This window comes from Stegodyphus dumicola, chromosome 1, assembly GCF_044657685.1.
Source record: "Stegodyphus dumicola isolate Sdum_Otavi_A_Nest chromosome 1, ASM4465768v1".
NCBI lineage: Eukaryota > Metazoa > Arthropoda > Arachnida > Araneae > Eresidae > Stegodyphus > Stegodyphus dumicola.
The window spans coordinates 152,405,830-152,470,488 of record NC_140768.1 but is presented as its reverse complement, the minus strand read 5'-3'; the positions used below and the strand labels follow the sequence as shown (position 1 = coordinate 152,470,488).

The following is a 64,659-nucleotide window of genomic DNA, read 5'->3' as shown; positions in this document are numbered from 1 at the left end:
GCATTTTCATGCAGTCAAGTTTTTTTAATTGCTAATTATACATAATACTTAATTTTTAAAACATTTTTATTAGAAAGCATAACTAAGAAACTTCTTTTTAAAGCACCACAGTGATTGCAAAGAATGTCGTTAAATTTACAAAAGTATTGAAGATATATTGAACAGCATTGTAACAAGAAAGTACTGTACAAAATATGTAAAGTTAGCATAACTTCTTTTTTAGTATTTGTATAGTATCCTCCAAACGAAAGTTAATGGGAAGTTATTTTGCGAAAATTTAAAAGTATTAAAATGGCCTCTAATTAAGATGTAACTACATTTATAATTATTTTGTAATTGTGAATAGATTATATTATTGCAATTAGATTATGCACTTACAACATAATTGCATAAAGTAATGAAATTAAGAGTTTACAGATACAATGTAATATAATTACTATGCAATTACCTAAATTGTAATTATAATCACTTATTTAATACCACACTGTTATTACAATCACAATGTAATTTAAATTGGGTACTATATTTGCATACCCTCCACTCAAAGCCCACCAGCGGCCGAGCGGTAAAATCGCTGAACACTGGTAGTTCGGTCCGAGGTTCGAATCCCGCGAACGGGCTGGCTGCATGGGCGTTTTCGTGGTTTTCCCCATGTGTAACGTGTATACGAGCCAGTTTCCCTTAGAAAATCCTCCGCGAAGGCATCCCTCCTCTTAGGCAGATAGCCCTCGTGGCTTTGCCATAATCACACACACCTCCACTCAAAAGGAGGTACTGATAAGCCTGGAAGTTATCAACAAAAAGCCTGTTCAGGACAGTTTGATGACAATTTCCACCGGGAGGAAAGTACATTCTTAAGCCCAAGCAAATCATGACAATAAAAATAATTTAGTCTCATGATTCACTATATTTTACATATATTTATCCATGTAAATTCCTAAACCCTAAATTTGAATTCTGCACAAAATTATTTACCTATATTTTAACATACTTTATGAATTATTAGAAGCGATATGGCAAATATCTTCTAAAAATAACTGTAAAATATTTGTATCCATTAATTCCATTAATTGATTCAGATACACACGTTTATTATTTAAGTATATCAAAATAACAGTTTCATGTTCCTGAAATACAAAAATTATGGAAAAAGTTAAAGTAATATTCTTAGAAGCATATGATATTAGTCAGAAGATGCAAAATTATAGTTAATTTTTTGCCCTAAATAGAAGTTTATTATACAGTAGTCATACGTGTAACTTAATAACATGGTATATAAAAAATTAATGATAATAAGTTTATCAGAAATGAATTAATTCTGCAAATAAACTTTCTGCATTTGAAAATTTTCTACACCTGAGGGGAGGGAGAGATCTAGTAAAATTAGATTTATTATAACTTCAGGTGGACCAAACACCGTCTATATATACAGTCAAAGTCGTTAATCCGGACTCGTCGGGACTTCGGCGATTCCGGATTATCGATTTTTCCGGATTATAGATCATCAGTTTAAATCTGGTAAGATGGCATGCAGAAATAATAAAATTAAAAATATGAAACCTTAATTTATGAAATAACAATTAATATCTAAAGGATATCAAAATTTACAAAAAGAAAAAGATTAATATTTATTTGTTTACTTTATTAAACATTTCTTTCAATGTAAGTTGTTTAAGTTGCTTCGTTTCATGTGATAATACTTTCTCTTTAATTCTATTAAACAGACATAATTTTTCGTTTAGTTACAGAGTTCCGCTGTTGAAGTCCTATAGTTGCTGTGTTGAGAATACCGACTAATTTGTCAATCGAAATTTTTTCGTTTTCAATAACCTCTGGGTCACTTTCTTCACTATCGGAAGAGAATTATAATGACGAGGAACTTGATTTAAATCATATCAAAGACGGAGTACATCGAGATGAAATACTACATTTAGTAAGGAATTACAAGCCAAATAAAATAAAAACATCTGCATTGAAGATAAGGATAGTGCTGACAGATCAACATCCAATTCATCGCCGCGGCGTGAAATTTATAAACAGATTTCGGATTTCGAAACATACTTTCGCTTTGTAGATCCTTGACATATTAGTAAATATATATCGGAAATTCTATTTGACATAATCGAAAGTTCAAGCTTACTTTTATAAAATTGCTCTAACGGTCTGGAAAAAATAATAAACCGGATCCAATTTGAAGATTAAGGAACAACGCAATCTGCAACATTAACTGAGTTAGATAATTTTAGCTTAGCTTATAACGTCCGTTACACATTAAATGCGCATGCGCACACACATGTTCGCAGCGTGAAACGCGCAAAAAGGTCTTACGCGCACTCGTAAACGCTTATGCGCATGCGTGAAAGCGACGCATGCGCAGAAAGTTTGTAGCTTTGAGGTCTGGATTATAGATCATTCCGGATTATGGGTGTCTGAATTAATGACTTTTGACTGTATATGCATCACTAAAGAAATAATGCTTAAAAAACAGATGTACCATACCAGTTTTCTCCCCTTCTTACCCTTAACATTGAGAAATAACAAACAGTACAATGCTGAAAAGAACTATCCTTGAAATTTTGTTTAAATGAAGAAACACACACCATCTTTTTATTTAAGCATTACACTTCAAAAACAGATACGCATACCAATTTAATTTCACTAGCTTTTATACTGATAACATGCCATATAAAAATGAAAAGGATTATCCTTGAAATTTAGATAAAATGAAGTAACACATACCATCTTTTATTCATGCATTACTAAAATAAATAAAACGATTATGCTTCAAAAACAGGATACACATAATATACAGGATACACATTCTGAGACATATTCAAGAAGGTTCACTGAAACAGCACAATCATCCAGTACTTCAAATAAAGCAATATGGAATAATGGGAAAATTTATGCACGCTGGACATCTTTTTTTCTATTGCATGTTGTCTGACATGATCCACAAGTGCCTAAAAATGTACCCAAAGAAACACATTTCAATATTAACAAAAAAAAATTTGTTTACAGATTAAAATTCATTAATTTCATACCAGTATTATAAAGATCATGCATGAAACAAATCTGCTTTCCCATAGTTTTAAGTAAAACTTAAATTTTATACTGGAAAATATGCTATATTTCTATATATTAGAAACAAGAAAATAATACCATAATAATGTACTCATAACCTAGGAGAAAGTAACATATATAACATCAAACATACATATCATTCTCCAAAAATTAAATTAAGCAGTCTTCTGCTATAACATTAAAAACAACTAAAATAAAACTTTATATTTCTTGCTATAGTGCTCTTACAATAGATAAAAAAATATGAGTTGACTTCACCCAACTTTTAAGATACTAGGCCAATAAATACATTTATAATTAGAGCAGATTATGATTCTTGTTATAATTGTAGTAATGTTTATTGCTCTAATTGAAACATTTAATTTTTAATTCTCTAATCATTCAAAACATAGCCCTAATTTGGGAGCACAGTGCCAACATGCATTTTAAAAAGCATCAAGGCCAGTTTAGACGACAATTTTTTAAATTACATCGGCACAGACATATCCAATTAAAGTTATTAAAAACTCTAGAACGTAGTTCAGTAGCTTTCTGAATTTGTAGGCAATTTCTTATTTAGGGATGACAACACAAAATAACGATTCAAAAATATTATTTATCATGCATGAAAATGTGTTTTGCAACACAGATCAGTAATAACTGTTTATCAATATCATGAGGATTTAATTTGAGATCACATTCTTTTGAAGTATTGAATTCATGAAAGGATTTTGGCTTGGCCTTTGAAATTCATCATTACAGGCAGATTTATTTGATTGTTATGCATGCATTAAACACTACACATGCATTAAAAACACTACAATTATTTTTGAAAAATACACATGCAAAGTTTAACAAATTTTCTGTGCTTATCTGAATGTTCTGCATTCATTTTTAAATCTTTACTCCATTGCCAAATTGTATAATACTGTGATTATAAATATATGGTACTTGCACAATCCTTGCAATTATTGAAATCAAATTATATATATTTCGTCTCACACTATTCAATTTATTCTATTGACTTCAGATGTCAATGTCAAAATTCTGGAAGCTTTTTTAATCAAGAAATGGTAGTGGGCACACCGTGCATAAACAACTCATCTAACTTTTCAACAATAGTGATTATAAAATAAGGAAAAAAATGATATATCATTCCAACGATATTGCAACTATAGTATAATGTTACATATATCAAATATTCAGATTTTAACTTGCATTTCCAAATTATTATTCTCAAATTATTATTTATTTTTTAATAATTTCAATATGCTAATGATTTTTATGTTACATTAGTATAAATTCCACATTCAGCACAGGAAAACAAAATCTGCGCCTTCACATTCAAAACATCCACATTGGCGACGGGTACGCGTATTTCCAAACCCTACCCCACTTTTCGAATTTTTGATGTCACGGAAATATCGACTAGTTTTACCTGGCAAGACGCCTACCCCACTTTTGACTACTACTGCGCGCATTCGAAAGAATTGTGCTGTTGAATAGTGTGTTTAGGTGCTAATTGTGAGATTTTCGCAATTTAAATTATTATGAGTGGGAATTTTCGCAAAATCTTTAGTGAATTGTTATTGTTTATCGCCGTAGTGTATTTGAGGAAAGAGGAGAATAATTCGAAAAATCTGGAAGGTGATACTCAGCAATAAATGTGCTGCATTTCATCGCAAAATTTAGCGACGCCAGTAAAGCAAACGAAAGTGTTCGAAAAACTTATCCACATCTGAAGCTACTATACAAAAATTATATGTGTGCCAATACAGCAATTTAAATTAAAAAAAAAAACAATTGCAGAAAACTTCAGATCAAGGAATAAGAAAGAATCGCAGTGCCTCTATGTGCTTAAAAACTACGAAGCATTCTGCAGACTTTCGTGCCAAAATCAAGGTTGACAAATAGATTAATACATTTTATTCTTTCTTTTAGTGTATATATTTCAAAATTATTAAAATAACTTGAACAGTTGTTTAATAGCTTAAAACAGCAATAAAGTTCATTTATAAAGACATACAAGGAACTTCATAATTCTTTGGTGAACAACTGAAATTTACTAAATTACCTAACTTTATAACATTAAATATCTTCGTAACTGTGTTATTATGCTCTGTTTTATAAAAGCTTAACTATTTCTAAAAGCTAACTACTAACTAAAAGCTTAGCTACTTACTATTCATTTGTTATACATTAAAATATTTTCTGATTTACTTACTAAATGCGTAATCAATTATAAGGATTACTAAATGTATTAAGAATTTCCATACATGCTTGTGCAGTGTGAATGCATGTTTGTGTAATGAACTTTAATTTTTATGAACGAAAAAGAAATACAATCTCCGAATAAGTACTTTTTTGTTTTCCAGTTCCTGTGTTTAGCTGTAAAAGTAAATTCACTTCAAGTATGTGTCTGTGCAATTTTGACGATGTAAATGCTGAAATGTATGTATAGTAAAAACTCAACAAAAAAAATATCCAGAAAGCTCTTGAAATTTTGGATAGCTGAGCATATAAAAAATGAAATATTGTAATAAGTGAATGGAAGAATAAACTACTAGTCTAAAATCATAAAAACAGTTCATCTTATTTGTATCAACTTGATTATCAAAAGCCAATATTTAATATTATGCACGATTTTGAAAAAAAATGTATGCTGCTGATCTTTGGAATATGATAACGGGTGATTTTTACAATGGTTGTTATGTGGATTAAGACTGCAAGTTGAGACTTTAAATATGAACAATAGTAATCTGAAAATTTGAAGTAGTAATTTCATATCCAAAAATCTCTGCCAGATAACTTCTATGTTTTAAGTAATTAAAAAATATATTTTTAACCACTTATTATTAATTTTATAAAGTACATTCTATAATTTAAATTTTATTTACTTTCATCTATTTTTAATTTTTGCCTTTATAAATTTCATACTATGTACTTTTTTAAGATTTCATAGTTGCTAATTAAACTTCCTTTACAATTTATTTAGTTATTCTATACATATATTTATATTTTATGTAAGAGGGATTTATGTGCAACAGATATACAGTGAAAATCATTTAACACAAAACTGCAAGGACTGAAATATTTTTTGTGTTAAAGAATATTGAAAGGAAAAAAAAAGCATATATTCAACAAAATTAAGCTTTTTAAAGTACATTTTATTTACATAGATATGTATATATGTCATAATAAAAGCACAGGAAAAGACGGAGCACTATAGATGCGTGATTTGATCCATATTGAAGAAGAATTTTGATTGCGTAGTATTTAAAGAACTTGGTAGTCGAGGCAGTTTTAATTCCATTTTTATTTCCAATTGATATTTGTGGTTACAATCACTTGGCACTCTAGTCGTGCCTTTCCACAGAAGATTTACATTTTTGATATTGTTGGGATAGAAAGCAAGCCAGCGAAATCACATCTTAGCACAGTAGCGAGCAAAAGCTGAAGTGCGTAGTTATGCAAGATGGAGGCACGCGAAGAGAAAAGCCTTGGTTTACAAGGACAGTTTCAGTTCCCAATGATTACGCCATCAGAGCTGCGCCGATCATTGAGTGATCTAGAAATGACGCAATGCAAAGAAATTATTACGATTTTAGAATAGAGAGGAAGAATTAATGTTTATAGTTTAATCTATAATTTTGATTCATATATTTTTATCTTACATATATATATATATATATAAGTGTATAAATATATTAACAGATGCAGTGAAAGAAATTGCAGTACATATATATTTATACCCTTTTTAAATCGATCTCACCAGCGGCCGGTAAAATCGCTGAACACTAGAAGTTCGGTCCAAGGTTGGAATCCCGCGAACGGGCTGGTTGCATGGACGTTTTCGTGGTTTTCCTCATGTGTTACGTGTATACGAGCTAGTTTTTCTTAGAATGTCCTCCACGAAGGCAACCCTCATTTTAGGCAGATAGCCTTCGAGGCTTTGCCGTAATTACATAAAACCAAAACTAAGCACTTTTTTCATCTGAATAAATATACACAAAACTGATGTAATATCTAAAGGTAGACCACATTAAAAAATCTCATAACTAATTATAAATCTTGCATTATAATATTGACAAGAATTTAACCGAAAATTATACAAGAATTTAATTTGTTTTATACAGGAGATTCTAGAAACTATTGAAAATTGACATTGATATCGGTACAGTTAAAACTACTTAAATAAATTTTTTAATTCAAAGCAATTTAATGTAAATGTTGAATTTAGGATGTGCATAGTTTGAATTATATACTGCATATTCTTTAATGCATGTCTAATGTATTACATTTTTATACACTACAAATTCAAATAAAAGTAGAGGGAAATACATTACAATTTAAAACATAAAATTTCAAAATTTATAAATTACTTATCAAAACATGAAATTAAGTACATTGATATATACATTAGTAGTATTACCCTGACGTACTTTGGATAGATTTTTACTCTCTTTAGTGGCTATGCTGTCGATGGTGGCTATGGTGGCGATGGTGTGTAAAGAAACTTGATGTCGGATGATATGTGCTGTGGAGTTGTTGTCGGAGCTGAGTTAAAATACGTAATAATTTCAGATTATTATGATTTTGAAATGTTTAGTCATGTCATATATTTTTTGTCTGTGATTTTATGATTCTACTTTTATAAAACGAAAGATATGCTTTTTATGATGGAGAAGTAAAAAAAAAATTTTTAAGTATGTAAAAACGGTTGTATTTTTAGAAGTACATATGAGTTTTGAACGGAAACAAACATCAGGGGGTGGGGTGTCGGAGGTGTGTAAGGAATCGGAGGATATGTGGATGTGTGTCGGGGAGTTGTTGTCGGAGATGAGTTAAAATACGTAATAATTTTCAGATTATTATGATTTTGAAATGTTTAGTCATGTCATATATTTTTTTTCTGTGATTTTATGATCCTACTTTTCTGAAACGAAAGATATGCTTTTATGATGTTTTGGTGTATATACTTTGTTTTAATTCGGTATCGAGTTCACACGTTTATATATATAATGGTGAGACGCTATGTGATAATAATTATTCGCTTCCCTTGGAAAAAGGAAGGAGGAAAAATCGTTTTAGAACTAGAGGAAAAAATGAGGACACACGTCCGAACGAATTTAGATTACAGGATGTTTTTTTGTTAAAAGGATGACAACTAGATTGGTGTGGTTCTTTATTAAGTCTATATGAGTCTAATGACAAAATGATATATGGTATTTTTTTACTTTCGGAAAAGAACAGAAAACGTTTTTAAAAGGAGGAAGGAAAAAGGTTTAAAAAAGAATGAGGACAAAAAAAAAAAAAAAAAAAAAAAAAAAAAAAACTCGAAAGAGTTTAGATTACAGGAAGGAACGGTTCTTAATTTGTGATTGACATATGACATGATTTATTTTACTTATGGAAAAAGAGTAAAAAAACTTTAAAAATAATAAAAAAAGAGGACGCACGTTTTTTCCTAGAGAAATTAAAGATTGCAGGGGAGCGCATACGTTATCAAAACAGATGAGTATTCCGAGGGTGGGAACATAAAAAGATGTGGAAACGAGGGTTGTTTTTTTCCTTCTTCCTTCTTTGAATGTGCCATCGAAGTTGCATAGAGGGAACGCGAATGGAGGTCGCAAAGAGGGAGAGGGGAACCTCAAGTATGGAAAACGAAAGCAGTTAGTTTTAGTGCGGGGGTCAATCTATTGGGTCGAATGCGAAAAAAATGTGGGTCACTGAATAAAGTTTAGCAACTCCTTTTTCTTGGTAATAGAAATAATACGTGAGGGGGAAAAAGTAAGCATATAAATGTACTAGAGAGGCGACGAGGGAAATTAGGACACGAATAGCGTATTTAAAGAGAAAAATTCGCAACGAAAAACATATTCCTTCATTCCTTTGATTTGCAGTTCCTGACACAATGGAAACTTCAGCTTCGATGAGCAATGGTAAGACATTTTTATTTTATGCTTTGCGCTATGTTTTTCAAAAAACTATTTTTTTTTGGCTGCCCCCTAGAATTTCGTTCATAGTATGTGTAGTTTTAAATTATTTTTTTAGACTGTAAAGTGAAAAGACACATTAACTTGCTTGACGACGAAGATGTGGTATTGAATAATCCCCACCGTAAAAAAGCAAAGAGCTTCGATTAGAAAAAAACCCTCTTTCCATCGTACTCGATACATCTTGGTCGTAATCTTGTCATGGAACTCAAGGAGTTCCGAGGTTCTCATTACATCGGCTTATCCAGACAGACCTCCAATAAGACATCAAAAAATCGGTTTAATATACCTTTGGAAATGCTGGATACCTTGAAACAGGCCTGCAAGCACATGATCAACCACATTAAACGCAATCGAGTGGTTTAAAAAAAACGCTTGTTTTTTAATTTAATTGTATTATTTTTTATTTATTTATTTATTTTTTTCATTTTCTTTTTTTGAAATCAATGTGTTATTATGTATAAATGAATGTGTTATATATTTAACATTGACTACTTTTTTTAATTGTGTAGCATTTGTAAAGTACGTGTTGCTTAAAATTATTCAAAAAAAATGAATATGTCAATTTGAAGTAATTTAAAAAAATCATATGAGGTTGTTATGTTCAGCACAACCTTTTTGTAACAATCCAAAATAATAGTTTCTAAAATCAGTATGCTAAATTTTAATGTGCACAGAAATGCCCATCGCGGCTTTGTGCGTTCGTATAGAGCTATTTGCAACAATTACAGAGATCCTCATTTACTATATCAGGACAGTCGACAAATAATTTTTTCATTATTAAGTAGTAGTAATATTCTTAGGTTAAGAATACTTATATGCTTAAGCATATTATTTAAGAAAGGCGATGGAGACAAAGAAACAGAAAAAAAGTTTCTATTTTTGCTCCAAATGTGAACGAATCCTAACACGAGGACAGATATTGATAGCGATTGACAATGCATTTCGAAAAATATTTCTAGGCATTGATAACTTTATTAGAAACGGTAGTGGATGGACAATAAAGCGTCTGAACTACATCGACATTCAAGTAGGCAATTTAAGGGAAATAAGAGGCGGATGTAAACACATAGACATGCCAGCAAAATTAGAAACAAGAAAGCGGTTTTAAACATTAATTGTTATGATAATAAATGCTTTTTGTATTCTGTTATCGCAAAACTATATCCAAGGAAACAGAATAAAAACACGTTAAATTATTATAAAAAATATTTGAGATGTCTTAAAATTAACGGGATAAAATTTCCGATTTCCTTAAGTGGAATTCAAAAATTTGAAAAGTTAAATGATTTAAAAATTAATGTATTTGCGTTTGAAGAAAATGAAATCTTTCCTTTAAGTATATGCAAAAAAAAAATATCGACTTAATGAAAGAAATTGATTTACTTTTTTTTTGAAAATCATTTTTTTAATCACAAACTTAAATAGATTATTAAATGTTCGTAAAGGTATTCATCACTATTGTAAAAACTGTTTGTTAGGGTTTCAGCGAAAATGCAGTTTAGAAACCCACATAAAATTGTGCGAAGGCAAAGAACCTCAGAAAGTAAGCATCCCTCAAAATTTAGTAGTTAAATTCACTGACTTGTCTAAACAATTATATCATCCATTTTGCATTTTTGCGGATTTCGAGTCTCTCACTAGAAAAGTTTCTTCAGCTTTTCCGTCTGAGTTTCAGAGTTTTTCAGTAGCAGTAGAACACCACGAACCTATCAGCTATGCAATTCTTGTCACAAACATTAACGATGAAATAATATTTACGGAATACTACTCCGGAAATAATGTCATTAATAACTTTCTAAAAACTTTGAAATACCTATCACATAAATTATTACAGAAAATGAAAAGGATTCTACCGATGGTGGAAAGCTCTGAAACTTATGACAGACACTGTTGTCACATATGTCAAAAGCAATTTTTACCAAACGAGATACGTGTTCGAGATCACTGCCACTGGAGCGATGGACATATACGCGGATTAGCACACCAGACTTGCAATCTAAATTATAGATGTACATATTTTATTCCAGTGGTAATACATAATGCGCGTAATTACGATTCCCATTTAATTTTACGAAATATGCCGAAAAATGTTTTCAAATGCATTAATATCACACCAGTAAATTTGGAAAAATTTACTATGTTTACTCTAGACGAAATCAAATTTTTGGATTCTTATCAATTTTTAGACGCTTCGCTAGATACATTAGTTGAGAACTTAAAAAAGTCCGAACACAAGTTCGAGATTTTTAATAGTTTTTTCAAAGATGAAACAAACAGTTTTTTACTGCTGAGGAAAGGAGTATTCTCATACAGTTATCTGGATTGAGAAGCAGTTTTAAAGGAAACCTGCTTACCAGATAAAAGTGCTTTTTTTAATATTTTAACAAATAACCATATAACAGATGATGAATATGAACATGCACAACTCGTGTACAAAACATTTCACTGTGAAACAATAGGAGATTATTTAGAGCTTTATCAAAATGTTGATACTGTTCTACTAGCCGAAATATTTTCGGCCTTTCGCCGAATGTCCATGACGTACTATAATTTGGATCCCCTCCATTTCGTGACAGGAGCGGATCTCACATGGAATGCGGGATTGAAATATACAAAAGTAGAATTACAGCTATTCAGCAATGCCAACGATTACATGTGGATAGAATCACAAATGCGTGGGGGGATTTGTTTATTAGGCAAGCGACTTGTAATGGCTAATAATCCGTATACTTCAGATTATGACCCATACAAACCCCATAATTATATTTTAGCACTTGATGCTAACAATTTGTATGGATATGTCATGAGTCAGTCGCTACCATATGGACATTTCACATGGTTGACGACTGACGAAGTACGACATTTCGATATTTTGAACATCGATCCTAATTCAAGCGTTGTATATATTTTAGAGGTAGATCTCCTATATCCACCTGAATTGCATGATATCCACAATGATTTTCCGTTGGCCCCAGAACATTTAACAATAACATATAACATGTTGTCTCCATATGCGAAAAAGATGTGCGACAAATTAAACATGAAAAGTGTTTTACCCTGCAAAAAATTGACACCGAATTTTTTCGAAAAGAAAAATTATATATGTCATTATTTAAACTTAAAATTTTATCTTGAACAAGGACTTGTTCTACAAAAGATACATAAGATTTTGGCTTTTTCCCAATGCAAATGGTTAGAAAGCTATATAGCTTTTAATAACGATAAAAGAACGGCATCGGAAAATGATTTTGAAAAATCTTTCTTTAGAAAAATGAATAATAGTTTTTACGGCAAAACATATCAAAACGCAAGAAAGCGTGTTAATGTTAAAGCGGCCTTAAATGAAATTCAAAGCAAAAAATACTTGCAAAGTCCCTTACTGGATTATTTTGAAGTGATAAAGGAAAATTTATCATTATATAAAATGAAAAAACAAAATTTGTGTTTAGATAAACCAATTTATGTGGGTTTCACTGTGTTAGAATTGTCGAAATTGCATATGTATAATTTATATTATAAGTATTTTAAGAGAGTGTACAATGATAAATGCGAATTGTTTTATACTGATAGTGACTCATTATATATGAATATTGAAACTCACGATATTTTTAATGACATGAAAAAGTATTTCAATGAAATTTTAGATTGTAGTAATTTCGAAAAACATCATTTTATGTACAGTATAAATAATAAAGGCAAATTAGGGTTTTTGAAAATGAAAACAATTTACCCATCAAAGAATTTGTGGGGTTAAAGTGCAAAATGTATGCATTCTCTTTCGGAAATACATGTAAAAAAAAGTTAAAAGGAATTAAAAAAGCTAGTGTCGCAGATCTGACCATTGAGTCATATAAAAAGATTTTGTATGATGAAACATTAATGAGACAGTATCAATATACAGTTACTTCCAAAAAGCATGATTTATGCACTGTTCTTCAAAACAAAGTAGGATTGTCGCCATTTTACGACAAGAAGTTCTTAAAAGCAGACGGCATAAATGCCAATTGCTATGGTCATCATAAAAATCTGCTTTTAGAAGATGAATGTATAGAAAACACATTTTAATATGTAATTATTTTTATATAAACAGCAGTCATTTCAAAAAAATTGAAAAAACTGTTTCATGTATTTTTTTCCTCTACTTAGAATACAAAAAACAACGAAATGTTGTTCCACGTCGATTATTCGACCCCGAATTTCTTACATCATGTAAAAGAAAGAATCTCACTACGAAAGAACTAATCAACATACTTGTCAAGGGATTTTATCCACTCCAGTGAAAAACATGCTACACACAATATGTTTTTTTAATAATTTTTTTGTATGTATATTTTTGAATGCTATGTTTTTTCATGTTATTTTATGTTATTCATATTTTGTTATTATGTATTTTGATTTGTATAGTTACTTTTTTCATGTAGACTAGTTTTTACGATAAAAGTGTAAAAAAAGAAAAAAAAAGAAGAAAAAAAAAAGAAAAAGAAAAAGCCAAGCGTGTCAAGGGCTTGCATATTCACGATGAAGAGCAATCTGTTGAAATATATCAGATGCTTTTTAACGTGAGTATGCCAGACAGAGGGAAAAGATGTGGTATGAAACTTATAGTATAATTTGTATATTTTTAAAAATATCTAGTCTGAAACTTATAGTATAATTTGTATATTTTTAAAAATATCTAGTCTGTGTGATTATAAAATAAGAGTTAGTAAAAATATGTTTTGTTAAATATACTTTTTTTATTTATTGCAGAAAAAAAGAGATTACATAGTTTTTTTAACATAATAATTGTTTACAAATGAAGTTCCCGAATAACTTCGTCGTCGGGAAGGATGATGAAGTATCCAATCTTCTTTTTAGTGCAAGGAATTGTATCTGGAACATCTTCACCGCCGCGTATATTTTGTTTCCCCATCATCACACAGTCAAATAAATTGTTAAACAAATTTAGTGATGAGTCATGCAATAACATTTTATCGCAGGAGAGTTGTAGTAGTAAATATCCATATTCATTTGCTTTCGAATGAGCATGAATGTGATTCATCACTTCCGAATTGTTCAAAATTTTAAAATAGCATCGTTTTCCAATCATTTCATTTTCAATTGAATTCCTGATACAGCTAGTAATATCTTTAAATAAAACATTATGCACATAATAATATTCTGTGCCATTGGAATCAAACAACAGATATCCGTAACGTTCCATGTTTCGTCGATGAACTAATGTTTGGTGGCTTTGCTCATATATATAAGCGCAGTACAACGTTGATTTCCCAGATGAAATGTGTGGTGGCAACATCTATTCAGTTAAAAATTTTTCTTCACGAATAGTTTGATAAATTTTTCATTTTTTCTTGTATTTCTTTTGTTAAGATCCTTTAATGTCAAATTTCTTGAATACTGATATAAAAAATAAAACGTAAAGTAACCGCACGAGGAAGAAAAATTATTCTGAAAGCAAAACTTGTTATAAAATACTTTTTGAGAATTTTGATTCAAAAATCGCAGGATGTTTTTGTTTGATGGAGGTAATCCATAGCTGTCGAAATAATACGCTTCGCCGTTTCTAAAATAAATAGCAACCCAGTGACTGCCCGGTAGATTTTGAGGATCTAAATTCACTATAAAGCTTCTAAATTCATTTTTTACTTTAGGTAAAATATCCGATGCATATACTCCACCAAAATGTTCCTTGATTTTTAAATCACTACAAGCTAATCTACACAAACTTATCGTATTCATTTCTCCTTTCGCCACAAGATATTTTTTTTTAGTAATCCGTAAATACACTTCGAGATTTATCAATCTCTATGACATTACGATATTCTGCAAATGCCAATAAAGTGACTGTCTCTGGTAAACTATGAGAAAACTTTATATCGATTCCGATATTTCCATTTTTATTCACGCTTGTATGTGATTCACTTGCCGCATAATCAGGAGTCAAATCAAAAACATAAAGCGTATATCCATTTTTATATTCCTCATAATTAATGTTAATATTCTGAAAATTATGGTAGCGGTTTAAATCAGTAAAAAGATTCATATAACATCTTGCATAACAATCCTGTTGAAAATCAGGTTGGAGAGGCTTAGAAGGAATCATTTGACTCCCATTTAATATACAGAGATAATTTAAATTATAATGAGAAAATTGAAAAGGATTTTTTGAAACATTCCCGTTATATGCTTCATTTGATAAAAAACCTAAAATGATGCGCGTTGGTAGCTGCCCAATAAATGCATTGGCTATTGTTGTCGACTGTAGTCCATAATGATAGAGCAAAGGTCTTAACTTCTATTCGACGTATTGGCATTTTAATCACGCCACTTTCTAACGCTTTTTCATGCGCCAGAAAAACGGAAGGTGAGACGTTTACCTTACGAACGTATAATTTTGCAGAATGAATCACAGTTTTAAATTCGTCGTCTTTGGACATCAAAGAAAAAATGTCTTTGTTTTGTTCTAATTTGATGCGCACATTAACACCGTTAATCAGTAGCTTCGGCTGAGTAGCTAAATCAAAATGAAGAGGTCCTATTAAATCCATTAAATTGCTTTTAGCACAAATTTCGTGTCGCTTCTTGTATCCTGAGTTGGTTGAATTTTTGCCAAATACATTATGTTGTGATGCCGTATCTTTATAAAACAATGAGGATGTTAACATATTCTCTTGGCTAGATTTAGAAGAAAATAAAAGGCTTTCGAGTATTGAACGATATGCGTAATTTCCCTGTGAAGAAATTTGTCTCTCATTGAGGTAAACACTGCACTCGGAAAACATAGTGTTTAGGAAATAATTGATCGGAGCAACATCATCTGTTTCTGTTAAATGTCCTGTTATCAATTCTGTTAATGTAAATCAATTCTGTTAATTGTCCGTTTTTTTCACAATCTTTGCCTGTATATGTATAAGAGTATGTGCCAAATCTAGATAATGCTCTCCATTTCCACTTATATAAAACTCTATAGGAGTTTTATCATTCAGCGAAGCCACAGGATGAATTTCTAAAAATGAGGATTCTTCAATGGTAAGTTGTGTTGGTGAAGATGTAAAAAGATCCAGTTCACTTTTTAAGCGCATGGATTCCATCGTGAAAAATATCTTTATGCTGTGTTTTTCGACGTTTTGTTTTAGTAGACTGAGTAGATTTTTTGTTTCGCTTTCTTTTTATACCCTTTCCATGTTGTAATTTGTTAAAAATATCATCTTTTATTTTTTTGTTGTCTCACGTAATCTAGAGCGCGCCGAGTCTTTTAGAGAAGCACCAGATGCGACGTCTGAAAGGACATTTTTTCCAGTTTGTAGCAAATGCCTGTCTAAATAGCGTGAAGCTTTTAATGCCAATGGAGTAATATATCGCCTCAAATCTCCAAAAATTCCATAACCTCGTTGATGTGCTATACCTTGAAAGTAGGGACCTCCTCCACCAACTTGGGAACAGTAATAAAATTCGCACTCTTTTGCGCTCAAATGCATGTTGTTTCGTTTCGGAAAAAAAGAATGACAAAATTGTGCTCAAACTATTTAATTTATAGAGTGTTTCATTTTTTAAAGGACAACACTACAAACGTTTTTCCACCAGTAAATATTATATTATTACCACTACTTGTTTTTAATTCAATTTCAATTGTGTCAACAAAATTCTTTCTGATCGGGAAATAAAGCGGTTTATGATAGTATTTCACTACTTGTTCTTCCTTTTCATTCATACATGGTGTAACTCGAAGAAGAGGCGAGTAAGAATCTCCAACATGATGTGGATGTATTAAATCTGTGTAAATAAATATTTCAGTTATTCCAGCATCCAACTCTAGTGGATAATTACTGATATAATTTCCGGCCTTAAAATGCAAGACATTAAATCCTAACATGTCTGCCAGACCTTTTCCGAAATTTACTTCATGTTCGGAAGGAACGTTTAAAGTTGGTTCGGTAGCTGTTGCAATCGAATGTATTTAAATTCTTCGAATAATTTTAATGCATTTTTATACATTCCCACATTCACTGTTAGATGTTCAGTTTGAATTTCTGTCCTTTTTGTTTGATGATATTCTTTTATAATTAACTCCATTTGTTCTCTCTCTGCTATTAAAATCAGCGGGTTGCAAGCGAATCGTTGAGTTCCTTTTATGACTGTATTATGATTCAAATTTAGGTTTTGCATTAGTGAATTAGCGTTGCTTTTTTCAATACCAATTCGACATAATCTGAAAGTTTAATTTCCACTTCTTTTTTTATTGGTTCATATAAAAACTTAACATAATTCTGAAGTCCCAATAATTCGATATTTTCATTTATGATGCTGTAAGCGTCTTTTTCATTATTTACACCACGCTTGATAGGTGTTGCTGGTATTATATGCGAAATTATATTTTTAGGATTTTTATTTATGATTGTAAATCTTTGTTGCATTTGTCTCTGAACTGTCGGTCTAAACCTGAAAGTCTGATTCGTTTTTATAATTATATCTTTAAACGGACTTCAAATCCTTCTTTGATTTCGACTGTAATCCGATTTTTTCTGTCTCCATCGGAAGCAAATCTTACATTCGAGTTCACACTATGTGTCTTTTCAGTTTCTCCATTCACTTTTAACAAAAAATTCTCAAGACTATCTTTTGATTCACACATTAAAGATATGTCATATTGTATATTTTCCATTACTATGCTTTCCTCTTTTCTAAAAGAAATAGAATATTTGTTGTTATGATCACCAATGTTAAACCAATTTCGCGGAATTAATATCTCAGAAAGTCCTACAACATAATTATTATCATTAAAAATAAGAGGTTTGCAGAGTTTAGTACGATATGAAGATTGAGTGTTTTGTGGGAAATATTTTATGCTGGAATTGCTTGGTGAGGTGACATCAAAATCAGTTACTGCTTCATAGATGATGCTTTTACCCAAGAATTAAAACGATGATCAAATCCTTTCCACTTCACATAGAATTCTTTGTTTTCTCTTGTTCCTTTCGTTTTTAGAATCTTTTCTATTCGCCAAAAATCGCTTGATCGCTTGTTGACTTTCTGAAGCTCTTCCTCATAGAACCTTCCTTTTAAAATTTCTTCTTTCAAATCTTTCAACACATATGTAGGAGGATTCGAAGGATATCGTTTAACTATGGTAAATATTTCATCAGTCCAATTAGGTAAATATCCACGACGAAATGTCTTCTTTGCTTTCGAAATTCTCACTTGATCACCAATATTGAACTTATATTCTGACTCTATTTGAAAATTGTATAATTTTTTAAAAATTTCAGGTTCCAGTTCAGACGTGACTGCAGCCGGAGCAAAGCCGGTACTGCGGTGTACACTTTCATTATAACTTTTTAAAACAGATTTTAAGATGTCTAAATATTTATAGGAATTTCGATGTGTAAATATGCGATATAATTTAGAATTTAGAGTACGATTAAATCTTTCTACAACACTAGCTTTATGCTCACTATATGAGGAATAATGGTGTATCTTATTCTTTTTGAGTAATGCTTGTACTTTTTTATTATAGAATTCTTTCCCTTCGTCAGTTTGTAAGTTTACTATTGTCTTTAATTGCTTAAATAATTTTTTAAAAGCTTCAACGAGTGTATCTGCATTTTTAGATTTTATTAGTATCTCATAGCCATATTTTGAGAAAACATCTATCGCAGTTAAAAGATATTTTACACCTTTATTGCATCTAGATACTTTTGACATGTCGACTAAATCACATTGGATCAGTTCACCAATTCCAAAAGATAAAACTTTTCTTCTCTTAAACTTGTATCTTATCGATTTATGGAGTGTATAAGTGTCTTGTGTCATTAACCATTCTTTAGTCTTTTTTATGGAAATGCCACTCGTTTTTGAAAGACGTAATACACCCCCAAATGCTGCTGGATTATTTACATCATAATATATTTTTTCTAGAATTCTAGCCACTTTTCGTTTTTTGATCGTGAGCTTTCCATGTTCTTGAATAGGGTCCAACAAGCGAAGGATGACTTCGAGTCTTCTTTCTTTTTAATATTCTACTTTCCGGTTCTTGTAAAATTTCTTCACTTCTGCTTTTCTCTCGTGTTAATTCGCTTTTTGTTTCGCGCAACTTCGATACTAATTTCTTATTTCCTATCCCAAACAGAGAAATATTTATTTCTTTAATAGCTTTTAAAAATTCACTAAAATTATCGGGTTCAATTTGAGATTTTCTATTTCGAAATATGTAGGAGAAGAAATCGGCTACTCTGTTGCCTCTGACAGGAATACCATCATGGGTGAATTCTCCCTTTTCATTCCAGTAATATTGTCTTGTTTTAAGTTTTTCAACAATCAGCGGTACATATTTGGAATACTGATGAGGTGATGAAACCACAATATCTCTCATCTTGGGATCATTGTCGTAATCCTCTTTCAAATGTCTCTTTTTGTCTTCCTTCTCATCATCTAGTAGTTATTCATTAGTAATGCTTACCCGCACTGGATCTGCAGGCGTAAGAATAGTTTTTTGATAGCGAGTGATAAGTTGACTTAATAATTTTACTTTCATATCATCTGGTAATTTGTTTCTCTCTAACAAAGTTTCAATATCGTCCTCAATGTGAATTTCTGGTTTGTGCAAATGATACGATGAAACCAACTCTTCAGGAATAAGTGCTACCTTTCTCGCCATGATATCCTTTTTCTTTTTTTAAACTGTAATAATGTATATCATGAATTTTTTTTGCTTATAGTGTTTGTTCAATATGTTAATAATTTTTCTTTATATTCTTTTACCAATAGCACTCCCAGCAATACCAGCTAAAGCAGAAATTATAGCAGGAGCTATCAGCGGCAAAAAACCACCAGTCTGATTTATTAAAAGTCTTTTTTTACTTTGAATCGAAGACGATCGTTTGGCCAATCTTCTCACGATATTTTTATATTTTTGATGTTTTTTTTACGTTTACAGGAAGATGTCCAGGTAAAATGTTTAAACAAATTTCGCACAAAGAAGCGATTTGTGCGTTATTTGCAATTCTCAGTAAGGCTCGTTTTTGATTAGGAGATGATTTGGCTAACACTTGTAGAAAATTATAGTTCTTTTTCAAATTCTTTTTCATTTTGGACGGTAAATCCAAAAAACTCCTTCATTAGTAGGAAATAAATTTCCTCGCAGACGATACTCTTCCTCCGTCTCGGGATTTAAATCAATAACTAAATATTTATATGGTTCAGCAGTAGCTTTTATATAAGTATCCAATAAAAATTGTGAATTATGTGGATATATTTGTCTTCCTAGACAATTAATTTGACTCATATCTCTTGCATTTTTAAATAAAATAATATAATGAGAATTAAGACTGATGTCTCTCATAACTTTTAAACGAGGAAATAAATTTTGTAGTATTAGTATTACACTGATATTGCAATGATGAGATGTGGCTGTGAATAAATCTGCAATTTTTTCATTTAATCGATGCATTAAATCATCTATGATTATCAAATCTCCATTTTCATATACTTCTGGCAACCCGTGTATAAATTCAATATTTGGTTCTTCTAGAAACCACGGTGCACTATATGAATAACACCACTTAATGTTTTGTTTCGGAATATCGAAGATATTATTTTTTATCATTTGTCGAACTAGTGATGTTTTTCCAGATTGACTCGGACCAACAATCAAACACGAACTTGGATGTTTTAACTTTAACATCTTCTCAACAGTGTTTTTTTTTATAAATTATAAGTTTTATTTTTAATAAATTGTTTTAATACAGTTTAACAACAACGGAAGGTAATGTATCTCATCTCCGCATAATGTTCCTCGAATAAATAAATTTTTTGTTGTTATATCTGTGTTTTTATCGTTGTGGATTTCTCTCTTTTTTAAAAATAATGTTTCAGATCATCATTCCTTATTGACTATTTGATTGTATATGGTTTCTCGAATTTTTTAGGAAAAAAAAATAAACGTACAATTAAAAAAAATGTTACTGTAGAATGAAAAGTGTGCTTTTTCAAAATAAATAAATAAAGATAGAAGAAAGTAAAAAGAAACAACACAAGAGTTTTGCAATTTATCCATATCTTTTTTTATTATTTTTTCTTTAGATTACATGTTTACATTAATAACAAACTTTCTTAAATTCATTTTGGTTTAACTGTACTCCAATAATTTCGGGTTTCAAATAATCAGTTTCATTTCTCCAAAAGTAACGTAAATCATATATCCTTTTTCCATCCTTAATACAAATATGTAGAAATATTCTTCTCCCAACATGTTCAGAATATATGCAAGATGTTTTGTTCAAATCTACTTTTGGTTCCTCTTCTTTCTGTCTTTCCACACAGTTTAAACATATGTATATTAGAATTTCTATGATACAAACACTGAGACAAATTAAAATTATTTTTTTTTCGATCTTGTAACGTCCACTTCATTTTTATAGTCTATCTATTACGACAGCAACAACTCAAATGAACCTTCTCCAAACATTACATGAAATTTATATTAAAAAAACACAAGAAAAATCATTTTTTCCTCCTTACAATTTCTTGCAAATATGTGCTAAATATTTTAAAACCAATCGCTTGTATAACGTATTTATTACATTTTCAGAAAAATGCTTGTTTAGTATTACATCGCATTCAGATATTTTATGCATATTTCTTGAGATAAACTCTTCTGATATTTCTTGATGAATTAGTACTTGATTCCAGTCAATGACGTCTTCTAGCTCCTCAATTGTATCTTCATCCAGCTTTTGATATTTTGCAATACGCGACATATCCAAAACTGCTGCATTATCTCTGATGAATTTTCCACTCAAATCCTGATACTGAGAAATTTCTTTCCAATCAACTTTGTGAGCAAACTGAACCATAAAATCTTCTGATAAAGACTGACATCTAGATATAAATTTCCAATTCACGACATCTTGGTGGGCTTCAATAAATGATTGAGATAAAGTTTGATATGCTGAAATGTTATCCCAATCCACAAGGTGTTGAAATTCAAGAATAAAACTTTCACTTAATTTCTGGTATTTTGAAATAGTCGACCAATTCACCATGTTCTGTAAATCTCTAATAATATCTTCGCTTAGTTCATTTTCCTTCCCAAAAGTTTCCCAATTCATTTCTGTTTTCGACATCTTCATCAATTAAAAAGCACTCGTCAAATCAGGTTATCTAATCGTTACGCCTTATTAATATAGTCTTTTTTTTTCGAACATTTCTTCACTTCTTTTCTTTCTGCATGTCAAAACATGTCTATTAAAAAGTATTTCAAATTCCGCAATTCTTTGACGAAAACGCTCAGCGTCTATTTCCCAAAAACCTCTTCGTTCTTCATTTTCGGGGATATAGCGAAAATCTCACGCATTTGCTCATTTTTTAATATATTTCTATGATGTGTACAAAATTAAAAAAAATGTATTCAATATGCATCAGTCAAATTTTGTTTCCCTTCCCATTTTTTAAACATCAAAATAAATGTTTCTTTTGCAGAGCGAATACGGAAAGATTTCATGAAGATGGAAAAGGAAAATACAGAAGGAAAAAAGCGATATTTTTCCCCAACGAATGTCTACAATTAATATGCGTTTCTTTTCGTGTCAGTACACACATAAATTTGATATTTGAAATAGTTTATGTGGGTACTGGCACGCCAAGCAATGCACACATCAACACTCCATCCAAGACGAAGATATCTCCATATCGAAAAAATCTCAAAATATTCAGAGAAGAAGAATATTCACAGTTAATATGCGTTTCTTTTCGTGTCAGTATGCGCATAAATTTGATATTTGAAATAGTTTATGCGCGTACTGGCACGCCAAGCAATGCACATATCAACAATTTGTCCAAAACATTCCCAAGAATCGAAAATATAAGTATGTCTTATTATGCCAATATGCTCACAAAAAAGCTGTAAACAATGTATATACACCAAAACATCATAAAAAGCATATCTTTCGTTTCATAAAAATAGGATCATAAAATCACAGAAAAAAATATATGACATGACTAAACATTTGAAAATCATAATAATCTGAAATTATTACGTATTTTAACTCAGCTCCGACAACTCCACAGCACATATCATCCGACATCAAGTTTATTTACACACCATCGCCACCATCGCCAGCATAGCCACTAAAGAGAGTAAAAATCTATCCAAAGTACGTCTGGGTAATACTACTTACATTAGTTTAAAAGTTACAATTTTAAATTAAAAGTATGCACCCCTTCTTTATATGTGAAATAGGAAAACACCAAATATATTATTTTCACTAAAATTTAATTAAGGCATTGGTAATGTAGAATATATAAATAATGTGGAATCGTCAGCATCAAATGCGTTATTTCTATAGCGAAATACTCGAGTTTTTCACAAATCTTTAAAAATTAAAATATCTATTACGTACACTTTCAAAAACAACCCGTGAGCTCCGCCGTCCTCAGTTTAGCTCTAAAACGACAGTCAGAAACTTAAACGGCAGCTGTCCAGCTAACGGAAAAATTTCCGACGCGTCGATCTCTGTAATGATCGAGACGATGACACCAGACTCGCTCTCTGTCGAGTAGATCACAAAAAGCGACCCGTTCTTCTATATCGTCGGTGTCCAGACTAGGGGCGTATCCTCCTTGCGTGCGACGAGATCTCGATACGAGAGTGACGTCACATATAACGGGTTTTTCGTGCGGAGCGACAATTTGCAATCCTCCAGCACCGATCTAAACCATTTCGTGCGGCGTAGCGATCGTCTGGTTTTCGGCTGGTTATGTGCAACCGTTTAAAAATCTTGCTATCGGAAAGTAATGGCGTTGGATGAATGTTTAGCGATGTATCTTTTAAATTGAATACATCATCGTAATTCAATTCAAAGAAGAATGTTCCGAAGCATACTGGATACGTTTGCCTTATCTGTTAAGCAGTTTATAAAGTTATTTAGAGGAGAATGAACTAACAGCTTTTGTTCGAAGACTCTTACATTTTACAGGAATGCCGCCTGAGCTAAGAGTAAGTTACTTATTTGAATTGTTGAAATTTCAGTCTAAAATTATAAATAACTTAATCAATTATTCTATAATTTATGTTTATATATTCTACATGTGTCGTAATTTCTGGTTTTCTGATCAATTTCAGTTGTAGAAACATTTTTTATGAATTCATCTATACTTAACGAATAATTTTCTGCTTAATATTTTTTATGTATCACCTGAAACATTCGAAAAATTTAATTGGAATTAAGTTCCGAATTGTATAATAGTAAACAGAGAAGAATATATTAGTTAAATTTCTCTCTGGTTTTCATAATAAATTGCATCTTCAAATTTTTCTAATTTATGAGAAAAAAGCAGTGTACATGGATATAGTGAAGAGTGTGCGCAATGCCATTTTTGTGCAATTCTGGGATGTTTTTTTAAGCAAAAATAAGTCGACGTGTATATGGTTTAGTTATATTTTAATTAAATGATAGTTATTTTGTGAATTTTATGTTTGTAGCAATTTGGTATACGTTTCAGTTGAGTAAACGTGCATGGAAATAATTTAAATATTTGACACTAAATATTTGTAACCATTTTTAATGTTTGCAGTAGAAATTCGTTGCTGACGTTTATAATATAATAGATAATTTAGAGGTAAAAGTTTTTGGATATTTTATTTATTTTATACGTGGAAATGTTCATCCTTGGAAAGGGTATATACTTTTTCGCGATCAGGTAATTTCATATATGTTTTTTTTACCGGATTTAAAGATTCACAAAATTTTCATGCATTTTCGTGAAATTTTTCTAATTTATGACAAAAAAGCAGTGTACATGGATATAGTGAAGAGTGTGCGCAATACCCTTTTTGTGCAATTCTGGGATGTTTTTTTAAGTAAAACTAAGTCGACGTGTACATTGTTTAGTGATATTTTAATTAAATGATAGTTATATTGTGAATTTTATATTTGTAGCAATTTGGTATACGTTTCAGTTGATGTAAACGTGCATGGAAATAATTTAAATATTTGACACTAAGTATTTGTAACCATTTTTAATGTTTGCGGTAGAAATTCGTTGCTGACGTTTATAATATAATAGATAATTTAGAGGTAAAAGTTTTTAGATATTTTATTTATTTTATACGTGGAAATGTTCATACTTGGAAAGGGTATATACTTTTTCGCGATCAGGTAATTTCATATATGTGCTTTTTATCGAGTTTAAAGATTCAGAAAATTTTCTTGCATTTTCGTGCAAATTTTTGTAATTTATGAGAAAATAGCAGTGTAGATGGATAAAGTTAAGAGTGTGTGCAATGCCATTTTTGTGCAATTCTGGGATTTTTTTAAGTAAAAATAAGTCGACGTGTTTATGTGTCTATTCTGAAAAACGCGCAAGGAGTTTGCGATTGTGCACTTTTCCCCAATTTTGCAGTTAATTTTTGTCATGATTAAGCAGTTTTGTTACATAAAATTTCTAGCATAAGTGTAATTCGGCTAGTAGATTGTTGGAAAAAGTGTTGAGTAAATAAAAAGAAAAGAAACATGTCTTTACTTCGTGAAGACAAAATGGCGGCGAAAAAAATAGAGGGTTGCTGTAGCAGAGTTGGTCGCCAAATTTTCGCTAAAAAATCGCCAAGTTACCATAATTCAAAGATCAACTAGTTTACTACTTGCACAGTGATGTTTTGGTAAAAGTATATTTACGAATACCCATTGGTGATTTTTGGCGGCACATGGATACCGAGTTTGTGCACATTGACCTACATAAATGCGACATGAAAAATTACAAATCATGATCAGAACAAAAGAGTTAGAATAAAACATTGGTATAACAAATACACTTGTTAATGGAAAAAAACATCACAGAATTGCATAAACTAGGCATTGTGCTCTCCCTTGACTTTATCCATGTACACGTTGACCTATTTTCACTTTAAAAAATCACCAGATAATTGCAGAAACTTGGCATTGTTCACTCCCTTGACTTTATTTACTGTCTGAGTATATTTACGGATGTACAGAACATTCAACTACTCAACAATCAACATAAATGAAACAACAACTTGGCAATAAATGAAACATCTTCGCAATAATACAAAGGGTACCCTTCAGTCTACTCTAACCGATGCTTTATATAATTGCCTGTACTTCTGATGAAATGATATTGTAGCTTCTGCTTATAATATTTTATCAAAAATTATTTTCTTTTCTATTAAGAGCATGTATAGTCCTCACTGTACCTTTATTTACCTCATCTTTATGATATGCATTGCTATGCTTAATTTGACATCTGCTTTCTATTTTAAATATTTTTCCTCTTTTTTTTTTTCAACTGCTTAAAGGATGGGTCTTTGGGAGGAAAAATTAATGTCTCCTAAAGTGTCATGTGCTGTTCTCAAAGTGGGCCAATCTTTTTTTTCCTGCTTTTTTATTTTCAGCTTTCTTGCAGATAATCTTTTTAGCCCAAAGGGGCAATTTGCCCAGAAGGGCTGTTAATTTTGTTTGGGCATTTTGCGTTGATTCATTATAAATGGTGAACCACTTTTTCAATTGTTGCCACCAAATATTAGAGTATTATATTTAAAGAAGTTAAATAAGGAAGAATCTGCATAAATGTATGTATGTTTCTCACATTGTGATAAAACAACTGTTCCTAGGGCCTTCAGATTTTGAATAATGTATGTCTCCACCAGAATATGGGCATCTGGAAGTCCGAATTTGGAATTTGTTTTATTGTCTATTTCGTATCTTGTAACGCATTTATAAGTCTTTGATTAAGAAACTCAATGATTTCAAAGTGAGCTATAGCAACTCTGTATGGGTGGAGGGAACATTTTTATCTCCAATGTTCGAAACTGTGTACCGGGAATTCGAAAGACATGCTCTTTTAAATATTTGTGATATTGCTGTTGAATTGAATTTTATGATTTAAGTGTGAAGAACATGATATTTAATAAATAAAGATAACACAAAATGTTAAAAAAAACCTCAGGGCATAATATAAAATCTGAAAGCTTTCAGTTTATTTATTTATTTATTTTCAAAAAGTAGTCAATGGTTGATCATGTTCAGATAAATGACTTGGTGGTTTCACAAAATGAAATTTGCTGTCTGGTTCCGAAACGAAACGTAAAACAGATCTGATGAATTGGAAACGGATGAGTAATTACACGAGATGTCACTCAAAAAGTTGCACTAAATGTATTTAATATGATATATAATTTGCTATTTTTATTTTCTTTTATATGAACTGTTGATAAATTATGATTAGTCATGTATACTTCAGATTGAAACTGCTTTGTAAAATCAAGTAAGGTATGAGGATTGAATATTAAAATTATCATACACAAACTTAAGAGCGTATTTCATTTCTTAAATGAGTTGAATGAAAATTTTAAATGGGTGGGTGAATTATCTGTTTTCTTGGTACATTCACTGTGCTAAGACAGATTACAATATTTGGATTTTATTTTTGCCTTGTGATTTGGTGCAGTTTTTTTAATCAAAATCAATTAAATTACTACAAAAATTCAAGAGAGAGTCATACAGTGAGCTATAGTACAATGAAATTAATAAATACACAGATATTACATGATTTTTTAATTTAGTTTAAAGTTTTAAAATGTTTTATTCTGTAACATATTACAGATAAAAAATAATTACTACATGAAATGAAATAAAAGTTCATCAAATTTGACATAATACCATAAAGGTCATTGTGTGTTCCTGTTGGTACAGGACACATATCCACCGGGTATCACAATTCTATCCATAAACATAGTAAAATTTCCCTGCTGATGGTCACCAAAGGAGCTATAATGCAGTCTTGGAGTTTTAATATTATTAGCAATAGGAGCATATAAATATAGTCTAAAGCACATTCCAAAAGTAAAAGATTACGGAGTGTATGGTCAATGATCTCATGGTCATCTGAACAACATTGAGTCATCTTCTGATATTGATCAATCCAAAAAAAGATAGAAATTTATTATTAGGTAATGATGTACAACAGTCTTTCAGAGAGGAAATGTGTATTTTTCGGAGGAATAACAACAACTATAACGTATTAAAATCTGACATACCTTTTACAGTGTTTCTGTAGAAAAAAAGGACCCATGTACCTTTATCAGTGAAATGGCATATAAAATGTTCAAGTAAATATAATTTCTATTCAGTAACAGCATGACAATTTTCCATGTCCCGTACGCATATAAGCAAAATGTACACTGCTAGGACAACGGCTTGACAGATGAGGGTCCCATTAACTCCGCCCACATGAGTGATGTCATATTTCTGACGTTTGTTTACATTCTACTGTTCGGAGTTACGAAGTGCTTTTTTTGAATGTACATTTAGTTTTTCGGAATAAAAGTGTATATATATGCGTATATATCTGTATATAACGATTTAATGTTTGTTTCGGAATATTAAGGATGATTCTACTGTTTCAAAACAAAATTAGGTCTAGTCAGATAGAAGTTACTGATGGCTGGAAGATACATGTAAAGTGTAGTTTACAAATTATACTGCATATTGATAATCAGAAACTTTTAAGTGATAATGACTTAAATCATCTACTATATAAAATGTACCTGCGGGAATTATACCAAGTGAAGTTGATGTTAAGTTAGTGAATCCAAGTGCTATTTTGTGTCAGTAATTAATGCAGTAAATATTTTGAATCAAAATGCCACCAGTAACTATTGCAATGAATTGACATAGTGTGTGTCAAGAAATCCTTAAAATACATTTCATATATATCTATCTGAATATTTACAACATTAATTGTGCTTTGATTAAGAAATCAATATGCTTTACAGGATTCAATATGCTTTCTTAGAAATAAACTTCATTTCATTATTAGAACGTAAAGAGTATAAAAGATGAAAGAGTGTGTCCACTCTAATGAACATATTGGAATGTAATTTAGCTGTAAAACTACTGAAGTTAAATGATGAACATGTTATTTAATAAGAACTGAATATATTTAAGATATGCTACCAACTCTGATATTTCAAGACTGTTGATATGCTTATCTATGAAGATTAACCTTCCTAGTGGCCGAGACCCTCAACTAAAATCTCTTCATCTCAAGTCTTGAAACTAAATCTACTAAAATACAGATATATACTTTGAAACTAAAATCTCTTCATCTCAAGTCTTGAAAAGAAACCAGATTCTACTATTTCTTCTGCCCATTCTGTATCCAGATTAAAGCTAAAAGCGGCAGACGTTTCGCTGTCTTTAGTTGCTTTCCCCCCACTCAAATGACCGTCGTTCAGCGGGGCGTATTGACGTGTCCATGTCCTTTTGTCCAGCAGGCTCCCGTTATAGCAAGAAAGATTCAATTGAATGTATACCAGATTTTAGTGGTTATCGCGTAACTAAGCAGATTTTAAACAGTGTACGTACTTTATGAATATGTGTTTGAAATTGATATTGCTTTACGTTTTTAGTTTTTTATTTGGAAAATTATTTACTTTTATTTCTCCGTGTTTTACTAAAATATTTCACAAAATCTGCATAAAAATTGTAGTCATTCCTCACGCAAAAATTTATAGAAAATTACGTTTTGATTCCACCATAACTTTGTACCATTACTCATTTGCATTACGTAGCAAGAAGAAGAATAGAACTAATAGTTAGGCCTAGAGAAAAGATACGGTCATCAATATTTTCTACTCATCGCATTATACAAATAAAAGCGTACACAATTTATGTACTAAATAAAAGGCATTACGTTAGCCTATAGTTTAATAAACAACTAATTTTACTTATTTTATCTTTTAATTACTTCAATTTATATTTTAATCAATAATCTTTTCTGAATGACGTTAACATGAATATTTTCCAACGACATTGACTTGAATTATTACTAAATCTATTTGAGATGAATTTGAATTTCAAAAATGTTTCTTTACATGGTAACTTTGAACGTTGATCACAACGAATTTATATGATAGAATATTAAATTAAATTTTTCCTATACCATTCAGTTTTTACAAGATCTGCATTTTTCTTTTTTTCCTACCAAAATCTTAACTTTAATTCTCAGCTTCTTATTCATCGTTATTATAAATACTTTTTTTAGATAAAAATAAAATATTCTTTGCTACATTAAGACCCTCAATGCCTTCCCTCCCGTCGCTGGAGAGATTTGCGGTAAGAAAACTGTGTTATGAAGTAGAGTGCAATGATAAAAGATCGTCTAAAGTGAAAAGCCGCCACATAAATGAACTCTTTTCAGATAAACTATATTACTATCTAGATTTTTGAATGATTTTATTTATTAAAAATTCCTTTTCCATATTAAAAGTTTATAATGATGATTTTAAATCATGTACTGAAAAACGATAAATTACTTGAAATTTTTCTAAATTCGTACATACGCACAGAAAACTTCCAAAATATAATTTTTTTCACTTTCTTTTATTAATGCTTTAAGTATTTCTAACTTAAAATGAAAATTAAGACTAAAACCATCGTGCGAATAAACGTAGAACTGAGAAAAATTTTGCCTAATTTAGTGCACTGAAAAAATTTAAATTCAGTTTTAAGATGCTGTATTTTCAAAGTTAAAACTGTTTTTAAACATTTCCCTAAAGAAGCGTCTTTTTTTGTTATAAATTCTAGAAACACATTCTTGAACGGAAATATAGTTTCAGAATTAAATTAAAATGCCTTGAAATAAGTGTGTCTTGGATCGTGTTAGATAAAATTATATGACATTAAATAAGAAATGTTTTTTTTTCTCTGAACAGTGTTAAAGCTGATGCTTTCCCGTTTTTAAAGTTGTCGCTGCTACTCCTAGGCTCCAAGACATCCGTAAATAATTAGAGAAGAGGAATGTGTAGCTGACTTGGATAAATCGTAGAGTGAATGTCAGTTCGGGTTTACTTCGCTGTTATTCGTCGGTTCTTGTATTAGGCATAAATTTCAAGAGTTAGAAGGGAAAGGTTCGGCGTTAGCTTCACAGGTAGTTTTCAGGTATTTGTTTTTGTCAATAAGATGAAAACAATCACGACGTGGACGAATCCAATTTAAAATTTAGAGGACTGCGTCCTCTGAACGCATTGAGGAAGGGGAAAGTTACAGGAATATTTTTTAACTTACGGAGCCTGCAGCTAAAACGATAGTGGGAAAAATACGTAAGGATATAATACACTATCGATTTCTAGAGCAATCTTGAGCAGGCAAATTGCAGTAAATCTGTTTCGCGCCTGAAGAAGAAGGACTTATGCCAGTTCGCTCTTGAAATTGATAAATGTTTATTTAAAAATCTACGCGAATTTAAAGTTTACTTTTTTACAAATTTTAACTATTATATTGGCATGTTTCTCTTCTTATTAATTTGCTATATTGAAAATTCAAAAATATGATACTTGAAATCATGCTCTGTGTGGAAATTTACACATACATGCATATGTATATATATATATATAATCTTTAATATGCAAGTTTTATCAGAATGCATTGAAAAATAAAAAAATAATTCTTAAATTATCCCAACAGTTCTGATCATATGATACTAAAGTCAAAATCATACAACACTTTTCAAAGGATCCTTGTCCTCATTATTTTTAAACACATATAATTTAAAACACATATACTTTAACGTATATATTTTGAACTTTATGTAAATTCTTTTATTTAATTTCGTTTCCTTACCCAGGATAGCTATAGCTTAAAATTTCAATTCAACATGAAAAGCGATTTTTCCACTGTATAGCATGAATGGGAGTTAATTTTCCTTAAAAGGTCCTCTATGAAGGCATCCCTTCCCTTAGGTATGTAGCCTTTGTGTGCATCAAATCCAATCAAGCGAACAATCAAGAATGAAAAAAAAAATTCTGTTTCGTTAAATCACGTGATCTGCGGAGTAGGGGCTCCACATGTGGTCGAGAAGTAAACAGCTGTATACTGGTTAGTGCTGTAGAAGTAACGAGAAATTGTGTACCCGTATGTATTCGTTACTCGGTGAACCAGTACTCGTTACTATCGTATCGTTACTCGTTACTTTCGGTAAAATCCATCGGTATCCGTATCCTGAGCCTATTTTATCGGTCTACGGCCCTAACAAGGGCCTTGAAACGTCGCATCGCATTGAATCATGTGAGCTTTTCTACCCCGCGGGAACTGGGTAGTGCTGCGATAGGGAGTTTTGCGTCGCATTTTTGAGTAGAAATAATTCACTTTATTTTGGCTATTATTTTTTGGTGCACTGGATATGATTCATTATTAAATTTTCTATTGCTGTCAGGGCTCAGTTTCTAAAGTCAGAAGCGCCTACGGAAGGCCGTCAGGAAAATAGGAAAAAATAAAGAAAGAAAGGAAATAAATATTACAATAATAACATTAATTAATAATTAAAATAACAAAAAATTACTTATTAAAACACTTAATAATTAAAATAATAAAAAATAGTGATTAAAATAATGAATAATTAAAGTAACATAATAATTAGCAACTGAAGTATAAAATACTTATAAGTAAAATTTAATAAAAATGTAAAAACAAATAAAAATTAAAATAATTTTTAAGTTTATGATGATTAATTAAATAATAAAGTAAAATACCAGATCTTGTCTTATTGGCTTAGTATCGTTTCGTCCTTTCTCATTTCATCCCCAGCTCGAAAAAGTGTTATTTCGTTCGCTGCCTTCCCCCACCAATTCCCTCTTTCCCGTTTCATCCGCTGTTTGAAAAATAAGTGTTTCCTTTACGATAAGGCTTTACGATAATACTTTACGATAAGGTCTGTTTACTTCAATTAAAATGGTTTAGAAGAGATGAATCAGGATTTAGAAGACTTCAGGACTTATTTATCCTTGGAGATGACTGTTTCTACTTCGACTTAGCTTTTGATTTTTTAATAATATTTAATATTTTATGCAGACAAATTATGTTGAGCAGAATAATGAATTTCAGACGTGTTCAAAAGGTGTGTATCTGAATATAATAACATTTTTGTTGTATAGTATCCATTTTTTTAATTTCACACATTTCTAAAGCAACGGAAGTACGGTATCACTATTTTGGCACATCAAAAACATGTATAATTAAGATTAATGTTACATTCCTTATTAAAAGTAATGGGTCTTCATTAAATGCAACCATTCATGCTTTTAGAGGATTTTACATGTGGTGGTCTTAAAAAGATGATGTTCACTACCAATGTTTGTTTATGTTCCCCAAAATAGAGATCTCTTAAAAGGTGACCTTTTAGAGATGTTGTAAATAGATGATTTGCTATAATTATTTTCCAATAGATAATGGAATTAATGTAATTTAATGTCAATAACTCGAGGAAGCAAGTTTAAATACGGTGCAACAAAAATACAGAAGTATTTTAAATGACGAAAATATTCATATTTTGTCAATATCAAATTTAAAAAAGAATTAATTTTGGACAAATTATGAAATCTAACTTTTAATGTCGTCTTCTGGTTTCTATATTTATATCTGGCAAAGTTTTATACTTGTTATGAAAAAATAAAAATGCAAGAAGTTTGAGTCCCGTAGGACCAAGATTGACCGGGAAATTTAGTTTCAAAATTTGCAATGTTTGGTGCCATTTGTAACTTGCCTTCGGGTATCGCTTAATTGAGTTAGAATAATTCGAGGAAATAAGTTTAAATGAAGTGCAGCAAAAATAAGCATAATTTAAATAGTCGTAGAAGGAAGTCATGCGGAATCCATATCAAATTTTCACATTTTCATAATGACCATAAAACTTTTCCAAATAAAAATACAGAAACTGGGAGACCGCATTAAAGATTAGCTTTCGTTATTTGTCCGTTATTCGTTATTTCGTTTGCTGCTTCCCCCATTCCCTTCATCAGAACCGCTAATGACGAAAGGGTGAAATTTCCCCGATTCATCCCCTTTCCAAAAACTCCTAGTTGAGACTGTTATTTGTTAAGAGAAGGAATGCTATGTTATACATGACAACTTGCATTTTACACTTAACAATATAATCGATAAAAACATTCGCACATGCATAGGTTAAGTACGAATTAAGAAAGAACTTAAAAGAAATTTAGAAATCTATAAAAGGTAAGGACATTTTTATGTTACTTTATTAGAGATAATAGTGAAGCACTAAATATTTCAATCAATGTTATTTCATAATGCTATGAGTATACCTTTATTCATTTAAGAAATGGCTCATCAGCGGTCGAGCGGTAAAATCGCTGAACACTGGTAGTTCCGACCTGAGTTCGATCTCAGGCAAACGGGCTGGCTTCATAAGCGTTTTGTGGTTTTTTTCCCGTACCAGCTTTCAAGCCAGCTTACCACGTACCATACGAGCCAGCTTATCACGTACCATACGAGCCAGCATACCACGTACCATACGAGCCAGCTTTCCTAAGAAAGTGCTCTACGAAGGCATTTTTCCTCTTAGGCACATAGCCCCAGTGTGTTTTGTCATAATCAACTAAACCAAATCATTTAAGAAATATATCAGTTGATCACTGCTCAGTGTACATCTGCTGTTTGCTTATAAAAACACTTTGTAAAGACATTTCCACTATTTTGCTAATAATTCTGGAAGGCTCATAGAATCCGAAATTATGTTACACTAGCTAACAGAGAACTTAAGTCTGCTTAATCTGCTTGACTTGCTTTCGTGTGTTTGGGAAACGTAAGTATATGCAGAAATAAATATGAAAATATATCACGTATATTTGTAAAGATGTAAAGCATGCTGTTTTGGTTCACAATAATGATAAATATGCATCATGTTACGACAGTTTTAAAAGATCACAAATAACTATACATATGCTAGACTTCTAACAAAATTTCTGTTACAATATGAATATGCATTTATTATTATATGAGTCGTAAAACGGCCCACAAGCGGCCGAGCGGTAAAGTCGCTGAACACTGGTAGTTCGGTCCGAGGTTCAAATCCCGCGAACGATCCGGCTACATGGGTGTTTTCGTGGTTTTCCCCATGTGTAACGTGTATACAAGCCAGTTTCCCTTAGAAAGTCCTCCACGAAAGCATCCATCCCTTAGGCAGATAGCCATAGTGTGCTTTGCCATAATTAAACACACGCATACACACATGAGGCGTAAAATTCAGTATTCGTCAATTTTAGATTCTAGGTATATGACAAAATTTTTTTTTTTTTAATTTTCGTTTTGTTTTTAAAAATTAATTTACTTTATAGCTTTTCTCCAATTTATTATAAAGGTATAGGAGTTAAATTTTGATTTATATATAATATGATATAAATTCATCATTCATTAATAATATTTTATGTATAACAAAATAATTATTATTAATGTTCCAAATTTTAATTTTTTTAATGATTTGTCTTCCATTTGTTGTATATTTGTTGAATGCATAGCTAAATATTTCAATTTTGCACAATAAGATTCTGCAGAAAACAATTCAGCTGGCATGACAGCTAATTGCGAAAGAAAAATTAGAGTCTTATTGCTCTTAACTCTTAGTACAAGCAGCCATTTTAAAATTGACGTTAAAATAAATTTATTCTATGGTCTATTAGAAAATAACTATACTGAATCATTTATTGACGACTTCTAAAAGGTCACTTTCTGAAAGAAACCTGTATTTTTGAGAACATAAACATACGTTGATATTGAACATCACTTTTTTAAGATGCCAGAGCAAATGCACAGAGCTCCAAAAATCATCTAAAAGCATAGACGGTCACGTTTTAAAAGGCTGACTACTTTTAATAAAGCTTGTATATTAATGTTCATTATACATTTCTCACATTTTTTACTTTCTTACTCCTACTAAAACAGCGATACTGTGGTCAATTGCTTTAGAACTATGTGAAACTAATAAAATGGGCCCTATGTTATAAAAACCTAATTATATTTAGATACACACCTTTTGAACATGTTTGATATCCATTATTCTAATCAGAATACTTTGTCTACAGAAAACATTGAATCAATATTAGAAATCAAAAGCTAAGTGAGATTAAAGTAGGAAGAGTTATATCGCCTCACACATTTTAATTGAAGTAAACAGGTGCTTACTTTATCGTAAAGTGAACACCCGTTTTTCAAACAGCGAATGAAAAGAAAAAAAGAGCCCACCAGAGCTCGAGCGGTAAAGTCGCTGAGCACTAATAGTTCGGTCCGGGGTTCAATTCCCGGCTAACGGCTAGCTGCACGGGCGTTTTCGTGGTTTTCCCCGTGTGTAACTTGCATATGAGTCAGTTCCCTTTAAAAAATCCTCCACGAAGGCCTCCCTCCCCGTAGGGGCAATAGCCCTAGTGTGCTTTGCTGTAACCGAATAAACCGAAACCGGAAAAAAAAAAAAAAAAAAAAAAAAGAGAATTGGTGGTGGAAGGCAGCGACGAAACGTCGTTTTAGAAGAATGGGCTACATAACCAAATTTTTATCTATACTCTGGTAAACAGTACATTATTTTCTCATCAAAAGCCTAAATTTAGCTAATGCTCGGCTTAGTTCTTAAATTGCAATTTTAGCCACAGCCCCCAGACAAGACGATGTCTGGTATTTTATTTCATTATTTAGTTATTCATCATTAATTTAAGAATTAACTAAATTTTCATTTGTCTTTAAATTTTTATTGAATTCTAATAATAATCATTTAATATTCTAGTTGCTAATTATTTTATTATTGTAATAATTATTTTATTTATTTTTATTTATTTATTTATTTATTCATCTTTCCCGATGGCTTTCCATAGAGCTCCAGCACTTCTAATTTTAAAAATTAAGTCCTGACTAATACCAATGATTGCGAAAATAAAAGTAACTTATTTAGTGATAATTAAATAAAATAAAAGCCAAAGCTTTTATTATATATATATATATATATATATGTTTGTGTGTGTGTGTGTACTTTAAATTTAATTATAAGGACATATATATATGTACTTTACATTTAATTATAATTTATTTGATATATATATACATATTTACGTTTGGTAGCATTACCGATTGCAATAAAAAGGGAGGTGCACATCTAGATGTTATAACGGACCCATATACAAAATTTCAACGTTCTATAACTAATCGTTTTTGAGTTATGCAAAATGCATACATACGTACTTGCACATCACGAAAAAAATCCCTTTCAAGTATCAACTTAGAGTCATAATCATTAGTCATAAGTATCAGCTTAGAGTAAATGGGATTACATTTAACAATAAGTTTTTTTGAAAAAAAAAAAGAGAGTATCCTTCATTGTGTTCGTACGTACATACGTCACCCCAAAAAATAATTCACATGGATTCCGTAATCGTCAAAAACAGATATTTCCGTTAAAATATGATACCCAAAGTTTTCTCGATTACAATAATTACTACCATTTTATTTGATACAAGGAAGTAAAGAACCTATATTAACCTACATATTCTTATATAAACAATACCTAAGTGCAGTATATAAATATTTCAAATCAATAAAATCTCACTATGGCACGTTCAAGGAAAAAAATAAATAAATAATCATCTAAATTTTCAAATTACAAACATAAATAGCAATAGTAAAAAGCAAATACGAAATAACGCTTCCCGCTATCAAAATTGCTCATCTTCTTAAATATCAACTACTAAACTAAATAGTATTTCAACTAAAACACATAATGTAAACAAGAATTTGCCCGATGCCCAAAAAAATTCAAAATTATCTATGAAAAATATGAGCACATTGTAACGCAACCGCATCATTCGCATTCGCATAGAAACCGCATTATTCGTATTCCCATAGAAATCGCATCATTCGTATTCGTATAGCAACCGCATCGTTCGTACTCGAATAAACCGCATCGTACGACAGATGCGAGTAACGAACAGATGCGAGCAACGAAATGAATTTGTGAGTACCGAATCGGTATTTCGAGTCAACCGATGTACCCGTTACTCAGTAACGAATACATGCGGTTTGCTCCAGCTCTAATACTGGTAGTTCGATCTAGGTTATTGCGCAGAAGAGCGGGTTGTTATTATATAGACCATTTTGTGGCTTTCTGCTTGTGTAATGTGAATAGGACCTAGTTTCGCTGAGCAAGTCGTCCTCGAAAATATACCTTCCCTTATGACAGCCGTCGTGTGCTTTGTCATATCTAAATACCCTGACCTCATAAACCACTAGCTACATTTTAAACCGAGGCGTCCAATGACGTTCTGAAAACTGAGTAATTAAAAAGATTTTTTAATACGTTTCATTTTGCATCTTTTAATTTCCTACACTTTTGTTCGTTTTGTAATTTGAAGCACCTCTATGTCTTTTTAAATCTAATAATGTGGTTAGAAACACAAACAAAAATTTGAACCTTATGGACCCACACTGAATTTTCTGTCAGAATAAAAATACCAAATGGGAAAACTCGTATTCGGTGAACTATTATACTAGCGTTGCAAAAACGACTCTGCAGAAGCAACTGAAATTGGCAAAGCAAATCAGAAATTTATTTCAAAATTTGACTCAGTCAAAAAAGTTCTTAACTGCATAATTCTTAACCTTCAGCTCTTAACTACACATTATACAAATAATTTAATGGAATTCGATAAATATACCTCAAAAAGGGAGGACTCTCGAACGATGTACTTTTCTAGCTTTTCTTTTTTGAGTAAGTAAAGAAGAAAACGAGAACTTTACTATGGAAATGATATATATAATGAATGGATATTTAATAATTGAAAATGCTCGATTGATTGAGCGAAAATTGTACACATGGAGTTCATGATTACCATGAATTTACTTGCAACGCTGAATGAGAATGATTACAAATAAAGTGAAATTCTTGATGTTTCCTGAACATTTTATAATATAACTAACATTGTACAGTTTTATATGCAGAACCTGAAGTACTGTTCTGTTACATAGAATTATTCTTGGTGGCAAGTATTGTATGATTATTTCCACCATACGTAAATTTCATTCTCATTGTGCATAAATTTATATCTGCAATTCTATTCAACATTTAATTTAAAAACTGGAAGGAGTATCTAAAGTATGGTCATCAGAATGCAACAGAATATTATAAATGTAGTTTCATGATAGTACTTTATTTCAAAAACCAAAATCTGCTTTTGGTATTTTGTATTATTTCATCATAGCAACAATCAAAAATGCTTTGAATTGCTTTTAGAAACTTAACGCTTTTGGAATAAGATAGCTCAAATATTTTTTATCCATTTTTAGTGTAGACTATACCTATTTGCAAAATTAATTAAAATCTTTATTCATCTATTTTTTAAAATTTTTATGTTTTGAATGCGCACTCATCGTTCAGTGGATAATACTTTTAATGGATGGACAACAAGAGGTCATCCGAAACTCTAAAACGAATGACGTAAAAATTTTAAAATATGCCATTATACGAATGATTGATATTTTATCGTAAATTATTATTCAGTGATTTAAGAAAATAATAATTTTAATATGATTAAATTTGATTGAAATTGAACTAAGGATTTACATATTCTGTATTACACACTTTTAGACAACAGACAGGAAATACAAAATATCAGAATTTTTCTTTAATGTGAAAGCTTAGAAAATCCTTCAAAAGGAAAAAAAAAAAAGGGAGACCAAAACGTTACAATTATTGCAACCTAATTTAGATGAAGGAACAACTTCTCCAGCAGCGCGGGAAATTTTATTACCCTCAGTCACAAGGAAACCATGGAGGTAGGAAGTAAGAATGAAATAGACAGAATGGGAAAGAAGAAAAGGCAGGGACAACCTACTGCAGGGTTGTCCCTGCCTTTTCTTCTTTCCCCCTTCCCCCGCCGCATTCAAGCAATTTTGACTTGGCCCTGTATCCAAAAGGAAAGAGGCAGACGATATATATCTTTGATTTTCGGAATCGTGAGAAAGTATCTGTCATTTCATTTGAAGATTTTTTTCAAGCTTTCATTCCTGTTTCAAGTTAGAATTACGTTTCAAGAATAAAACTACAGTTTGTTGCAACAATTTTTAGAAACAAAACAAAAAACTAAAAACAAAACAAACAAACAAAAAAAAGGATAGTAAAGATTTTTTAACACTGTATGATAAGTGAAACTCTTACGTTATTCCCTAAATTCTCTCCAAAGGTTAATCTAACGAATAATGCTTAACAATTTAAAGAATAATGTCTAAGTCTTTTCACTAATACTCTTTTTAGTTCAAAGGGGCTTTGTTCTTGGAGGCTATTGTTTTCGTTTTGCGATTTAGCGTTGGTTCACTGTAAATGTCCAATTCAATTTTCAAACTGTTGCCACCCAATGTTAGAGTCCTGCATTATATTTGAAAAAAATAAATGATGAAAAATCTGCATAAATGTATGTATATTTCTCGCATTGTGATAAAACATTGGTACATACAGCCATCGAATTTTGAATGACGTAATCCTACTGCGGATATGGGTATGTGGAAGCCCAAATTTGAAATTTGGAATTTGTTTTGTGATCGATTTGATATTTTGTAAAACTTTAACGAATTTTTGAATAGCAAACTAAACGATTTAAAGGCGAGCAATGGCAATGTTGTACAGAAAAAACCTTTTTATCTCCAGCGCGCGGAACTGTGTATCGGAAATTCTAAAGATATGCTCAATTTAAAACTACTTTGCGATATTGCTCTTGAACTGAATTTTATTGTTTAAGTGCAAAGAACGTGATATTTAATAAATAAAGGTAACACACAAAATGTTAAAAAAAGTCCCTTTGGACGTAATTTAAAATCTGAAACTTTTCAGATTTTTCTTTTATTCTGTAAATGTAAATAACTTGGATAAATAAATAAAAAAAAAAAATCATTTTGTGTAGTTTCATTTTAGCCCAAAGGGCATTAGCCCAGAAAGGATATTAATTTCGTTTTGGCATTTTGCGTCCATTCACTTTCTGTATTGATTCACTTTTCTGGAAGCCCTAATTTGGAGTTTGGTTTACTATTTATTTCATATTTTGTCAGACATTAAAGAATTTTTCATTAACAAACTCAACAATTTCAAAGCGAGAAATAACAACGTTGTAAGGGATTTAAAAAAAAAAAAAATTACCTTCAGCGCGCGAGACTCTGAATCGGAAATTCTAAAGATCTGTTTATTTTTAAATTATTTTGCGATATTGCTGTTGAATTGAATTTTATGGTGCGAAGAGCATGATATTTAATAAATAAAGGTAACGCACAAAAAATTTAAAAAAACGCCCCTTATTGCATAATTTATTATTTTAATAATATATATTATTAATAATTACTTAATAATTATTAATAATATATATAAATTATTAATAATAATATTTTATAATTTATTATTTAAATATTATTTTATTATTATTATTATTATTACTGTTTTATCAGTAATGTTCACAATTTTGAAATTCTAAGTTCCATAACCGACAAAATAATTCAAGCTTATGATATTTGTTATTCTTCTACAAAATCGCTTATCCTATGCGCTTTTTAATTGCAATTCCACACCTGCGTCGTTAGATATCGTTTAAGTCCCTAATGAAGGAAATGCTTTTAATCTTATATAAATCCGTGAATTCCATTATATAATCAACGCATTCATCTTTGATGTCTTCCTAGAGAATATATGCATTGATTGCAGATAACTGAAGTGAGTTCTAATTTGTTCATTGTTTTCATGTATATTTGATATTATAAATTATGTTTCTTTTTCTAGTACATTGATCTCAGTAAACAGTAGATCGTTTATTTTCATAAAAGGAAAAAAAAAATTCTTTAAAATAACTATATTTCCAAACGAGGAAAACTCAAAATTGATTACAATCAAAGGACATAATATTTCAGTTGTTTGTTTTCCTTTACTTCGAGAATAAGAGTTACTGCAGAGCAACTTTCTTCAATGCCTTGCTTAGAGTAGAATAGCAGAGTTTGAACACTATGATAGTTAGTTTAATTAATAAGGTATTTTCCCCCTACTTTACGTAATCCATCGCGGTGTAATTAGAAGCATACTCGACGCGTACTCGAGAGCTCCAGGGTTCGAATCCCGGCAAAGGGCAATGTACATTTTTCACGTCTGCAGCATCAAAAGCCGTAATGACTCAAAGTCCGTAGAAGAACAGGTTAGCTCACTTGCGTACCAATGATTATGCTGTATAAATTTAATAATATTTGTGACATAAAAAAATTAATTTTACAGTCACGTTCAAATTTACATTAAACTTAAATCACTGCAAAAGTCTATAAGAGCCAATATAGAGCGAGAACTCACTTTCGTTTGTTTACGCAAGTGAGGTAACCTACGATTCTTCTTAACTAAGAGACTAAAACTATCTGCCTAAGAACAAGGATGCTTTCGTGAAGACTTCTGAAGGGAAAATATCTCGTATTCACGCTACAGAAAAGGAAACCATTAAAACTCCCATGCAGTCCACCCGTTCACTAGGATTTCAACCTAGGTCAAACTACCAGTTCAGCGACATTACCGCTAGGTCGATACTACGAAATTGAAGAATTATTAAAGCATACGAAAAATTTACTGCATTTTTCTACTTCTTCACAATCAAATTGAAATATTTTCCTCTTTTGATCTTGTTTTTGTTATAAATACGTATTTTTTAATTAAAGATTTGTCCATAACATGTTGAAATGAATGATAATTTGGAATTAATTGTTTTTCTTTAATGCATAGCCAATAGATTGCAATTTTCTTGATCTAATTTAATCCTATCAAAAATTCTGTTCTAGTAACGCTTACAAAAGGCACTAGTAGTATGTTTTTTTAAGTCTTGAATAACTTCTGAAACATCCATAAACAGTATTATTGGATTTGATTGCTTTTTTAATTAACTATAATGAAAGAACATAAACTTTCCCGAGTTTGCAGCGCACCTGATATAGCATACGAGTGCTATTTCCCTAAGGCAAAGGACGCATACGAGGAGGATTTTTCAAGGGCAACTAGCTCGTGTTCGCATTGCTCATGGGAAAAAAAAAATACAAAAACGACTAAGTAGCCATCTCATTCTCTGGGATTTTAACGCCGGCTTAACACAATTACAGTACTCTTATTCACTCTGCCAGTGGTTGGCCTTTTACTAAGGCTGGGAATTTTAATAATATTAGTATTTAGTATTGCAAAACATTTACAAATGAAATTGATGCTTTCAAGGAAAAGTTTAGTTGAATTACGTATTCAATCTATTAATACCGAGAAGAAGATAAAACTGAAAGCATATTGATCAAATATCAGGTCTGTCTTCTAAATTGAGTATTAAAAATCATTCAAGTGATTGTTATAGATTTGTGCATATTGTATGGATCTTTTAAAATTCGCAAACCGAAATTGCGGTAACACTATTAATTTCTTTCGACATATTTCATCCTCTGAAAATTCTCTATTCTAAAAATTTCGTTCTCTGTTTGAAAACAAAATAATGATCCTGTTAACAACTGTACGGAAAGTGAGAAGCTCTTTTTTCTTTCTTCTGATTCACTGCTATATGACAGTGTTTAAGCAACACTTTTTACAATACACTGTAATAAAATATGTATAACATTTTTTTACGCATACGTATTAAACGACTACGTTTTTATATTGTTTAGATAATCACTAGACGTCTGTGTTTGTGGACAGATTTGATAAAGTTAAATGGAAATGCACGGAAAAGCTATTTACCTTGAGGTAGACATCTTTATAGAGAGACTTTGTAGGAAAAATTGCTGGTATTCACGTCACAACTGCAGTTTTAATGAGAAGAAAAAATAAATAAAATCTGAAAACGTTTTCAGATTTTACATTACGCCCAATTTTAAGGTTTTGTGTGTTACTTTCATTTATTAAATATCATGTTCTTCGCACTTAAACCATAGAATTCAATTCAACAGCAATATGGCAAAATAATTTTAAAATGAGCTTATCAGTAGAATTTCCGAAACACAGTCTCGAGCGTTGGAGATAATTTCCCCCCCCGTACAATATTGTCATTGATCACTTTGAAATCATTGAGTTTGTTTATCAAGAATTCCTTACAGTGTTCCAAAATATGAAATCGATAATAAATGAAATTCCAAATTAGGGCTTTCAGATGACCATATTTGGTGGAAGATTACGTTATTCAAAATCTGATGTCTCTAAGTACCGTTGTTTTATCACAATGCGAGAAACATACATACATTTATGAAGATTCTTCATTATTTAATTTCTTTAAATATAATACAAGGCTGTAATATTTGATGGCAACAGTTTGAAAAGTGAATCAACGCAGAAAGTGAATCGACGCAAAATGCCAAAACGAAATTAATAGCCCTTCTGGGCTAACGCCCTTTGGAATAATAAAATATTTTTATTCGGATTCAAATTGCTTATTATTTGTAAGATTGCTGTTATGAAAATTAGTCCATTTTCTCAAACATATACGAAACAATAAGCTATTTAAATATATGTTTATTATACTATAGATTACTGCGGGAGATGAATTCAGCTATCGCCTTTAAAATATGTAGTGAAAGATCCATAAGTAGCTGGTATTGGTATAATAATAACAATAATTTTAATAATAAATGAAGTTAAGGCAAAGTTGTATAGAAAAGAATGATAATATTTATTTTATTACTCGTTTACTTTTATATTTAATAAAAATCACTTTGCTCATTACTGTGCTTACTTAATAAAGTTCAGAACCTCTAACATATGATAGCATACGTCGAGGCGTTGCAACCATGGCCGGCGCTAGGCATTTTGCCGATCGGCGTAACTTTTGAAGGTTTTAAATTTTGCTTCCCGGTGCATTACTAAATTAAAAAACATTTTCAGCTTCTAAATGCCTCTGCCTTGTGTATTACCTAAATTCCAAAATTTTTGCCATTCCTAAATTTTGCTGCTCAGTGTTTTTCTAAATTCTAAAAATTTTCCCGCCTTTTAATTCTACCGCTCCTGCTGTGACGTCAGTCCTGGTTTCAACGAGTATCAGTTTAAAGCTTACGTTTATTTAAAATTCTTGTAACATGTTTATTATTCTAGTATTTCCGAAAATAAAGATGTTCCTATGTTTATAACGTTAATATCAGTCTTATGCTGTCAAAAGTCTGTGATTAAAACATCTCTTGTATATTTAAATTTTCAATACTACCGATATGCTTCTATTAAAACAAATCTTCATTAAATGTTAAGGTACGTTAAATCATTAACATTTTTAAAATTTATTTTAATGATTCTGTTCAACTTATTGTGTTGCGGATATTCGATTCTAATTAAAAAATAGGAACTTTGATTAAATACTCTGGATTTATATATTAGCTTCAAACTGTCAAACCAGATTTTAGTTGAAGAGCGGTTATTATTCAATTATTTTTATTCTCCATTTCAGATATTAGATGAAGAAATAAATTCCATTTTTACTTTCAGTTCGTGTTGAAAGTATTTCTGCTGTCTTGGCTAATTCGATAGCAGTATTAAAAATTCGAACAAAACATAGATGTTTGGCGACTCAACAGTTATGTGCAGCAACCCCAAAATAACAAGCTAAATTTCAGAAAAGCGAAACCCTTCCCAGCAGGGAGCCTATTAGTGCAATCACTCCCGTCGAAATTGCTGGGGGAAAGAAATCCTAACGCGAGCGTATATATGCTTGCTGGCCGCTTAGAGCAAGATTTTGGTTGGACGTATATATGCTTGCTGGGCGCTTAGAAGAGGATTTTGGTTGGACGTATATATGCTTACTGGCCGCTTAGAGCACAATTTTGGTTGAACGTATATATACGGCTCGGCCACTTGGAGGGTTAAATCACTATTAACTGACAAATTATGGTTCTGGTAAAGCATATATCATATTTGGAATCGTAGAAAGGAAGTTCATTGTTTTTCTGAAATGTAAAGAAAATAATACTGAATAACTGTAAGTGCTTAGTGTTATAGACCTACTGAAATCTAATTTAGCTATAAAACTGCAAATGCTAAATGATGCTGAACAAAATTTAGCAAGAACTGAATTTAGTAAGATATGTTACCTGTAATGATATTTCAAGACACTCAAAAATGCCTAACAATGAGGTATCATTACCTGTTCTAAGGTGTAATGCTGAATTGAATAAGTATACTTTTATTTCCAGGAAACATACCTTCAAGTGAATTGCTTGAATTAATCAAATTCAATTTAAAAAAAATCATTATTAACTGACGTTATAGTTCTGGTAAAGCATATATAATATTTGGAATTTTCATTGTTCAGTATGCATTCTTAGAAAGGAAGTTCATTGTTTTGTTGAAATGTTAAGAAAATAATAGTGAATAACTGTAAGTGCTTAGTGTAATAGACCTACTGAAATCTAATTTAGTTATAAAACTGCAAATGCTAAATGATGTTGAACATAATTTAACAAGAACTGAATTTAGAAAGATATGTTATGCTATTTCAAGACTATCGAAAATGCCTAATAATGAGGTATCATTACGTGGTCTAAGGTGTAATGTTGAAATGAATCCAATAAGTATACTTTTATTTCCTGGAAACGTACCTTCAAGTGAATTGTGTGAATCTGTGTTTATAGTTCTTTACATCTAGTTAAATACAGTGATACTTACATAAGCCAAAACTGAATGGATTAAAAAAATTATCTTAAAGTTGTATTTCAAATTTTACATTTTGTCGTATTAAAGACTGATTACCTGGGTTTCCACTGATGGTTGGACTTAATAAAATATGTCTTGAACAGGCAAAATTTTTTTTTTCTTTTGAGAAAAAGCATTTAATATTGATTTTCTTACATTAGTATGTATTTTTAACTGTGAAGTTTGTGCATTTAAAAATTGTAATGACATGCAGATTATTATATTTTCACTTATTTCCAATCGCATTAAAAGTATTTTTCTACAATTTACTGCCTGATTTTATACATTATATGTATGAGTAATAAATAATTATTGTAAATATGCTATGTAACTTATATTGTGATCTTTATATTGAAACAACTTATATATGTATGAGTCATGCATCAACTCATGGCAATTGAAATCGAATTGTTAGTAAGAAATTAATGATAATAAGATACATTGATGTATCTAATAAGATGTATAATTGATGACAGTACATAAAATTAGTCAAAATGTAAACTTGTAATATTGAAAAAGTAAAAAAAAAAAAAAAAAAAAAACCGCCTTTACTTCGTGAAAACAAAATGGCGTCCAAAAAAAAAAAAAAAACTAGCAGGTTGCTGTACAAAAGTTGGTCGCCAAATTTTCGCCAAGTTACCATAATCCAAATATTAACCGAATTTTCTTTTATTATTAAAGTGTGTGCATTTTTTTGATAGGCCGTTTATAAATATAGATGAATTTTAGTTTAATAGGACCGAGGGCCAGAAGTAGCATGAAAATGACAGTTCTGCATCAGGAGGGTCAGAGGGTCAGGGGGCGTGGTCAATGACGTCACACAGAGGGCGGGGCCAAAGGCAACGTCATCACACTAGGAGGCGTGGTTTCGAGTGGAGTTGAGTTGTTCGTAGACTGCTGGTTGAGTTGTAGACCTCCTGCTTTTCATTTAAAGTTAGTTTTTTTAATTTGGCAACGGAGTCATGGCGTCCTCTAGGGATGAAAAATGAAAATAATCTATTTAGGAATTGCTCATGGCGTCCTCTATGGACGAAAAAAGAAAATAATTTATTTTAGAAATTTCTATTTAAAAAAAAAATACTCTATTATTCAAAATATAGAATTGAACTCTGAAACAAAATATCTCACCAGCTGAGTAGTTTGAAGATTATAACCACTAAGCTGACGGGATACATTCAGATTTAGGTAAAAAAGCCTATATAAGAAAATGGAATTTGAATCGACTCATCAATTTATTCTGATACTTTTATCCTTTCTAGTTTTTCATGAAACTTTAACTTATTTCTCAGGTTTTCTGTTTCATAATAACATATTCATTTACTGTCATATTTTTTTAATACTTAACGTTTCTAATTTATTTGTAATATTTTATTTAATTTCCACATACTATTTTTTTCATACCTTTCATAAATTTCAGAATACCTGATTTTTAACTTATACGTTATATTTCACAAACGTTCCCGCACGTGCTGTTTATTTGTTACATTACTTAATTTTAGATGCAATTTCACACTTTTTTTAACGTTATAATGTTCAATATATTCTGAATTTTAACTTCATTTACCTTTTTTAAACCATTTTAGTATTCTATACACACTTTAACTTAGTGGTATGAAATTGTATTTAAAAAGAAACGTTTATTTTTCATGATCTTAGTTCTTTTACTAAATTTTCTACAGAATTTCTAATTTCTTTCACGTGTTTAACAATATCTTCCTTACATTACCGAATATTTTTTTTAAAAAAACTTAAGTCTATAACTGTTAATTGCTTTTCTTACGTTCATGATTTCCCTTCTGTGTTTATATTTCTTAATTCTAGCTTAACTTATTTATTATAATGTTTTTATTTCTGTCTCATCACTCGTAATTCCAACATTTTATCCCTTTTTATTCATTTTAACGATATGGATTGTTTTCATTTACTCCATAATCAAATATTTCCTTACAATTTTTATAATACTTGTTTTATTCCTCGATCATAATAGATCATCTACAGGTTTTACTCAGAAATTTCCATTCACAACTTTACAGTTTAATACCATTTATATCTAAATGTATTTCTTTCTCATATAGTTTTATGGTCTTCAAAGTTTCTAACATCATATTTAGTTTTAAATCTCGATTACCTTTAAGTGTGTTGATAATTTTCATTTCTAATTTTACAACCACGTTCAGTGTTTCATCCACACATACCAAAATATTTCTTACATTTTCTGATATTTAGTCTATGTCATATTTCAGTACTTCAAATGAATTTACACTGCTCACACTATTATTTTTTCATGTTTTAGAGACACTAACTATACTAATTTTACTATTTTTCCTGCACTAATTGCATCTATGTCAGCACTCATGATAAACTAGCAATTGTTTTGCATCACATGCATAAAGAAATTCTTAAAACCAACTTTTTCAATATCGTACTCAAATTACTGTTTTCCAGATAGGAATTACCAGTATTCTTTGGTTTTACTCTGTTACATCTTTTTAAATTTTAACATCTTACTTTTAATTCTATCATACATCTTTTAAACAGTTTTTTCTTTTAATGATAGCCTTACCTTATTTGTTCAAATTAATTCTTTCATTCACCTTCTTTACTACCTTTCAGTACCTTCATAATTCACTATGCAAACGCAATGTCTTTCACTGACATTCTGTTTAATAATACCACAAGTTTCCTTAATTGACAAAAAGCGAATTATTTCTCATTTCAAAATAGAACTACTATATTTTTGCACAAACATTACCTTTATCCATTCAAGCCACCCCTTAACCTGTAACTGATGTAGCGATAGGAAAGGAGATTCTTATCATATGCTCTTTCGACATTTGAGGTTTCTAGAACTTCTTTGACAAGTATATCAATACCATCAGAAAATATACTTAACACTTTTACCCAGTTTAAAGGCAACATACTGTTATAAGAATGGTTTTAGTTAAATTTATAACACAAATAAACGCATTTTGTGCTAAATAGGCATAAACATTTAGATTCAGAGTATTTCTTTTTAATCCGATGTAAGACTTGAATTTCATTCATGATACGGATTGTCTCTTGATTTTCTTTTTGTTTACCTTACACTAATAGACAATTTTTATTTTACAAGTTCAGCTTTTAATGAAATAGAAATAAAAACTACGATACACCTGCTGATTTTAAGAAAAGGAACTTTGATATATTTCTGGAAATGTAAATGCTTTTAGAGTTTTCTTTCAATAACGTTGATTTTCATTACTTTACTAACTTCAATAATTCTCTTATTAGCTAATATGAATGAAAGAAGATTGTCAAAAATGTGACACAGTATAATTCTTACGAACATATGTACCTTTACCAGCATACAGATATTACTGATTGAAATGAAGAATAATACAGATATTTTACTCCAATCTACATTAAATTAAAAAAAAATATTGAAACTTTCATACATTCCAAAGAATAAACGAAAACTCAATAGATATTGTCATGTTTGTATATATGAGATAAAAGTTTTATGAATGGTATTTAAAGTAATGCTTAGAACTTCATAAAAGCGAACATTCACTATGTTAATACACATATCATCAGTTATTTACATTAATCAATGTAATATTAATCATTACGTGTACTATATGCATATATATTTAAAGTTTAATTGTCTTACAATTGAATAATTAACTATTGAGAGAAAGAGGTTCATATCTTACACTATTTAATTCACATGGAACAAATTTTTCCATCAACCACATTGAACCAAGTTTATTAAATTCGCCAAAGCTCTTTTATTTCTGCATTTTCACACTCACGACACATTTTAAATGTAACTATTGATTACCATTTCAAACACCGATATCATAACTCAGTGTAAAAGTACATCATAACTCATTTTTTCCCTACTAACTACAATTTTATATATTCAAGAAGTACATCTAAGACATGATCATTTTCTATGTTCTAGCAAATCGATTCAATTGCGAACATACTATTAAGACTTGCGATTTTAGAAGACTTGCATGTATTAACGATGTCAACGTTTCTTCGTTTTTGTAAGATTCGTATCAAACCATGTCGCATTCGAATGTGGTGTAAGAGATCACTTTTTCTTTTAAACACTTGTAAACAATGGATGCAATTTATAAGAAGAGAAGTATCATGCTGTTTCAAAACATCATCATCAGCATATTTCTGTTTCTTTTGACACCAGCAAAATTTAAAAAAAAAAAAAAAAAGGTTCGTGAGATTTTCTTCAAATTCTGTTTTACTTGAAAAAAATGTCCGAACATTCAATACGATGTAAAGATTCATATTGTTTTAAATTCTTATGCTCACTAAATATTTTTTCTCACGATTTACTCTTAAAAGTAACTTTATAAGTTTTCATATCCTTTTTACATGAAAAGAACTTGTGATTATTCACTACAAAATTCTAAGACGAGAAGCTTCGCGACTTTTCAAACTACAAATTTAAATTTCTTAGGACATACACTACATCTGATGTTTCTTTCATGAGATTTCAAATATCTCTTCAGATTACTCGTATTCAAGAAACCTTACAAATATATCACATAAGTTCAGAGAATAATCGCTTCATAAACTCTTAAATTTTCAACACGAGTGAATCACTTGAAGCATATTCTGCACTGTAAACATACAATACTTAAAAAAATTGTTATAAAAAATAAAAATACATTCATTTCACCAAGAAGCTTTTCTATTTAAATACATTTATTTATTTCCAAAGAACAAGTTTCTGTATTATACATAAAATATACTTAGAATTTTCTTTCATTAGTTAATATCAAATTAACAACAATATCCATTTACTGATATTTGATATACATGTTTGCTTTAAAATTGAAACTAAAATTTCAATATATTTCTATTAAAAAAAACATAATGAAAAAAATACTCATAACATCAACCAAAGACAGAAATTTAAATAGAATAGCTGTACTTATATTAGTGCATTTTTATAATCTTCATAACATTTCGATTCAAAAAACCTATTACAAAATAAATGAAACATTTTTTTCTGCCTTAAAGAATCTCTTATATTTTTAAAATTAATACATAAAAATATATCTTCACCAATATATTTAATTCTGTCCTCAACACTTATTATAATGCAATCATGTCTTGTTTGTGAAGGATGATTTACAATGCAACCTTCGCATTTATATAGCTTTTTTATCACTGAATTTAATTCAGTTTTGATAGAGTTTATGAGTTCTTTAGAAAGTTCATCATCATCACTTACCATATCCGAACAATTGTTTTTACATTTGATTTGAAACGGTAAAATAATTTCAAAAATACTTTTATATAAAGTATTAGATACATCAGGAATAATTTCTTTCAATTTTTTTAAAATATCACAGTTTACTTTTAGGTATGTAGGTTTTAGTTTAAAAGAATTTTCATCTTGTTTAAAAACTTGTTGAAAAATACACTCACCTTCTTTGTTGAAAACTACCAACTCATTATTGCAAATGATGCTGGCACTCATATAGACAAGATTAAATTCATATATTTTTGAGGAAAATTCTTGCCATGTTGCAGGAGTTATAACAACACCGCGTGTAGTAGGGTATAATATTTTATTTTGTTCCACACATTCACGTAGATGAATGTTCATTCTGTTTTCAAACTGATTTATGGACACAAAATATCCCCAACCAAGAGTCCACTGTGCAATCAACTTCGAACTTTCTTTTTTCTGTTCTCGATTATTCGGCATGAAGATATTTTCAGGAACAGACTTCATATAGTGGGCAAACCAGTCATCCTCTGGAAGTTCATCCTCATTATCTTCCAAGCGTCGTTTTTTAATTTTCGAAATTTTTATGTTTCGGAATGTGATACTAATTCTAGGATCTTTAACGTCAGGTTGAGAGGGTATTCCGTGCATCCAAAATTGATTCGTTGGGTGTCTCATTACAAGGAGAGTTCCATGAGTTAAGTCCACGCTTCGAGATGTGAAATTTCGCCTGGTAAATACCATTTGACGTTTTGCACCTAAACTGATGATAGGTATATCACTTTCAGGTTCGAGACAAGTTTCATTGTCTTTATGCGTTGAAATTTTCGCCACTCCGTCAGGATAATAGTTCAATAAAGCAAAATTATATTTTTTGCCAGTTATCGTTTCAACATAATCTTTTACATTTAGAAGAGTTTGAGTCCATGGTTCTGCACAAATGCTCGTTCCAGAGAATTCGTAACTAAGTCCTTCATCACCAAAACCGAGTACTTTTCTTCGTTGAACATACTGAGTCCCATTAATTTCAAAACTAATATTTTTAAAATCATAATTTGATAGTTCATCTAGCAAAATATCAGCTTCATTTCGTGAATAAAATTCTTCGTATAATTCCACATTTAACTCTGTATCACATATATTCCTCATATTCGCTTTTGAATCTAACGACAATTCTGAATGATATAGAAATACGTAGCATTCTTAAATAGCAAAAATTATCTAAAACATACATTAACGAAATGATTTCATCAACACTTATCGTAATACATTCTTGTCATGTCTTGTTTGTGAAGCCAGTCTTTCCGGCGTCATATGTGTAAAAATAATCATGATAGGATAGTGGGAAAGAGTTATAGTGTCCTAATGTTGTTATTCTGAACCTCGATATTACATATATGCATAAGGAGAATCTTAAAAGCATCATCCACTTAACATGATAGAGTAATGGAAAATTTCTAAAACTCTGATAATCATACGCGAAAGAATGTATTATCTTAATGTTGTTGTTGCTATTCCAAGTTTGACAATACATACAGAAGTGAAGGAAGATCCTTGATAAGCGCTGTAGACTTCACGTTATCATGATAACGTGCAGCACTCATCAAGGGTCTTCCTTCACTTCTGTATGTATTGTCAAACTTGGAATAGCAACAACAACCTTAAGATAATACATTCTTTCGCGTATGATTATCAGAGTTTTAGAAATTTTCCATTACTCTATCATGTTAAGTGGATGATGCTTTTAAGATTCTCCTTATGCATATATGTAATATCGAGGTTCAGAATAACAACATTAGGACACTATAACTCTTTCCCACTATCCTATCATGATTATTTTTACACATATGACGCCGGAAAGACTGGCTTCACAAACAAGACATGACAAGAATGTATTACGATAAGTGTTGAAGAAATCATTTCGTTAATGTATGTTTTAGATAATTTTTGCTATTTAAGAATGCTATGTATTTCTATATCATTCAGAATTGTCGTTAGATTTAAAAGCGAATATGAGGAATATATGTGATACAGAGTTAAATGTGGAATTATACAAAGAATTTTATTCACGAAATGAAGCTGATATTTTGCTAGATGAACTATCAAATTATGATTTTAAAAATATTAGTTTTGAAATTAATGGGACTCAGTATGTTCCACGAAGAAAAGTACTCGGTTTTGGTGATGAAGGACTTAGTTACGAATTCTCTGGAACGAGCATTTGTGCAGAACCATGGACTCAAACTCTTCTAAATGTAAAAGATTATGTTGAAACGATAACTGGCAAAAAATATAATTTTGCTTTATTGAACTATTATCCTGACGGAGTGGCGAAAATTTCAACGCATAAAGACAATGAAACTTGTCTCGAACCTGAAAGTGATATACCTACATCAGTTTAGGTGCAAAACGTCAAATGGTATTTACCAGGCGAAATTTCACATCTCGAAGCGTGGACTTAACTCATGGAACTCTACTTGTAATGAGACACCCAACGAATCAATTTTGGATGCACGGAATACCCTCTCAACCTGACGTTAAAGATCCTAGAATTAGTATCACATTCCGAAACATAAAAATTTCGAAAATTAAAAAACGACGCTTGGAAGATAATGAGGATGAACTTCCAGAGGATGACTGGTTTGCCCACTATATGAAGTCTGTTCCTGAAAATATCTTCATGCCGAATAATCGAGAACAGAAAAAAGAAAGTTCGAAGTTGATTGCACAGTGGACTCTTGGTTGGGGATATTTTGTGTCCATAAATCAGTTTGAAAACAGAATGAACATTCATCTACGTGAATGTGTGGAACAAAATAAAATATTATACCCTACTACACGCGGTGTTGTTATAACTCCTGCAACATGGCAAGAATTTTCCTCAAAAATATATGAATTTAATCTTGTCTATATGAGTGCCAGCATCATTTGCAATAATGAGTTGGTAGTTTTCAACAAAGAAGGTGAGTGTATTTTTCAATAAGTTTTTAAACAAGATGAAAATTCTTTTAAACTAAAACCTACATACCTAAAAGTAAACTGTGATATTTTAAAAAAATTGAAAGAAATTATTCCTGATGTATCTAATACTTTATATAAAAGTATTTTTGAAATTATTTTACCGTTTCAAATCAAATGTAAAAACAATTGTTCGGATATGGTAAGTGATGATGATGAACTTTCTAAAGAACTCATAAACTCTATCAAAACTGAATTAAATTCAGTGATAAAAAAGCTATATAAATGCGAAGGTTGCATTGTAAATCATCCTTCACAAACAAGACATGATTGCATTATAATAAGTGTTGAGGACAGAATTAAATATATTGGTGAAGATATATTTTTATGTATTAATTTTAAAAATATAAGAGATTCTTTAAGGCAGAAAAAAATGTTTCATTTATTTTGTAATAGGTTTTTTGAATCGAAATGTTATGAAGATTATAAAAATGCACTAATATAAGTACAGCTATTCTATTTAAATTTCTGTCTTTGGTTGATGTTATGAGTATTTTTTTTTTCATTATGTTTTTTTTAATAGAAATATATTGAAATTTTAGTTTCAATTTTAAAGCAAACATGTATATCAAATATCAGTAAATGGATATTGTTGTTAATTTGATATTAACTAATGAAAGAAATTTCTAAGTATATTTTATGTATAATACAGAAACTTGTTCTTTGGAAATAAATAAATGTATTTAAATAGAAAAGCTTCTTGGTGAAATGAATGTATTTTTATTTTTTATAACAATTTTTTTAAGTATTGTATGTTTACAGTGCAGAATATGCTTCAAGTGATTCACTCGTGTTGAAAATTTAAGAGTTTATGAAGCGATTATTCGCTGAACTTATGTGATATATTTGTAAGGTTTCTTGAATACGAGTAATCTGAAGAGATATTTGAAATCTCATGAAAGAAACATCAGATGTAGTGTATGTCCTAAGAAATTTAAATTTGTAGTTTGAAAAGTCGCGAAGCTTCTCGTCTTAGAATTTTGTAGTGAATAATCACAAGTTCTTTTCATGTAAAAAGGATATGAAAACTTATAAAGTTACTTTTAAGAGTAAATCGTGAGAAAAAATATTTAGTGAGCATAAGAATTTAAAACAATATGAATCTTTACATCGTATTGAATGTTCGGACATTTTTTTCAAGTAAAACAGAATTTGAAGAAAATCTCACGAACCTTTTTTTTTTTTTTTTTAAATTTTGCTGGTGTCAAAAGAAACAGAAATATGCTGATGATGATGTTTTGAAACAGCATGATACTTCTCTTCTTATAAATTGCATCCATTGTTTACAAGTGTTTAAAAGAAAAAGTGATCTCTTACACCACATTCGAATGCGACATGGTTTGATACGAATCTTACAAAAACGAAGAAACGTTGACATCGTTAATACATGCAAGTCTTCTAAAATCGCAAGTCTTAATAGTATGTTCGCAATTGAATCGATTTGCTAGAACATAGAAAATGATCATGTCTTAGATGTACTTCTTGAATATATAAAATTGTAGTTAGTAGGGAAAAAATGAGTTATGATGTACTTTTACACTGAGTTATGATATCGGTGTTTGAAATGGTAATCAATAGTTACATTTAAAATGTGTCGTGAGTGTGAAAATGCAGAAATAAAAGAGCTTTGGCGAATTTAATAAACTTGGTTCAATGTGGTTGATGGAAAAATTTGTTCCATGTGAATTAAATAGTGTAAGATATGAACCTCTTTCTCTCAATAGTTAATTATTCAATTGTAAGACAATTAAACTTTAAATATATATGCATATAGTACACGTAATGATTAATATTACATTGATTAATGTAAATAACTGATGATATGTGTATTAACATAGTGAATGTTCGCTTTTATGAAGTTCTAAGCATTACTTTAAATACCATTCATAAAACTTTTATCTCATATATACAAACATGACAATATCTATTGAGTTTTCGTTTATTCTTTGGAATGTATGAAAGTTTCAATATTTTTTTTTAATTTAATGTAGATTGGAGTAAAATATCTGTATTATTCTTCATTTCAATCAGTAATATCTGTATGCTGGTAAAGGTACATATGTTCGTAAGAATTATACTGTGTCACATTTTTGACAATCTTCTTTCATTCATATTAGCTAATAAGAGAATTATTGAAGTTAGTAAAGTAATGAAAATCAACGTTATTGAAAGAAAACTCTAAAAGCATTTACATTTCCAGAAATATATCAAAGTTCCTTTTCTTAAAATCAGCAGGTGTATCGTAGTTTTTATTTCTATTTCATTAAAAGCTGAACTTGTAAAATAAAAATTGTCTATTAGTGTAAGGTAAACAAAAAGAAAATCAAGAGACAATCCGTATCATGAATGAAATTCAAGTCTTACATCGGATTAAAAAGAAATACTCTGAATCTAAATGTTTATGCCTATTTAGCACAAAATGCGTTTATTTGTGTTATAAATTTAACTAAAACCATTCTTATAACAGTATGTTGCCTTTAAACTGGGTAAAAGTGTTAAGTATATTTTCTGATGGTATTGATATACTTGTCAAAGAAGTTCTAGAAACCTCAAATGTCGAAAGAGCATATGATAAGAATCTCCTTTCCTATCGCTACATCAGTTACAGGTTAAGGGGTGGCTTGAATGGATAAAGGTAATGTTTGTGCAAAAATATAGTAGTTCTATTTTGAAATGAGAAATAATTCGCTTTTTGTCAATTAAGGAAACTTGTGGTATTATTAAACAGAATGTCAGTGAAAGACATTGCGTTTGCATAGTGAATTATGAAGGTACTGAAAGGTAGTAAAGAAGGTGAATGAAAGAATTAATTTGAACAAATAAGGTAAGGCTATCATTAAAAGAAAAAACTGTTTAAAAGATGTATGATAGAATTAAAAGTAAGATGTTAAAATTTAAAAAGATGTAACAGAGTAAAACCAAAGAATACTGGTAATTCCTATCTGGAAAACAGTAATTTGAGTACGATATTGAAAAAGTTGGTTTTAAGAATTTCTTTATGCATGTGATGCAAAACAATTGCTAGTTTATCATGAGTGCTGACATAGATGCAATTAGTGCAGGAAAAATAGTAAAATTAGTATAGTTAGTGTCTCTAAAACATGAAAAAATAATAGTGTGAGCAGTGTAAATTCATTTGAAGTACTGAAATATGACATAGACTAAATATCAGAAAATGTAAGAAATATTTTGGTATGTGTGGATGAAACACTGAACGTGGTTGTAAAATTAGAAATGAAAATTATCAACACACTTAAAGGTAATCGAGATTTAAAACTAAATATGATGTTAGAAACTTTGAAGACCATAAAACTATATGAGAAAGAAATACATTTAGATATAAATGGTATTAAACTGTAAAGTTGTGAATGGAAATTTCTGAGTAAAACCTGTAGATGATCTATTATGATCGAGGAATAAAACAAGTATTATAAAAATTGTAAGGAAATATTTGATTATGGAGTAAATGAAAACAATCCATATCGTTAAAATGAATAAAAAGGGATAAAATGTTGGAATTACGAGTGATGAGACAGAAATAAAAACATTATAATAAATAAGTTAAGCTAGAATTAAGAAATATAAACACAGAAGGGAAATCATGAACGTAAGAAAAGCAATTAACAGTTATAGACTTAAGTTTTTTTAAAAAAAATATTCGGTAATGTAAGGAAGATATTGTTAAACACGTGAAAGAAATTAGAAATTCTGTAGAAAATTTAGTAAAAGAACTAAGATCATGAAAAATAAACGTTTCTTTTTAAATACAATTTCATACCACTAAGTTAAAGTGTGTATAGAATACTAAAATGGTTTAAAAAAGGTAAATGAAGTTAAAATTCAGAATATATTGAACATTATAACGTTAAAAAAAGTGTGAAATTGCATCTAAAATTAAGTAATGTAACAAATAAACAGCACGTGCGGGAACGTTTGTGAAATATAACGTATAAGTTAAAAATCAGGTATTCTGAAATTTATGAAAGGTATGAAAAAAATAGTATGTGGAAATTAAATAAAATATTACAAATAAATTAGAAACGTTAAGTATTAAAAAAATATGACAGTAAATGAATATGTTATTATGAAACAGAAAACCTGAGAAATAAGTTAAAGTTTCATGAAAAACTAGAAAGGATAAAAGTATCAGAATAAATTGATGAGTCGATTCAAATTCCATTTTCTTATATAGGCTTTTTTACCTAAATCTGAATGTATCCCGTCAGCTTAGTGGTTAAAATCTTCAAACTACTCAGCTGGTGAGATATTTTGTTTCAGAGTTCAATTCTATATTTTGAATAATAGAGTATTTTTTTTTAAATAGAAATTTCTAAAATAAATTATTTTCTTTTTTCGTCCATAGAGGACGCCATGAGCAATTCCTAAATAGATTATTTTCATTTTTCATCCCTAGAGGACGCCATGACTCCGTTGCCAAATTAAAAAAACTAACTTTAAATGAAAAGCAGGAGGTCTACAACTCAACCAGCAGTCTACGAACAACTCAACTCCACTCGAAACCACGCCTCCTAGTGTGATGACGTTGCCTTTGGCCCCGCCCTCTGTGTGACGTCATTGACCACGCCCCCTGACCCTCTGACCCTCCTGATGCAGAACTGTCATTTTCATGCTACTGCCAGACAACCAGCACCTGAGTGGTAAAGTTGCTGAATACTAGATATTTAGCCCAGGATTCCAATTTTGCCGAATGCATGGGCGCTTTCATGGTTTTCCTCAAGTGTAAAATTATTGATACTTACAGATTAACACAACCACCTTAGCTCAATTTGGATTTAACACATGAAAATGTAAAAATTATTCATTGGGTGCAAGTTGATGGTTTTCACAACTTTTTTTAAATAGATACCCAAATTATTGATATCGATCATAAGCTGGCTAAGATTATCAAATTATGAAAAGGAAACATACTTTAGAATTTGAAATATAAATTTTAATTATTAAATAAGGAAATAAAGCACGTTCATCTCCAAATCTTTCTGTAATTGGTTTGCCCTATTCTTTTCCCCAAGCAGTTTGTTTTTGCTTGAAAAGAAAAATTAAATAATTTCAGAGACTCGGCATCACACAAACTTCAGCAGCATCAGCTATCTACCAAATGCATTTCCTTTTTCTTTCTTTTAGAAATTTTGTATTCCTGTAGAGTTTCCACTGTAGTTTTTTTCCATTGTTGATAAATTCCAAAGAGCATATTTTAAAATTAAAGCAAAAAATATCACAATTTGTTGAAACTTTAAAAAATGTTGAAACTTGAAATACAACACAAAGAATGTGTACAAAATGGCGACATTGTGCTATTAAAGGATTGTTATGAGCATGGTTGCTAGAGTTTGGCACATTTTAAAAATTTGACGAGTTCTACTGAGGTGGTTGCAAGTAATAAATTAATTGCATTGTAATATGTGCATTTTTACTGTTAAGAATATAAAATTTTTGCTTACAATAAATATCTGAATATGCTAATTATTTATTTGCCCTCTTATGTAATTTTGATAAATTAGACACTATTTATTTTACATCAGTAATCTTCAGACTAATTTTAAATTTAGTTTCAGTGTGAATTTCTTTTGTTCTCTGCTTTCTTATGTTTAAATTGACGTCACGTAAAGCAACATAAAAAATAAAACTATTAAAAAAATATATGAAAAGCAAACAAATGAACAGATATGAAAATTTATCAGTTCAGTTTCATAGATATTCCGTATTATAAAACCCTAAGTTAATTAATAGGTGAAACTAATGAAACGTACAACTTCACATACAGGATCTGTCAGAAAAATACATAGAAACTTTATAGATGATATCTATATATTGGTTTCTAAGTTGAATTTTCTTTATAATATGTAGTATGATGTTCGTACTCTCGTATATATGTAATACATGACAGTGAACCAAAATGGATTTGGAGGACTCTGAGAGATGTTGTGTAGTACAAGAAATCGGTTAGGCTAGAGGTCCTTCATCAAAAAATTATAGCAGAATGTGCAGCAGTCGCCTCAGACACATCGACTAAACATTGTTCAAATAGCTGCTCAGTATTGTGCTATAACTCTAGCTGTTAATGGCTACCGCTGTGACTGAGCAATCTAAGTAACTGTACAGGTACATATTCATAAATATTTTTATTAAACCTAGCATAGCCTCTGATATGTATGATTTAATTATAATTAAGTTCAATACTAAAGCACAAGAATTTTCTGCTAATCTTTGGAATATGGTAACAGGTAGTTTGGCGACATTTTGGTAAGGCGATAAATGTTACTAGCTAGGACTTTAGCAGTGTACATGGATAAAGTCAAGAGTTTACGCAATGCCATTTTTGTGCAATTCTGGGATGTTATTTTAAGTGAAAATAGGTCGACGTGTACATGGATACTGTGTATGTGCAATTCTTAAAAACGCGGCAAGCGATTCTGCACTTTCTCCCAATTTCACACCTAATCTTTGTCATGATTAAGCACTTTTGTTCCATAAAAGTTCTAGCATAAGCGTAATTCGGCTAGCAGATTGTTGGAAAAAAAATGTTGAGTAAAAAAAAAAAAAAAAACTGCCTTTACTTCGTGAAAACAAAATGGCGTCCGAAAAAAAAAAAAAAAAAAACTAGCAGGTTGCTGTACAAAAGTTGGTCGCCAAATTTTCGCCAAGTTACCATAATCCAAATATTAACCGAATTTTCTTTTATTATTAAAGTGTGTGCATTTTTTTGATAGGCCGTTTATAAATATAGATGAATTTTAGTTTAATAGGACCGAGGGCCAGACAACCAGCACCTGAGTGGTAAAGTAGCTGAATACTAGATATTTAGCCCAGGATTCCAATTTTGCCGAATGCATGGGCGCTTTCATGGTTTTCCTCAAGTGTAATGTGTTTAAGAGCCAGTTTCCCTTTGAAAGGTTTCCATAAAAGCATCCCTGCTGTTAAGTAGATAGCACTCGAGTGCTTTGCATAATTAAATAAACCAAACCAAACCGAGGGCAAAAAAATCACTAAACGAAGGGCACTAAATCATGCTACTTGGCCGGTCAAAGGGATAATAGTAAGAAACTAAAACAGTATTAAAATTAATACACTGCATTTTTGTGGATGCCAATTGCCTCGTATTTAGCACACATTTGTAATTAGCATCTATGTTCCCCATAGCCTTTTATCATTTGAGCAAAGGATCTTTTGTCAAATTTGTGACTATCATACATTTTTCTGTTAACTTTAATTTAAAACTGTGTAACTTCACGTTCCCTTAAGTCAAGGATGAATATTCCATAACATGTGAAGAAAACATATATTTATTTTCTCATATGTCGAACCTTTTTCAGTATTATACTCAAATATAAGACTTCATACTATATTTAAAGTTTATTACATACATCAATAAACCAGAGCTTGATCTTTACATTAAAAAAAAAAAATCACTTGAGATTAACACTACATTAAAATTTATATAATTTTAATTTCAGCTTCAACATTATTCATTTCCTAAATTAAATCTTAACATGGACTATTTAGACATGTTATGTTCTACACTTCCTTCCCTAAAAAAGGGGCCCACCAGCATGGTAACAGGTAGTTTGGCGACATTTTGGTAAGGCGATAAATGTTACTAGCTAGGACTTTAGCAGTGTACATGGATAAAGTCAAGAGTTTACGCAATGCCATTTTTGTGCAATTCTGGGATGTTATTTTAAGTGAAAATAGGTCGACGTGTACATGGATACTGTGTATGTGCAATTCTTAAAAACGCGGCAAGCGATTCTGCACTTTCTCCCAATTTCACACCTAATCTTTGTCATGATTAAGCACTTTTGTTCCATAAAAGTTCTAGCATAAGCGTAATTCGGCTAGCAGATTCGGCTAGCCAAACTACCTGTTACCATATTAAGTCGCTGAACACTGGTAGTTTGGTCTGATGTTTGAATCCTGCAAACAGACTGGCTGCATGGATGTTTCCATGGTTTTTCCCATGTGTAATGTGTATACAAGCCAGTTTCCCTTAGAAATTCCTCCATGAAGGCATCCCTCTGCTTAGGCAGATAGCCCTCAAGCTATAAATTGCTATAAATAACATAAACCAAATCAAACCTTGCAAAAAAGTTAGGAACAGATTATCATTTTAACACAGTAAACTTTTTCTTTGTCATCACTTCTGAAAATGACTCCTCAATCTGACTTCTCCTCAATATACAAATTCTGGTACTGAACATCTTTTTGAAATGACAAGCTTTACACAAAATTAAAATCATGTAGAACTGCTGGTGGTCATCGTAGAGAGGGTTCACTGTATTTATTAAAGGTCAGAAATTTATTCAACTATTTCTAAAAATGTAAATTAATTAACAAAATCTGATATTAAGTACTTTGTAAGCATAATTAATAACAACTTCCATGTTTGATTTAGTGTATATGATTACAGTTTATTACACTAACAAATGTCATTTGCTTGACAGATATGAAGAATTTCTTTTGAGGAGCTGTTTTGCTTGGAGGGTTGGTTTAGTTTGTTTGATTATGGAAAGCATACAAAGTCTATGTGGGAGGATTTTCTAAGGGAAAAACTCTCATATCCATGTTACGCATGTGGAAAACCAGGTAAGTGGTCATGCAGCCAACCTGTCCAACTGAAATCAAACTCAGATCGAACTATCAGCGTTCCAGTCACTTTACCACTCAGCCGCTGTTGGGCTGTGTGGGGAGGGCCATGAAGGTTAGGTTATTTCATTACGGCAAAGCCTCGAGGGCTAACTGCCTAAGGGGAGGGATGCCTTCGTGGAGGACTTTCTAACGGAAACTGGCTCGTATACACGTTACACATGGGGAAAACTACGAAAACGCCCATGCAGCCAGCCCGTTCACAGGATTCAAACCTCAGACCGAACTACCAATTTTCAGCGACTTTAGCGCTCGCGCTGGTGGGCTCGAGGGCCATGAAGGAAAATAATTACATGCACTGAAAACTGAATTCTAAACTAAATGTATAAAGAAAGCAATGGAAATTCACTTATCAACACTAGTTCTTATTAAATTAAAATACTGCTTAAAATAAATTTATAAAGCTATTGAATGAAAATTTTCTGTTAACATATTTCAGACATGTGCAAGGAGTAACAGATTAATTATTTCTAATACTATTAAGTAATTTTTGGTTAATCTTTGAATTATGGTAACTTGGCGATTTTTTGGCGACCAACCCTGCTACAGCAACTTGCTAGTTTTTGTTTGGACGCCATTTTGTTTTCACAAAGTAAAGGCATATTCTTTTTTTTTTACTCAACATTTTTTTCGAACAATCTGCTAGCCGAATTACACTTATGCTAGAACTTTTATGGAACAAAAGTGCTTAATCATGACGAAGATTAGCTGCGAAATTGGGAGAAAGTGTAGAATCGCCCACTGCTTGCCGCGTTTTTAAAAATTGTACATACACGGTATCATCCATGTACACGAACTATTTTCACTTAAAAAAATCCCAGAATTGCACACACTCTTGACTTTATCCATGAACACTGCTAAAGTCCTAGCTAGTAACCTTTATCGCCTTACCAAAATGTCGCCAAACTACCTGTTACCATATTCCTAAGATTAGCCTAATTTTCTTATAAAGGAATTAAAAAAATAAAAACAAACAAAATCTTCTTTAGAGAAATTATTCTACTATTAAAAATCATATACTACTGGAATTAACATCCCACTTTATCCAAAATTAAATAAATGCATTTTTAATTGAGAAATCAAGTTGTGCAGAAATATTAAATATGAATACATTAATTAATCTTAATTATTTAAAAAAAATGAATGTGAAGATGGGAAAAATTAAGAGAAAAAAGCTTTGTA

At 30.6% G+C, this 64,659-nt stretch overlaps 1 long non-coding RNA gene across 1 annotated transcript; it reads right to left on the bottom strand.

Moving 5' to 3' along the window:
- Window positions 1-6,361: 6,361 nt before the first annotated feature.
- Window positions 6,362-32,714, bottom strand: LOC146999340 (uncharacterized). The gene is made up of 2 exons (XR_015039642.1): window positions 32,605-32,714; window positions 6,362-6,631 (listed from the first exon to the last, which is right to left on the bottom strand). It is a non-coding gene; the product is annotated as an uncharacterized LOC146999340 (long non-coding RNA).
- Between the last annotated feature and the right edge of the window lie 31,945 nt (window positions 32,715-64,659).